The sequence below is a fragment of the Hordeum vulgare genome, chromosome 6H (genome assembly GCF_904849725.1).
Source record: "Hordeum vulgare subsp. vulgare chromosome 6H, MorexV3_pseudomolecules_assembly, whole genome shotgun sequence".
NCBI lineage: Eukaryota > Viridiplantae > Streptophyta > Magnoliopsida > Poales > Poaceae > Hordeum > Hordeum vulgare.
In genome coordinates this window covers 176977853-177038800 of record NC_058523.1, presented here as the reverse complement: position 1 = coordinate 177038800, position 60948 = coordinate 176977853, and the positions used below count along the sequence as shown (strand labels likewise).

The 60948-nt window shown below is 45.8% G+C and overlaps 1 pseudogene; it reads right to left on the bottom strand.

Moving 5' to 3' along the window:
- Positions 1-23651: 23651 nt before the first annotated feature.
- Positions 23652-26685, bottom strand: LOC123405267 (annotated as a pseudogene).
- Positions 26686-60948: the final 34263 nt, after the last annotated feature.

Genomic DNA, 60948 nt, shown 5'->3' with positions numbered 1-60948 from the left:
TATCGTTCTTTTCATACTTTTGATCACGGCACAAAAGAAAGCCCTTGACTAAGATACTCTTTATTATATAGCTCGCAAGCTCGAATACATCGGGGGAGACACAGGGCAAAAGACTCAAACTAAACTCTAAAGACTTATTCCACTGAGAGAAGAAATAAAAACTGAAAAGGAAAGAACTAAAACAAAGGTAAAAGCAAAAGATATAAAGGTGATACGATACCAGGGAAACTCCCCCAAGCTTGGCGAAAGCCAAGGGGATTGCCCATACCAATGCTTAGTTGTCTTCCTTTGGTGGTGATGGTGGTGGTGTTGTTGAAGTAGTCTGATCCTCCGTCTTCCAAGGCATAGGTGCTCCATCATGGCAGGATGAACGAGTCGCCGGAATCCTCAAATCTGCAGCCAACCGTATTGATTTAAATCTATACTCATACTCACAGTTTTGGTTCTGCAGGTCATAGATCTAGCCCTGGAGTTGATCAACCCTGTCATAGAGCCTGGAGAGGTGCTTCCCAATGTCAATGGCATCCATCTTGTGATTGCTGGTGAACTCCGCGATCATCATGTGGTTGGCGTTGAGTCCACGCTCCACCATCCCTTGGCACTTGAAGAATTGTTGCTCCATTGCTTCGAGCCTCGTCTCCATGCTTCCGGTCTTCTTAGGCCCCTCAACATCACGGATGTGCAACATCCCCTCGCTCATATTGATAGATTGGGGGTGCTGCAACACTTCCATGAGGTAAGGATTGATGTTCATATGATCAACATGAAAGCATGATGCAAAATGGACGTATCAGTAAACGAGATTGAAATAGGTATGCGGATACTGACGATCGAATCTCGGGCAAGTAACAAACCGAAGGACAAAGGGAATGACATACGGGATTATATGAATCCTTTGCACCGAGGTTTAACCGATAAGATCTTCGGAGAATATGTAGGATCCAATATGGTCATCCAGGTCCCGCTATTGGATATTGACCGAGGAGTATCTCGGGTCATGTCTACATAGTTCTCGAACCCGCAGGGTCTGCACACTTAAGGTTCGGTGACGTTTTGGTATAGTTGAGTTATAGGTGTAGGTAACCGAAAGTTTTCGGAGTCCCGGATGAGATCTAGGACGTCACGAGGAGCTCCGGAATGGTCCGGAGGTAAAGATTGATATATAGGAAGTCCTGTTTTGGTCACCGGAAAAGTTTCGGGCTCATCGGTAGTGTACCGGGAGTGCCGGGAGGGGTGCCGGGGACCATCGGGAGGGGTATCACGCCCCAAGGGGTTTCATGGGCCATGGGAAGAGATAAACCAGCCCCTAGTGGGCTGGAATAAGTTCCCACTAAGGCCCATATGGTTTGAGAAGGAAAAAACACAAGGTGGAAAGAGTTTCCAAGTGGGAAGGTGGAATCCTACTCCAAGTAGGATTGGAGTAGGACTCCCCCACCTCCAATTTCGGCCAAACCTTGAGGGTTTGAGGCTGCCTCCTCCCCTCCCTCCCTCCTATATATAGTAGAGGTATTGAGGGTTTTTGAGACACAACTTTGCCACATGCTGCTCAACCCTATACCACACAGTTTTTCCTCTAAATCGTATTTCTGCGGAGCTCGGGCGGAGCCCTGCTGAGATAGATCACCACCAACCTCCGGGGCGCCGTCACGCTGCCGGAGAACTCATATATCTCTCCGTCTCTCTTGCTGGATCAAGAAGGCCGAGATCATTGTCAAGCTGTACGTGTGCTGAACGCGGAGGTGCCGTCCGTTCGACACTAGATCGGAGCGGATCGTGGGACGGATCGCGGGACGGTTCGTGGGACGGTTCGTGGGTCGGATTGAGGGACGTGAGGATGTTCCACTACATCAACTGCGTTTCTTTACGCTTCCTGCTGTGCGATCTACAAGGGTACGTAGATCGTAAATCCCCTCTCGTAGATGGACATCACCATGATAGGTCTTCGTGCGCGTAGGAAATTTTTTGTTTCCCATGCGACATTCCCCAACAGTGGCATCATGAGCTAGGTTCATGCGTAGATGCTATCTCGAGTAGAACACAAAAGTTTTTGTGGGCGGTGATGTGCGATTTGCTGCCCTCCTTAGTCTTTTCTTGATTCCGCGGTATTGTTGGACCGAAGCGGCTCGGACCGACATTACTCGTACGCTTATGAGAGACTGGTTTCATCGCTACGAGCAACCCCGTTGCTCAAAGATGACTGGCGAGTGTAGGTTTCTCCAACTTTAGTTGAATTGGATTTGGCCGATGAGGTCCTTGGAGAGAGGTTAAATAGCAATTCATACATCTCCATTGTGGTGTTTGCGTAAGTAAGATGCGATCCTACTAGATACCCATGGCAACCACGTAAAACATGCAACAACAATTAGAGGACGTCTAACTTGTTTTTGCAGGGTATGCTTGTGATGTGATATGGCCAACGACGTGATGTGATATATTGGATGTATGATATGATCATGTTGTAATAGTTAATATCAACTTGCACGTCGATGGTACGGCAACCGGCAGGAGCCATAGGGTTGTCTTTAAACTAACATTTGTGTTTGCAGATGCGTTTACTATATTGCTAGGAAGTAGCTTTAGTAGCAATAGCATAAGTAGCACGACAATCCCGATGGCGACACGTTGATGGAGATCATGATGATGGAGATCATGGTGTGGCGCCGGTGACAAGAAGATCGTGCCGGTGCTTTGGTGATGGAGATCAAGAAGCACATGATGATGGCCATATCATGTCACTTATGAATTGCATGTGATGTTAATCCTTTTATGCACCTTATTTTCCTTAGAACGACGGTAGCATTATGAGGTGATTGCTACTGCAACAAAAGACCTTCCAACGGCGCCAGAAACAAGCGTGCTGACGGGAGACTATTCTTGTCTTGATTCTCCTCAGCAACGGCACCAGGAATCCTTCTGCTACGGCTACGCCTTTAGGGACTTCCTTGGCAAATATGCAAGGATTCCCCCGTGGCCTTGAAGCCTTGCGTTGGTGTTCCCTCGAAGCGGAAAGGGTGATGTAGCACAGCGGCGGTAAGTATCTCCCTCAGTTTTGAGAACCAAGGTATCGATCCAGTGAAGGAATATCACAAGTACTTGCACAAACACAAATAGCTTGCACCCAACACTATGAAGGGGTTGTCAATCCCTTATAGATTGTTTGCCAAGTGAGAACTGAAAGCAAAAAGAAACAAAGCAATGTAAAAGCGAAAGTGGAAACGATAGGTGTGAATAGACCCGGGGGGCGTAGTGTTCACTAGTGGCTTCTCTCATGAAAACAAGTAGACGGTGGGTGAACGAATTACTGTCGAGCAATTGATAGAACCGCGCAAAGTCGTGACGTTATCTATGGCAATGATTATATCTATAGGCATCACGTCCAAAACAAGTAGACCGATACTTTCTGCATCTACTACTATTACTCCACACGTCGACCACTATCCAGCATGCATCTAGTGTATTAAGTCCAAAAGAACAGAGTAACGCCTTAAGCAAGATGACATGATGTAGATGGACAATCTCATGTCTACGATAAAAGCCAATCTTGTTACTCTTGATGGCAACAACGCGATGCGTGCCTTGCTGCCCTTTCTGTCACTAGGAAAGGTCACCACACGGTATGAACCCAAAACCAAGCACTTCTCCCATTGCAAGAATCATAGATCTAGTTGGCCAAACAAAACCCAAGACTCGAAGAGACTTACAAGGATATCACATCATGCATATAAGAAATCAGCAAAGACTCAAATATAATTCATAGATAATCTGATCACAAATCCACAATTCATCGGATCTAGACAAACACACCGCCAAAGAGGATTACATCAGATAGATCTCCATGAAGATCATGGAGAACTTTGTATTGAAGATCCAAGAGAGAGAAGAAGCCATCTAGCTACTAACTATGGACCTGTAGGTCTGAAGTGAACTACTCACGACTCATTGGAGGGGCGATGATGTTGATGAAGAAGCCTTCCAACTCCAAAGTCCCCTCCTGCAGGGCACCGGGAAGGGTCTCCAGATGAGATCTCGTGGAAACGGAAGCTTGCGGCGGCGGAAAAGTGTTTTCGTGGATCCCCTGATTTTTTTCTAGTTTTTTAGGGAATTTATAGGCCAAAGACCTAGGGAGGGGAGCGCCAGGGGGGCCACAAGCTTGGTTGCTGCGGCCTCCCCCTGGCCGTGGCAACAGGGCTTGTGGCCCCCCTGTGGGCCCACTTGCTTGGCCCTCAAGCCTCCCGATCTTCTTCCGTTCTGGAAAAAATTATTTAGGGGATTTTATTCCATTTGGACTCCGTTCCAAAATCAGATCTGAAAAGAGTCAAAAACACAGAAAAAACAGGAACTGGCACTGGATTAATAAGTTAGTCCCAAAAAAGATATAAATGGTAAACAAAACATCCGAAGTTGACAAGATAACAACGTGAAACCATCAAAAATTATAGATACGTTTGAGACGTATCAAGCATCCCCAAGCTTAACTCCTGCTCGTCCTCGAGTAGGGAAGTGATAAAGAATGAATTTTTGATGCTTTCATGCTACCTAGCATAGATGTCCTTTGTAACTCCTCTTATGTGACGTGAATGTTCAGATCCAATAGATTCAAAACAATAGTTTGCTATTGACGTGGAAACAATAATACTTCAAGCAAACTAGCAGGGTAATCATGAACTTTCAAAATAACAAGGCCAAAAGAAAGTTATCCCTACAAAATCATATAGTCTGGCTATGCTCTATCATCATTGCACAACGAATTTAAATCATGCACAACCCCGGTATTGGCCAAGTAATTGTTTTCACACCTTTACTTTCTCAAACTTTTTTGACTCTGACGCAATACATGAGCGTGAGCCATGGTTGTATTGTAAGGTGTGAATATGGTTGTATTGTAAGGTGTGAATATGAGTAAGACTCAAAAGCCTGACCACGGCAGAAGAAAGAGAAAGGACGAAGGTCGTCCCCTATGCCTTAGCCGTAGACTCTATAGTATGCCATGCTGTGTACCGCACCTGATATGTGCCTTGCCACAAGTCTGTTAACAGGTACAGAGAGTGATCCATGATTGAATCATTGAACAACGGTCAAAGTTATCCTTAGTGACTAATGGACTAAGTAATTTTTCTAGATTATAGAGGTGGTTAAAGAGTTCGTCGTAAAGGGTTACGTCGATGCAAGCTTTGACACTAATCCGAATAACTCTGAGTAGTGAAACTGATTCGTATAGTAGAGTAGATATTTGGAGTATTTCCGAATAGCATGTAGTAGCAGCATCTATAAGATGACATAAAGATTTGTAAAGAACACACGGATCTGAAAGTTTCAGAACCGTTGACTAAAACCTCTCTCACGAACAAGACGTGATCAGACCCCATAACTATATGGGTGTTGGATTCGTTGAAATCACATGGTGATGTGAACTAGATTATTGACTCTAGTGCAAGTGGGAGACTATTGGAAATATGCCCTAGAGGCAATAATAAATTAGTTATTATTATATTTATTTGTTCATGATAATCGTTTATTATCCATGCTATAATTGTATTGATTGGAAACACAATGCTTGTGTGGATACATAGACAAAACACTGTCCTAGTAAGCCTCTAGTTGACTAGATCGTTGATCAAAGATGGTCAAGGTTTCCTGACCGTAGGCAAGTGTTGTCACTTGATAACGGGATCACATCATTAGGAGAATCATGTGATGGACTAGACCCAAACTAATGAACGTAGCTTGTTGATCGTGTCATTTTGTTGCTACTGTTTTTCTGCGTGTCAAGTATTTATTCCTATGACCATGAGATCATATAACTCAGAGGCACCGGAGGAATACCTTGTGTGTATCAAATGTCACAATGTAACTGGGTGACTATAAAGATGCTCTACACGTATCTTCGAAGGTGTCTGTTTAGTTAGTATGGATCAAGACAGGGATTTATCACTCCGTGTGATGGAGAGGTATCTCGGGGCCCACTCGGTAATACAACATCACATACAAGCCTTGCAAGCAATGTGACTTAGTGTAAGCCACGGGATCTTGTATTACGGAACGAGTAAAGAGACTTGCCGATAGACGAGATTGAAATAGGTATGCGGATACTGACGATCGAATCTCGGGCAAGTAACATACCGAAGGACAAAGGGAATGACATACGAGATTATATGAATCCTTGGCACCGCGGTTCCACCGATAAGATCTTCGGAGAATATGTAGGATCCAATATGGGCATCCAGGTCCCACTATTGGATATTGACCGAGGAGTGTCTCGGGTCATATCTACATAGTTCTCGAACCCGCAGGGTCTGCACACTTAAGGTTCGGTGACGTTTTGGTATAGTTGTGTTATAGGTGTTGGTAACCGAAAGTTGTTCGGAGTCCCGGATGAGATCCAAGACGTCACGAGGAGCTCCGGAATGGTCCGGATGTAAAGATTGATATATAGGAAGTCCTGTTTTGGTCACCGGAAAAGTTTCGGGCTCATCGGTAGTGTACCGGGAGTGTCGGGAGGGGTGCCGGGGACCATCGGGAGGGGTGTCAGGCCCCAAGGGGTCTCATTGGCTATGGGAAGAGATAAACCAGCCCCTAGTGGGCTGTAATAAGTTCCCACTAAGGCCCATAAGGTTTGAGAAGGAAAAACACAAGGTGGAAAGAGTTTCCAAGTGGGAAGGTGGAATCCTACTCCAAGTATGATTCCTCCTACTCCAATTTCGGCCAAACCTTGAGGGTTTGAGGATGTCTCCTCCCCTCCCTCCCTCCTATATATACTATAGGTATTGAGGGTTTTTAAGACACAACTTTGCCACGTGCTGCTTGACCCTATACCACACAGTTTTTCCTCTAGATCGTATTTCTGCGGAGCTCGGGCGGAGCCATGCTGAGATAGATCACCACCAACCTCCGGAGCGCCGTCACGCTGCCGGAGAACTTATCTACCTCTCCGTCTCTCTTGCTGGATCAAGAAGGCCGATATCATCGTCGAGCTGTACGTGTGCTGAACGCGGAGGTGCCGTCCGTTCGACACTAGATCGGAGCGGATCGTGGGACGGATCGCGGGACGGTTCGTGGGACGGTTCGCGGGGCGGATCGAGGGACGTGAGGATGTTCCACTACATCAACCGCGTTTCTTAACGCTTCCTGCTATGCGATCTATAAGGGTACGTAGATAGGAAATCCTCTCTCATAGATGGACATCACTATAATAGGTCTTCGTGCGCGTAGGAAAATTTTTGTTTCCCATGCGACGTTCCCCAACATTAACACCTCCATAATTGAGAAAAATTCCTTAGTCCACTAGTTACTAAGGATAGCTTTTGACCGCTATCCAGTAATCCATTCCCGGATCACTTCTGTACCCCTTGACAGATTCATGGCAAGGCACACATCAGGTGCGGTACACAGTATAACATACCATAGAGTCTACGGCTAAGGCATAGGGGACGACCTTCGTCCTTTCTCTTTCTTCTGCCGTGGTCGTGCTTTGAGTCTTACTCAAATTCACACCTTACAACACAACCAAGAACTCCTTCTTTGCTGATCTATTTTGAACTCCTTCAAAAACTTGTCAAGGCATGCATTTCATTGAAAGTTCTACTTAGCGTTTTGATCTATCTCTATAGATCTTGATGCTTAATGTTCAAGTAGCTCTATCTAGGTTTTCCTTTGAAAAACTCCTTTCAAACTACCCTTTATGCTTTCTAGAAATTCTACATTACTTCCGATCAAAAATATGTCAACCACATATATTTATCACAAATTCTATAGTGCTCCCACTCACTTCTTTGGAAATACAAGTTTCTCATAAACCTTGTATAAACCCAAAAGCTTGATCATCTCATCAAAGCATATATTCCAACTCCGAGATGCTTGCACCAGTCCATAGAAGGATCCCTGGAGCTTGCATACTTGTTAGCATCCTTAGGATCGACAAAACCTTCTGGTTGCATCACATACAACCTTTCCTCAAGGAAACCGCCGAGGAAACAATGTTTTGACATCCTATGTGCAATATTTCATAAATAATGCAGCAACTGCTAACATAATTCCAACAGACTTTTAGCATCGCTACAAGTGAAAAAGTCTCATCATAGTCAACTCTTTGAACTTGTCGGAAACATCTTTGTGACAAGTCGAGCTATCTTAATGGTGACTTTTCACCATCATCGTCTGTCTTCCTTTTAAAGATCCATCTTTACTTAATAGTCTTACGACCATCAAGTAGTTCTTCCAAATCTACACTTTGTTTTCATACATGGATCCTCTCTCGGATTTCATGGCCTCCAGCCATTTGCTGGAATCCGGGCCCACTATCGCTTCTCCATAGCTCATAGGTTCATTGTTGTTCAACAAAATGACCTCCAAGACAGGGTTAGCGTACCACTCTATAGCAGTATGCGACCTTGTCGACCTACGAGGTTTGTAGTAACTTGATCTGAAGCTTAATGATCACTATCATCAGTTTCCACTTCAATTGGCGTAGGCGCCACAGGAAAAACTTCCTACGCCCTGCTACACACTGGTTGAAGTGACGGTTCAATAACATCATCAAGTTCCACCACCCTCCCACTCAATTCTTTCGATAGAAACTTTTCCTCGAGAAAGGACCCGTTTCTAGAAACAAACACTTTGCTTCCGGATCTGAGATATGAGGTATAACCAACTGTTTTGGGTGTCCTATGAAGATGCATTTATCCGTCTTGGGTTCGAGCTTCTCATGCTGAAACTTTTCCACATAAGCATCACAACCCCAAACTTTTAAGAAACGACAACTTAGGTTTTTCCAAACCATAGTTCAGACGGTGTCATCTCAACGGCAATATGTGGTGCCCTATTTAAAGTGAATGCGGTTGTCTCTAATGCATAACCCATAAACATTAGTGGTAATTCTATAAGAGGCATCATAGTATGCACCATATCAAATAGGGTGCGACTATGACGTTCGGACACACCATCACAATATGGTGTTCTAGGTGGCAAGAGATGTGAACCAATTTTCACATTTGTCTTAATTGTGTACCAAACTCGCAACTCAGATATTCATCTCTATGATCATATCGTAGACATGTTACCCTCTTGTCACGACGACCTTCAACATCACTGTGAAACTATTTGAACCTTTCAATAATTTAGACGTGTGTTTCATCAAGCAAATACACTAGTATCTACTCAAATCATCTGTGAAGTAAGAACATAATGATATCCACTGCGTGCCTCAGCACTCATTGGAATGCATACATCCAAATGTATTACTTCCAATAAGTTACTTTCTAGTTCCATCTCATTGGAAAACGAGGCCTTCAGTCATCTTGCCCATGTGGTATGATTTGCATGTCTCAAGTGATTCAAAATCAAGTGAGTCCAAACGATCCATCTGCATGGAGTTTCTTCATGCGTTTATACCAATATGACTCAAGCGGCAGTGCCACAAGTAAGTGGTACTATCATTACTACTTCGTATCTTTTGGCATCAATACTATGAACATGTGTAACACTACGATCGAGATTCAATAAACCATTGAAGGTATTTATTCTAGCAAATAGAATAACCATTATTCTCTTTAAATGAATAATCGTATTGCAATAAGCACGATCTAATCATGTTCATGCTCAACGCAAACACCAAATAACAATTATTTAGGTTTAACACTAATCCCGATGGTAGAGGGAGCGTGCGATGTTTGTTCACATCAACCTTGGAAACACTTCCAACACATATTGTCACCTCGCCTTTAGCTAGTCTCCGTTTATTTCGCAGCTTTTATTTCGAGTTACTAACACTTAGCAATCGAACCGGTATCTAATACCTCGTGCTACTAGGAGTACTAGTAAAGTACACATCAATATCATGTATATCAAATATACTTCTGACGACTTTGCCAGCCTTCTCATCTACCAAGTATCTAAGGTAGCTCCTTTTCAGTGACTGTTCCCCTCATTACAGAAGCACTTAGTCTCGGGCTTGGGTTCAACCTTGGGTCTCTTCACTAGAGCAACAATTGGTTGCCGTTCCATGAACTATCCCTTCTTGCCCTTGCCCTTCTTGAAACTAGTGGTTTTGCTAATCATCAACAATTGATCCTCCTTTTGATTTCTACTTTCGCGGTGTCAAACATCGCGAATAGCTCAAGGATCATCATATCTATACCTGACATGTTATAGTTCATCATGAAGCTCTAGTAGCTTGGTGGTAGTGCCTTTGAAGAACCATCACTATCTCATCTGGAAGATTAACTCCCACTCGATTCAAGCGATTGTAGCACTCAAACAATCTGAGCACATGCTCAACGATTGAGATTTTCTTCCTTACTTTGTAGACAAAGAATCTTGTCGAAGGTCTCATACCTCTCAACAAGGGCACGAGCATGAAATCCCAATTTCATCTCTTGGAACATCTCATATGTTCCGTGACGTTCAAAACGTCTTTGGTGCCTCAATTCTAAGTTGTTAAGCATTATGCACTGAACTATCACGTAGTCATAAAAAATGTGTATGTCAGATGTTCGCAACATCCACAGACGATGCTCAAGGTTCAGCACACCGAGCGGTGCATTAAGGACTTAAGCCTTCTATGCAGCAATGAGGACAATCCTCAGTTTACGGACCCAGTCCGCATAATTGCTACTATCATCTTTCAACTAAATTTTCTCTAGGAACATATCAAAAACAGTATAGCTACAGTGCAAACTACAACATTATTTGCAAAGACCTTTTGACTATGTTCATGATAATTGAGTTTAGCTAATAATATTACTAATAACTCCCACTCAAAATAGACATCCCTCTAGTCATTTTAGTGGCGCATGATCCAAATCCACTAACTCAAGTCCGATCATCATGTGAGTTGAGTATAGTTTCAGTGGTGAACATCTCCATGTTGATCTTATCAATTATATAATTCATGCTCAACCTTTTGGTCTCTTGTGTCCCGAGGCCATGTCTGTACATGCTAGGCTCGTCAAGTTTAACCCGAGTGTTCCGCGTGTGCAACTGTTTTGCACCGATTGTATGTGAAGGTTGAGTCTATCACACCCAATCATCACGTGGTGTCTCGAAACGACGAACTGTCGCAATGGTGCACAGTCGAGGAGAACACAATTTTATCTTGAAATTTTAGTGAGGGATCACCTTATAATGCTACCGTCGTTCTAAGCAAAATAAGGTGCATAAAAGGATTAACATCACATGCAAATCATAAGTGACATGATATGGCCATGATTTTGTGCTTCTTGATCTCCATCACCAAAGCACTGACATGATCTTCATCATCACCGGCGCCACACCATGATCTCCATCATTGTGCCGCCATCGAGGTTGTCATTCTACCTATGCTATTACTACTAAAGCTACTACCTAGCAATATAGTAAACGCATCTGCAAGCACAAACGTTAGTTTAAAGACAACCCTATGGCTCCTGCCGGTTGCCGTAGCATCGACGTGCAAGTCAATATTTAACTATTACAACATGATCATATCATACATCCAATATATTATATCATGTCTTCGGCCATATCACATCACATGCATACCCTGCAAAAACAAGTTAGACGTCCTCTAGTTTGTTGTTGCATGTTTTACGTGGCTGCTATGGGTATCTAGTATGATCGCATCTTGCTTACGCAAAACCACAACGGTGATATGCAAATTTCTATTTAACCTTCTCCAAGGACCGCCTCGGTCAAATCCGATTCAACTAAAGTTGAAGAAACCGCCAGTCATCTTTATGCAACAAGTTGCATGTCAGTCGATGAAACCGGTCTCTCGTAAGCGTACGAGTAAAGTTGGTCTGGGCCGTTTCAATCCAACAATGCCGTTGATTCAAGAAAAGGCTAAGGAGGGCAGCAAATTGAACATCAACGACCACAAACTCTTTTGTGTTCTACTCGAGATATCATTTACGCATGAACCTACCTCATGATGCCACTCTTGGGGAACGTAGCATGGGAAACAAAAAATTTCCTACGCACATGAAGACCTATCATGGTGATGATCATCTACGAGAGGGAGATTGGATCCACATACCCTTGTAGATCGCTAAGCGGAAGCATTAATAAACGTGGTTGATGTAGTGGTACGTCTTCATGATCCTTCCCACGAACCGTCCCACGAACCGCCTCATGATCCGTCCCGATCAAGTGCCGAACGGATGGCACCTCCATGTTCCGCACACTTATAGCTCGATGACGATCTCCGCCTTCTTGATCCAGCAAGAGATATGGGGATGTAGATGAGTTTTTCGGCAGCCTGACTGCGCGCCGGTGTTGGTGGTAATCTATTCCTGCAGAGCTTCACCTAAGCACCACAGAAATCCGATCTAGAGGAAGAACTACGAAGTAGAGGTTTAGGGTTGCACGTGGAAAAGTTGTGTCTCAAAAAGACCTAAACCCTCTAGTATATATAGGAGGAGGGAGGGGCTAGGCTTGAGGCTCAAGGAGAGCCTCCGTGCTTCGGCCAAAGTGGAGGAGGGAGGAGTCCTCCTCCAATCCCACTTGGATTAGGACTCCTTCCTAATTTGTCCCCCTCTTTTTGATTTTCCACCTTTTTCCTCATGGGCTTTCCTTGGATGACTTGTCAGCCCATTAAGCCTTATTGTGCATCCAATAAACTCATGTGGACCCCTTGGGGCGTGGTGGCCCCACCCAGTGGGCCCTCGGAACCCATTCGTCACTCCTGGTACATTGCCGGCAATGCCCGAAAACCTTCCGAAATCCAAATACCAACTTCCTATATATCAATCTTCGTTTCCGGACGATTCCGGAACTCCTCGTGATGCCCGGGATCTCATCCGGGACTCCAAACAAAATTTCGGTCACCAACACATATAACTCAACTATACCGAAACTTAAGTGTGCATACCCTGCGGGTTTGAGAACTATGTAGACATGACCTGAGACACTCTCCGGTCAATAACCAATAGTGGGACCTGGATGTCCATATTGGCTCCCACATATTCTATGAAGATCTATATCGGTTGAACCACTATGTCAAGGATTGAGTTAATCTCGTATGTTGTTCCCTTTATCCTTCGGTATGTTACTTGCCCGAGATTCGATCGTCGGTATCTCCATACCTAGTTCAATCTCGTTACCGGCAAGTCTCTTTACTCGTTCCGTAATACAAGGTCCCGTAACTAACTCATTAGTCACATTGCTTGCAAGGCTTGTTGTGATGTTGTATTACCGAGTGGGCCCCGAGATACCTCTCCGTCACACGGAGTGACAAATCCCAGTCTTGATCCATGCCAACCCAACAGACACCTTTGGAGATACCTGTAGAGCACCTTTATAGTCACCCAATTACGTTGCGACGTTTGATACACACAAGGTATTCCTCCGGTGTCTGGGAGTTGCATGATCTCATGGTCATAGGAATAGATACATTGACATGGAGAAAACAGTAGCAATAAACTGACACGATCATATGTTACGTTTATAGTTTGGGTCTTGTCCGGCACATCATTCTCCTAATGATGTGATCCCGTTATCAAGCGACAACTCTTGTCTATGGCTAGGGAACCTTAACCATCTTTGATCAACGAGCTAGTCAAATAGAGCTTACTAGGGACAAAGTTTTGTCTATGTATCCACACATGTATTTGAGTTTCCAATCAATACAATTATAGCATGGATAATAAACAATTATCATGAACAAGGAAATATAATAATAACCAATTTATTATTGCCTCTAGGGCATATTTCCAACAGATCCGTAGGCAATGTATTTCGCTTTGGCAGTAGATAAAGATACCGAGTTTTGTTTCTTTGATGACCAAGACACAAGAGATCTCCTAAGAATTTGACATGTTTCATAGGTGGATTTTCTATCAACCTTGTATCCGGTATAGTCCGAATCGGAATAGCCAACAGGATTAAAAGAAGATCCCTTGGGATACCATATGCCAAAGTTTGATGTATGTATCAAGTATCTCACAATTATTTTCATAGCCTTTAGATGACACCCCTTAGGTGCCGCTTGATATTGGGCACACATGCAAATAGTCAACATGATGTCGGGATGGGAGGCACATAGATGTAGCAATGAACCAATCATTGATCGATAAACCTTTTGATCAACCGGTTTGTCCTACTTAGTGAGATCAACATGTCCACTAGTAGGCATGTGAGTTCTCATAACTTTGCACTCTTGCAAGTTGAACTTCTTGATGAAGTCCTTGGTGTACTTGGTTTGGGCCGGCCCAAGCCACAAGCCGAGCCAGGCCTGAGCCTTAGCCCATTTTTCCGTTTAATCCAGTTTTAAAGGATTTTTATAAAAAAATATCCAATATATTTTTATCATTTTCCCATCACAATTCTTTTAAAAGTGAGTAGAATTTAATAGAGCCTTTGCCCAAATTTTTGAAACAAGTTTTCTGTATAACAATAAATAAGAAGGCTATTTTGAATATTTTTGCTTCTGTTAAAATGATTTTTAAAATAATACTTTCACCAAAACCAGAGACAGATATTTTTAAAATGATAATATAGATTTATCAAAATAAAACAACATTTTTAAAGTGAGTTTGTGATCTGTTTGTGAGTGAACTACTTATTACTTCTTTATTTACTACGACGATAGAAACCACGTTTGACGAAGGAGTTGGACATGAAGACCCCGAAGACCCCGGATACTTAGCTGATCAAGGCAAGCAGCCCTTTGACCATGTTTGAGCAAATAATATATTGCATGCAAAGTAGAGCAAATATTTCCGTTGCATGTGATAATAAGTAATCGGTAAATCATTGATATGATGTTACCGATGGCTCCTCCGGAGCACTTGCATTTTGAGCATGATCCTACCACCTATGAGGGTCACGGTAATACCATGTTGACAAGTAGAACTAAGCATAGTAGAAGCATGATCATGATGATGGTAAATATCAAAGGTTTATGAAAACCCCGTCGGGTGCCACTAATGCTTGAGGGTGATGATGAGATAGGTGGCCACTTTTGGAGAAGTGGTGCACCGGGTATATTTTGGTGTGAGTGGTTTCGGAAATGGGAATAGATTTTTGATGTGTCGACCGTCTCAACCTTACATGTGCGACCATGTTACCCCTTTATGGGACGGGGCTTTGTTGATTACTCTGGTCGGTGCTAGCAAAGAGCCACATTACTAGTGCCGGGAGTGATATGTGGTCACTCTCGTGACGGGGTCATGCCAGGTAGGACGACTATCCATTTTTACGTGTTCCGGGCACACCATTGGTCCCCGCATGGATGATATTGTCCAGAGTTGGTGCTCGTAAGACGTACATCATGTGGGCTGGGTACCAATTGAGTGGATCTCTTTGTGTGGTATCGTCAGGGGAAAGGCTTTGATCGGGTACTTACCTCGGGTATGTTATATACCGCGAGTCGTGGATGACACGGAAATTTCCTGGATCTCGTGGGTACAGCGTACAACCTCTACAGAGTGTAACACTATTTGAATAGTCGTGTGCATGGTCAAGGACAGTTGGGTAATCATTCTTAAACCACATCCAGTCGTTTCCGCATAAACCAAGTGTGTGTGTGTGTGTGTGTGTTAATGGTGTTATCAAAGAAAGAGTTGATATGACCAAGTTTGGTGACTTGGCATGTCGGGTGAACCCGGAGTGTTGAGCCCACATGAGATATGTTGATATATGTAACCTGTTCTTCTAAATACCATCTAGCTTAAGTTGCATATCCAGCTATGATCATGTTTACTGTTAAATTCCTATCCACCAATATTGCATATACTTGTTATCATACCAAATGCATTATCCATATCATGGGCTGTTTGTGAGTACATTCAAAGTACTCACTGGCTTGCCACTGGTTATGTTATTGACCAGACATGGAACGACGGGAGTTTGGAGAAGAGTACGTCATCGGAGACGGACCTGCGAACTAGGACGCTTCCTAGTCAGAATGCCTATTAGTGTAGGCTGATGGCATGGGCATCCGCTTAGCCCCAAGATATCCGCTATTAGATGTATCAGTGTGTTTTGGCCTTATAGGCCTTACCTATGTGAACTTGACCTTATTGGTCATGCATTGTATTATTTCGTATGTTGGATGTAAGACTCTTAATATTCAACATTTGTGTGTTCAGTGAGCATTGATCTTTGGGATCACTGAGCACGTTCATTCGGTGTTCTCGACTCGTAAGTCGGGGTCCCCATAGTTGTAGAACATTTGCTTCAACCAGATGGTGACGCATGACAGAAAGAAGTTTCTATCGAGGCTACACGAGTTGAAGAGGAAGCAAATGATGATGATCATGAAACTTTAGATCAAGTTGCTATCGTACCTCATAGGTCGACAAGGGCACATATTGCTCCTGAGTGGTATGAGAATCCTGTCTTATCAATCATGTTGTTGGCCAACAATGAACCTACGAGCTATGGAGAAGCAATGGTGGGCCCGGATTCTAACAAATGGTTAGAGGCCATGAAGTCCGAGATAGGATCTATGTATGAAAACAAGGTATGGACTTTGGAAGTATTACCTGAAGGCCAAAAGGCCATTCAGAACAAATTGATCTTTAAGAAGAAGACGGACACAGACGATAATGTGACTGTCTATAAAGCTCAACTTGTGGCAAAGGGTTTTTCACAAGTTCAAGGAGTTGACTACGATGAGACTTTCTCACCTGTAGCGATGCTTAAGTCCGTCATAATCATGTTAGCAATAGTTGCATTTTTCGATTATGAAATTTGGCAGATGGATGTCAAAACAGCGTTCCTCATTGTGTTTCTTAAGGAAGAGCTGTATATGATGAAACCAGAAGGTTTTGTCGATCTAGAGAATGCTGAAAAGTATGCAAACTCCAGCGATCCATTTATGGACTGGTGTAAGCATCTCGGAGTTGGAATCAACGCTTTGATGAGGTGATCAAGGCGTTCCGGTTTATACAAGTTTTTGGAGAATCTTGTATTTACAAGAAAGTGAGTGGGAGCTCTATAGCGTTTCTAATATTATATGTGAATGACATATTACTGATTGGAAACAATGTAGAACTTTTGGGAAACATAAAGGATTACTTGAATGAAAGTTTTTCAATGAAGGACCTGGGAGAAGCAGCTTACATATTGGGTATTAAGATCTATAGAGATAGATCAAGGAGCCTGATAGGACTTTCACAAAGCACATACCTTGATAAGATTTTGAAGAAGTTCAAAATGGAACAATCCAAGAAGGGGTTCTTGCATGTGTTACAAGGTATAAAGTTGAGTAAGACTCAATGCCGAGTTATTGTAGAAGATAGAGAAATGATGAGTGTCGTCCCCTATGCTTCAACCATAGGGTCTATCATGTATGCAATGTTGTGCACTAGACCGGATGTCAGCCTTGCCATAAGTATGGCAGGCAGGTTTCAAAGTAATCCAGGAATGGAGCACTCGGTAGCAGTCAAGAATATTCAGAAGTACCTTAGAAGGACTAAGGAAATGTTTCTCGTTTATGGAGGTGACGAAGAGCTCGTCGTAAAGGGTTATGTCGATGCAAGCTTCGACACTGATCCGGATGAATATAAGTCACAAACCAGATACATATTTATTCTTAATGTGGGTGCGGTAAGCTTGTGCAGTTCCAAGCAAAGCGTCGTAGCTGATTCTACATGCGAAGCACAGTACATAGATGCCTCGGAGGCGGCTAAGGAGAGTGTCTGGATGAAGCAGATCATGATAGATCTTGGAGTTGTGCCAATTGCACTGGATGCAATAAATTTTTTATGTAACAACACTGGTGCCATTGATCTAGCCAAGGAACCAAGGTTTCGCAAGAGGACCAGACACATAAAGCAATGCTTCAATGCCATCCGCGATTACATCAAGGAGGAGGACATAAATATTTGCAAAGTGCACAGAGATCTGAATGTTGCATATCCACTGACTAAGCCTCTTCCACGAGCAAAACATGATCAACACCAGAACTGTATGGGTGTTAGATTCGTTACATTGTAAATCACATAGAGATGTGAAGGTAGATTATTGACTCTAGTGCAAGTGCGAGACTGTTGGGAATATGCCCTAGAGGCAATAATAAAATAATAATAATAAATATATTTCCTGTTTCAATATAATCGGTTATTATCCATGCTATAATTGTATTGAAAGGAAACACAAATGCATGTGTGGATATATAGACAAAGCAATGTCCCTAGTGAGTCTCTATTTGACTAGCTCATTGATCAAAGATGGTTGAGGTTATCCATAGATAAGTGTTGTTAGTTGATAACGGGATCACATCATTAGGATAATGATGTGATGGACAAGACCCAAACTATAAACATAGCATGTGATCGTGTCATTTTGTTGTTATTGTTTTCTGCATCTCAAGTATACGTTCCTATGACCATGAGATCATGTAACTCACTGACACCGGAGGAATGCCTTTTGTGTATCAAACATCGCAACATAACTGGGTGACTATAAAGGTGCTATACATGTATCTCCAAAGGTGTCTGTTGAGTTAGCATGGATCAAGACTGGTATTTGTCACTCCGTATGACGGAGAGGTATTTCGGGGCCCACTCGATAATACAACATCACAAACAAGCCTTGCAAGCAATGTGACTAAAGAGTTTGCCACGGGATTTTGTATTATGAAACGAGTAAAGAGGCTTGCTAGTAATGAGATTGAAATAGGTATAGAGATAGCGACGATCGAATCTTGGGTAAGTAACATACCGAAGGACAAAGGGAATGTTATAGGGGATTAAGTGAATCCTTGACATAAAGGTTCTACCGATAACATCTTTGTATAATATGTAGGATCCAATATGGGCATCCAGGTCCCGCTATTGGAAATTGACTGGAGAGTGTCTCCGTCATGTCTACATAGTTCTCGAACCCGCAGGGTCTGCACACTTAAGGTTCGGTGACATTTCAGTATTATTGAGTTATGTATGTTGGTGACCAAAAGTTGTTCAGAGTCCCGGATGAGATCTCGGACGTCACGAGGAGCAGGTAAAGATTGATATATAGGAATGTTGCATTTGGCTACCGGAAAGAATTCGAGCATTACTGGTAAAGTATCACGAGTGACGAATGGGTTCTGGGGTTTTACCAGGAGGGGCCACCCACCCGGGAGAAGGCCTGTTGGACTTAGAGGTGGCACATAAGCCCTTAGTGGGCTGGTGTGGCCATCCCAATAAGTCCAATTCGGCCAAAGAGCAAAAAAGAAAAAGAAAAGGAAAAAAGGAAGGAGGTGGCCAAGTGGGAGAGGAGTCCTCCACCCAAACCGAATTGGAGGGGGATGTCGGATTTCGGGATGTGCAAAACCCTAAGGATTCGAACACAGGGGCGTGTATGGAGATCTCTCTCGGCTTGACCTGACCTAGCCCGCTACTCGATGGAAACGACAAAGAACTCACTCGAAAGTGAGGTGAACAGAGAACACAACAGTTTACCCACGTTCGGGCCGCTACGAAGCGTAAAACCCTACTCCTGATTTTGGTGGATTGCCTCTCATGGAGGTTAATGGTATGAAATAGTACAGTGCTCTTGGGCCTCCGGAGGCCAAGTGGCTAGGTGTGTTGTTCTAGGGTTTCAATGATCCGATCCCCCTGCCAAGTGTTCTACCCTCTCTATTTATAGTAGAGGTCAGGGTCCTCTTCCCTTATCATAGGCGGGAAGGGATCCCACAATGGCCAGTTTCGGTGGGAGACAAGGCAACATGCTTCCCCTATCAAAAGTGGTCTTCGCCTGCAAAGCCGCTGCCAGCGCCGCACAGGTGAGCACAGGGATGACGTCCATCCTGTCTGTGAGTGACCATGGTCTAGTTGCACCAGAAGGGAAACCTTTAGGAGATGCCTTTGGAGTCCTGATTCGCTCCCACCTTCTTTGCACTAAAGGGGGAACTATCATGTCCTGCCATCTTCTGACCGCCTGCCCTCCGATGGCGTCATCCTTGACTCTTGAGGCCCGATCTTGCCTTGAAATATCCGCCGCTCCGGAGGGGTCCTTAGGAGGGCCCCTACGGGTCTTGATGTCGCTCTTCCTCGCGAGGGCCTTGTTCAGGGTGGTGCTGTTCCTTGCCGATCTGGTGTTGACGAAGTGGACATGCCCTGGGCCGCAGGCAGGCAGGTCTGGGTACCCCCATTCCCAGAACGCCGACAGTAGCCCCTGGGCCAAGGCGCGCCTGGGTTGGCTTCTCGGCGAAGCCTGGAAGATGGCCCGAAATGCCGCGGGCCCCATTTGCCTGCGGGTCACGCGACCCACATGTCTCCCAGCTGCGCAGCGACGATCTGGCTCCTCGAGGCACCCCGGCGGTGCCAGGCCGCGATGACGCGATTCCCAAGAGTCGCACATGCCATCATGTTGCTCATTGAATGTGACCACACCCAACGGCCCTCGCGGATGTGACCAATTGGTGACAGGTGAGGCGACATGGGCGGCAGCGCTTTTGTCGGCCCACCTCGCGTCCCTCGTGAGTCATGCGACGCCCACGCTCCTGCGACGGTTGGTGGCTAGGGCTCGCGTATAAATTGGCCCAACCCCCTGTAGGGGAAGGCACCACAACCTTGAGTTTCTTTGCTCTTCGTCTTCATGGCATCCCCCGGAGATGGCTCTGGCCGGGGAAAGCGTGCGACACCTCCTGCGCCTTCGTCCGCCCCTGGGGGCAGTGGCAGAGGGCCTCCAGGGCGTGTGCGATTCCGCCCCCGCTGAGTAATGGATGTTGAGTAAGACCTTCGTTGTGTTTCCTTTGTTTGTTGCTCTGTCTATTGTCCTTGGGTTGATCTTCCTTCTTCTTCAGCACTCCCTCCTCCAAGAAGCCGAAGCTCGACGTGCTCCGAGAGGAGGTGGAAGAGCTTCCGGCCCGGCTTGAGAGCTTCCAGGCCGCCCTCGACGCCGCTCGCCGAGGCAAGGCGGAGGCCAAGGAGGAGCTAGCATCGCTACTGCAGCAGGTCCGGGAGGCGGCGGACGCCCTGCAGGTTGCTCAGAATGAGGCGTCGTACGCCAGGCTGATGGCGTCCCAGCGCACCCTGTAGTTTGCCGGCATCGCCGACCAGGCGACCGCCGTGACGCTTCGATTTGCGGGGAGGGCCCCGTCGCTACCCAACGTGAGGAGCGATGGGGGCTACCTCGTATTCTTCCAGGAGGTTATGGAGGCGCTGGAGGCTGGTGTCCACCGTGTGGAGGATAGCGCGTCCAGCGCGAGTGAGCTTCTCGGCCTTGCCCTGACGCTCATCTTCTCCAACTTGCATCGCCTCGCTCCGGAGCTCGACCTCGAGCGCGTCGTCGAACCGGCGCCCGTTGAGTCCCACCGTCTTCTCCGGGATGAGGTCCGCCCTCACGTGGACGCCTTGGTGGGGCGGTACGTCCAGGTGCCCGCCTCAAGCGAGGAGGGTGGTCCCGACGCTGGGCCAGCCGGCGCCATGGGTGACGCCAGCAGCCCCTCCCCTTATTGCCCCAAGCTCCCGTTTGCCTGCTCCTGTAATGGTGAATCAAGAACTCTGCCCTGCTGGGCGTTAAGCTTTTGTTGCTATTACCTTTGCTGCTCTCTCTTTTCTTTTTTTATCGAGGCAATGGTTTGCGTGCTGGTGGTTGTTTTAGTGAGGCTGCAAATCTTAGGGCCCGTCGCCGCAGCTGTCGTAGCTTGGGGGTGACGAGGGAGGCACGACCTTCCGAGAGCTCTACCCTCCCGAGGCACCTCTCATGCCGCCACATGCTTGGGTGTTGTACTCGCTCCTTGCTGCCGCCGAATCCTTAGGCCTTGCATCCTTCGTTAGTGCACATATTTTGATTCATCGTTAGTTTATCGTAAGGCGAGAGGATCCAGGTCAGGGCATGTGAGGCGCTTAGCTTGTGGATTTGCATCGGTCCCCCGCGTAGTTCCTCCAGTGCAGCTCCTGCTTCGCACACGGGACGAGGTGAAGACCCTTTCGTCACTCTATGTATGTAGGTCCTGGTCCTGCACATTTCCTTGCCACCGTGAGGTTCAACCCGTTACCAAGGTTGTCCCTCACGGGGCAAAGCCCCGGCACCCTGGGGAGCCGAGTGGCTTTGCGACCAGTAAGGCTCCTGAGGCGCGCTGCTCAGGAGCCCCCTTGACACTATAGCCGCTCTGCATCGTCAGGTCCCAGCCTTAACGGCCGGTAAGGCTCCTGAGGCGCGCCCAGGAACCCCCTTTCTGGCACCCGAGCGATTCTGCACCTTGTCCGCTTGGTCATTGCCCCGGGGAGCCCTCAGGCCTCCCAAGACTCTTTGTGGTGGTATCAAGTTTTGGTCTGGACCCCCGAGCGGGGGTTGACCACTTAAAAATGTTGCCCCCTGAGGTGGTCAGTCCTTGCATTCATGCTCCTTGACTCCTTGGGGTGGCGCAGAGTAGTTGTCTCCAAATACGCCCTCCGTACGGGAGGTTTCAAAGCTAGCAGAATAAGAAACGCAAGAGAAGGTTTTCCCCTTTTTTATTTTTCAAACATCGGGCATTAAGACTGGAAAATGCCAATTTAAGAAATCAGCCAGTTCAAACTCAGTGGAAAATAGTCCGAATCCAAGAGAAAGCAAGCAAGTGCCACATCCGACATTTAGAGCTGGCATAGTCATTGGCGGACTATATGGGTTTCCTTGCCAGCTGTGAGTATGGTCATTGGCAGGCCATACTGACTGTCTTCATCTTTGTACCCAGCGCGGAGCTAAGATCTTCCACTAGGTGTGGGATGGACCCCTTCCGCGTCCTCGGGGGCCCCTAGGCGTATACAACCTCGACTCGTTATTACGTGAGAGTGTCACGGTGGGGGTGTATATGGGAGGTCGCGAGGACGCTTTGGCCTCGCGAGTGTCCCTGCCCCCGAGGCATTGGGGCCTGAGCTTCTAGAGTCATTGCGGGACTATGTTGTACCCAGCACGGACCTAAGGTCTTCCACTAGGCGTGGGATGGACCCCTTCCGCGTCCTCGGGGGGGGGGGGGGGGGGGGCTAGGCGTATACGACCTCAACTCGTTATTACGTGAGAGTGTCACGAGATGAAGTAGGTTCCGGAAGGATTGAAGGACGATGCAGAGGTGCGATGGGTTGATGGAGGTCTTGCGTGCTCGTGCTCCTTCCCGGGAGACCTATCAAGGGCTTTTTTGACTCTACGTTCACTACAAGAAATATGCTTGATAATGAACCACCATTTTTGTCATTGAATTGTCATTGTTTTCAATCTATGACCTTCTTATGACCAAAATAAGAAGGTCAACAGTTGGCCGTCAAGAACGAACAAACTTGACCTTTGCTGGTTATTGGTCATGGATCCTATGACCAAAAATAGTTGGTCGTAGAATCTATTGACCAAAAAATAGGTCACTACCCATGCCCCTCATCCACATATGATCTGATGTGGCCATGATGACATGGCACAAGGTGACGTGGAAAAATGCTGACATGGCACCATCCACATGGTAGAAGGTGACCTGGCAAGAAAATGACATGGATACGACATATAATCTGACATAGCCCATTTAATTTTAATGTCTTCTTGGCCCAATTACTTGGTACAAACAGGGCCAAATTATTTGTGTGAAAAGTGGACCATAATCAATTCCTCCCTGAATTAGATCTAGGCCTTATTTCTCAAGGTTTGAGTCCAGTAAAGCACGTTTCAACAAGTAACATTAGGCCAACCAACTAATGAAATACCAGCGAAAATCATATATTTACAGATATATATGTTTTGTTTCAGCAACACATACATCATAAATAATACACTATACATCATGCCTCAACTCCAGGCTTGACGCCTCGAGTCTCAACACAGCCAACATGCACAATTCAATGCCATCGATGTGGTACACGTCACGAAGGGGAAGGCCAGGGGCTTGTCCGAGGGCCTCTTGGGCCCATTGATATGATCAAGCGACTCTCAATCATATTTTCACCGTCAAACCCAGAGATGGGGACGAAGGGAACCTTGTCACAGTTCTAACCAACCTTCTTTATATAGGAAGAGACTTCCTTGATAATTAGTACATCATAATAGGATGTGCTGGGAGTGGTGATGTCCATCTGCACCAAAAACATATCAATAAGAGAACCTCATCTCAAACCGTTCCAAACAATTGGATATTTGACAAAAAACAGAGTTCGTCCATGTAAGTTCATACTGATGCAAGCATAACATAGTTAGAGAACGGGGTTTGTAAAACAGTAGTGGCTATGGACTGTGTTGTCTATTATAGTAAGATGAAACATTACAATGTCTAACACAACATACATAGCAACATAACACCTCCAGAATAAAAGGCAAACTTTAATTAACATCCTGGAATATGTATGTCTACGCCTAAACAAGCAGCACCTCAACCATTTCAAGAATATAAAGAAACATTAGTAGAAATGCATCTCCTTGCACATTAAAATGTCAAGTAGAAGAACTAGATGTATTTCCATAAACATAGTAACACAGACATAGGTTCCACATACTAGATAGAGCACATCATTCAAAAGCTCATTGGATCAAATAATCAGGAAGCAACATACATACAGTAGTTCCTGAAATCATACCTTGTTGCAACAGCAGAACATCTATTTGGAACGAAGAGTGAAAGGAGAGCATGCTTCGTGGAGTCAATGATAATCATAGCACAATCAGCCTGCGATGTCCTAGTGATCATGTTTGCATCACAGCGTCAAGGAGCATCAATGATACTGCATGAGTACTTGGTGCTCTCAAACTTTCACAGAGCAATATCAATGGTGATACCTCTCTCAAAATCAGCCTTGAGCTTGTCAAGCACCCAGACTTACTTGAACGAACTTCATGAGACACCAGCTCTCTGAATAAAATAAAATAGGCACCCATTTGTTCAAATACTATAAGAAACTCTTAATCATACAACAACACTGCATCTACCTAGATGGCTATCAATTGCCGTTCAACAAAATATATATACACTCGTACTACCTATACATGATATGCAATCTCTACTATCTTCAAATACTCCATCCATAGAGAAATATAAGAGTGTTTATATCACTACTTTAGTGTTAGACAATGGCACAAGAATTTTAAAGTGATGCACTACATTTCTATACAAGGAATGCGAACTTCTGCTCTTCATAGACACACTACAACAGAGGCTCCTTGTTCCTATACATATGCATGCAAAATAACACATTTAATATTAAGACATCCATCACATGCCTAATAAGTTAGCAAAGGACTAAAATATGATATAACACATCCGTCGAACTGTTATTGCTCCTACCTACAGTATCTGTTAAACTGGTGCAAAGGAAATCAAAGTTCATGGATGCCTTTGTGCATTTTTTTGCAACAAGAGTGGAAAAATATTGATATATCTATCTAGATCTTTTAGCACATCATGCAAATAATAAGTAAAAATATGTACACACAATAGGACTTCACTCGATTAGTTAATAAGCAAGTTACGCAAAGCAGATATATATCATCACTTCTAAGACATTACCTTGCTGAAGTGAAAATATTTAGCATGACCTGAGGGAATCTTCTACGCCATGTTAGCCTTACGTAATTCTTTCTTTCTAAATATACCAGCTAAAGCCATGGTGCTGATGTTTTAATTAGTCATATAAAATATTCTTTCTGATACTACCTCAAGAATTCTCAACCAAAAAGTCACACTGTTTTATCTCAGCCACATTGCATCTTCTTCCTATGTGCTTCTCAGGCATCAAAGAATCTACTGGTCTTCTAACCTGTAGATGTTGGTACAATCCCTTCCAACTATATCTAGGTATGGTCCTTAATTGTACCTGATGTATAGACAGAAATTAAAAATTGATAGAATACAAATTATTTATTTTTAAATTCAGTCTTATGCATAGACAGAAATTAAAATTTGATATCAAGAACTAAAAGGACAATTTATAATTTTACAATACTTAGAACACCTCAATAATGAAAATATAGGATGTAAATTATAAGTTTAAAGCAAGATCACAACTAGAAATAGATGATGGTGGAGTCAACTAAAATGGAAAATGGGAAACATTGTTAGCAAGTCAGTTTTACTGTCCTTAATTGTTCTTCTGCCCACGAATTAGCCAATGCTAGTGACATGTTCGTCTAATCCATACAAACAATTAAAGAATATCTAACACCTAAGAAACACTATATTATATATGGGTGCATGGTAATGGTAATACCAACCAGCAGCCTCATCACATCGCTTTGCAATCCTCCAGAGATGAAATTATCAAATATTTGCAGTGCAACATGTGAACATATGCTGCAGATTTAGGACAGTAAAATAAAAGCAAAAATCAAACCTATAGAAGGCCCCATATTCTCATCCTACGGTTCCAGATCGACACAGCTGCAGCAAAAACACCTGCACACGACCCACGCATTATTAGATGCGGAGAGGAACGACACCCCCAGTGGGAGAAGAACAAGATGATGATCTGACCCGTTGCACCTCCTTTGGGCTCGTCATGGACATGGCTAGGGTTTCGGGCATCATTGAGGAGAGAGGAGGGATGCTGGAGGCGGTGGTCCTCCACGGCGACCGGAGAGGCGAAGAGACCGGCGGTGCTTGGTCATGGAGGAGAGGAGGCGGTGCTCTGCTGCCTGACCATGGTGGCGGTGGCTCCTCCCAATCCCCATCCGCATCCCCATCAAACGGAGAGGAGAATAGCCGCACCATTTGGCATCTGGGGAGGGAGGGAGGGCGCGGCCGCTGGAGTCGCCGTTGTCGCACCATAGCTCTTGCGCCTCCACCGTCCGGCCAGCTCGATGGAATGGCGTGCAGTGAAGCACGCGCATGCCGGCGAGCTAGCTAGTACTCCCCTCCCGCTGTCGTCGTTGTCAGATCCACGCCCATGGCGTGAGATGTTGAAGATGAACACTAGATGAGGCGATGTGAGGGGAGGGGAGGAGTAGATGGTGCACGAAGAAGGAGGGGAGGGTCGTACCGGTGCCGGATCCGGACACCTCTAGCCTCACCGTCGTCGGATGTGGTGGATCGAGGCGAATTGGTAGAATGGGGGCCGAAACCCTAGCTAGCTACGGGCGCGGTGGAAGGTGGGGGTGCAGTTTCTGCCCGGAGACGAGGGAGGAGTGGACCTAAGGGAGCTATGGGGCGTGTCGCACGCCGCCGGAGCTTCGGAACTAGCCGGCGTGGGTGGTGGGGGCAGTGATGGAGAGAGACGCGAGCAAGTGCTTCTGGCTAGAGACCGAGAGAGAAAGAGATGAGCGAGGGTTCTTTTTCTTTTTCTTTTCTCCTTTCTTTAGATAGAAAATGGATGGATGTGGGATGGACAGATGTAGAAATGGTTGGATGGACGGATCGACGCCATGTCATCGATCCGTGTCACAAGAAGCTCCACCAATGAGAATAAATCACATGATTTTTTCCGCCGATTCAGTTGAAAGTGAGCCAAATTTAAAGTATAGCTGCCTCATAGTTTGCTCATGTTTTTTTCCCAAAAATCATTTTAGGTAGAAAAGTATCTATTAAATCTGGCTAGAAAATAGAAATTGAAGTTGGGCTCACATAGATCAGATTATTGAGCTGCAATTTTGAGGAGGATGATAATTTGGTCATATAAAGGCACTCTAGAAATTTCATACCATATGGATAAATAAAAATGGCACCTCCTTCACAAAAATAGTACTTCCTTCACAATGCTCTCCATTGAACTAGAAATAGGTTACATTAAATTGAGCCAAAATTTGGTGGAGGGAGGTTTTATGGGCAGTGTCATGCCCTGGTAAGTTTTCAGCAATTATAAAAGCAATATAAAATATAGTTGCTTCACAAACTGAAAATATAAAACTTTCAAATTTGTTGAGGATAATTTAATAGGCAAATAGAGCTAAATGTTTTTATGAGGCAATGATTTGGGTAGGAAAGAGTGCCCAAAAATATTGAGGGCACTCAAGAAAATATAAATTCCGACCTATCAACGTAATTATACTTTGTGGTCTTGTCGACACCTATACGAGACACGTAGGCGAAATTGTCGAGTTGTCTGCCCTGTCACCTCTATTTAAGCCTATGACCTTCTTAATTTTGTCATGGAGGACCTACAATGCGGGTATAAATAGAGCTACACATGCCAGTGACCATTTTGTGCAATGGGATTATGACCTTCTTGGTAGAAATGGTCAAAATTTTCTAGGGTTTGGACCCTCTTAGACACGTCATGACCTTTTTGTATATTTTAGTCATAGATCTGTGACCAATAAAACAGCCGTCATTATTTTTTGTCATAAATGAGCTTATTTCTTGTAGTGGTTGACAGGTCTGAGTCCCACACATTTCCCTGCCGTCGTGAGGCGCCTCACGAGGCAAGGCCCCGACATCCCCCGTTACCGACCAAGCCTGGACGACACCAGGATGGTCGAGTGGCATTGTGACCGGTAAGGCTCCTGAGGAGCGATGTGCAGGAGCCCCCTTTAACATTCGAGCGGCTTTGCGTCCCTAAGATCCAGTCCCACACATTTCCCAACCATTGTTGCGTGTGACAGAATGAACAGATGTAGCTACGGGGTCAAGCACTGCCTCCCCTGATAACGACCGAATGTCCGTGGACGATATCAAGGGCAGCAGGTGGCCTTTTGACCGGTAAGTCCCCTGAGGCACGATGCTCAGGAGCCCCTCTTTGACGCTCAAGCAACTCTGCATCGCCAGGACCCGGTCCCACACATTTCCGAACCACCGCTGCTTGTGACCGAATGAACGATCTCAGCTGCGGGGTCAAGCCGTCCCGCCCCTGATAACGACCAAGTGTCCGTGGACGATATCAAGGGTGGCAGGTGGCCTTGTGACCGGTAAGGCTCCTGTAGTGCCATGCTCTGGAGCCCCCTTGGACGCTCAAGAGACTCTGATTTTATCCTGTCGACCGTGGTCCTGAGGGGCCGTGGGGCTCCCCAATTCCCGCGTCAGGGCGATGCGTTGTGGCCGGTTCCCCCGATTGGGAAAAGGTGGATCGCTGAAGAACGCAAGCAAAGCAGCGTGTTAGGTCGCCAAGCGGATGCAATATAAATTGTAAAAGATACGACTTGCAGGAGTATGCCTCGAGCAGTTGAAGTCCGTGCGGTTAGCAGACACTCCTTGAGGCAGTATATCCAAAACATTACCTCGCTGAATGGTCGAAGCCCCCTTGCGTCTAAGGAGCGCCTCGTGGGACCAGGCCCCCGACGCCCACGCCTGCATCGTGGTCGTCGCGGGTGATCTGTGCCTTCTCACGCCTCGTCGTGGCGTTCGACTCGTCCTTCTGAGGCCCGTGGGTTTGGCCCTACATAGCCCTTCCATGGGGAAAGGTGGCTAGCGCCACTCCCCGCGGCTTGAGGCTGCCTCCCTGCCCGCGCCCTTCGGGCTCGGCTCAAGGAGGAGCCCCTAGATGCACCTCACTCTTGAGGTGGATAGACGCCTCGAGGGGACGCCTGAAGCTCTTCTTCATTGGGAGGGTCAGGTAGTGCCGCATACTGTGGTACGTACGGCTCCATGTAGTCGCTCTCCCGTCCCCCGCGGCCGGTCATCAGTGCGACGGTGGCGGTCCCTCTTGGTGGTGGAGGGGGGATCCCCCTATCGTACTATTCGGAGATCTTCCTGCGACAAGCCTCCGCGTGAAGTCGCTTGTTCCTGTTGCCACCATGGGCTGGTCCTGGCGCCACCCGATGTTGATTCCCTCCTTGGTGTCCCATCATGTCTCCATTGTTGTAGTTCGTCTGCATCATCGCCTCCGCCTTCTGCTGGCTACGCCCGAGGGAGCGTTCTTATCTAGCCGCACCGGGCTGTCGAGGGACGACCTGGTCTCGGTGATGCGCGCCAGCGTGTGCGTCGGTGGCGCCGTCGTTCTCCTTGCATCCCTGGTGGTTGTCGGCGCAGGGCGCTTCATGGCCGGTTGCTGGGGTTCCACCCGAGTGATGAATGGGTTCCGGGGTTTTACCGGGAGGGGCCACCCACCCGGGAGAAGGACTATTGGACTGAGAGGTGGCACATCAGCCCTTAGTGGGATGGTGTGGCCAGCCCAATAAGTCCAATTCGGCCAAAGAGCAAAAATAAAAAGAAAAGTAAAAAAGGAAGGAGGTGGCCAAGTGGGAGAGGAGTCCTCCACCCAAACCGAATTGGAGGGGATGTCGGATTTTGGGCTCCGCAAAACCCTAAGGATTCGAACACACGGGCGTGCACAGCGATCTCTCTCGGCTTGACCTGACCTAGCCCGCTACTCGATGGAAATAGCAAAGACCTCACTCGAAGGTGAGGTGAACATAGAACACGGTAGTTCACCCAGGTTTGGGCCACTGCGAAGCGTAAAACCCTACTCCTTCTTTTGGCAGATTGCCTCTCACGGAGGTTGATGGTATGAAATAGTACAATGCTCTTTGGCCTCCGGAGGCCAAGTGGCTAGGTGTGTAGTTCTAGGTTTTTGATGATCCGACCCCCCTGCCAAGTGTTCTACCCTCTCTATTTATAGTGGAGGCCAGGGTCCTCCTCCCTTATCGTAGGCGGGGAGGGATCCCACAACAGCCAGTTTCGGTGGGAGACAAGGGAACATGCTTCCCCTACCAAAAGTGTTCTTCGCCTCCAAAGCCGCTGCTAGCGCCGCAGTTGTGAGTACAGGGATGATGTCCGTCCCGTCGGCGAGCGACCATGGTCTTGTTGCACCGGAAGGGAAACCTTTAGGAGATGCCTTTGGAGTCCTGATTCGCTCCCACCTTCTTTGCACTAAAGGCGGAACTGTCCCATCCTGCCATCTTCTGATCACCTGCCCTCCCATGGCGTCACCCTTGACTCGTGAGGCCCGATCTTGCCTTGAAATATCCGCCGTTACGGAGGGGTCCTGAGGAGGACCCTTGCGGGTCTTGATGTCGCTCTTCCTCGCGAGGCTTGGCCCCTCGCGAGGGCCTTGTTCAGGGTGGTGCTGTTCCTTGCTGATCTTGTGTTGATGAAGTGGGCCCACCCTGGGCCGCAGGTGTTGGATATATGCCCTAGAGCCAATAATAAATTAGTTATTATTATATTTCTTTGTTCGTGATTATCGTTTATTATCCATGCTATAATTGTATCGATTGGAAACTCAAATACATTTGTGGATACATAGAAAAAACACTATCCCTAGAAAGCCTCTAGTTGACTAGCTCGTTGATCAAATATGGTCAAGGTTTCCTAACCATAGACAAGTGTTGTCACTTAATAATGGGATCACATCATTAGGAGAATCATGTGATGGACAAGACCCAAACTTTGAACGTAGCATATTGATCGTGTCGTTTTATTGCTATTGTTTTCTGCGTGTCAAGTAATTGTACCTATGACCATGAGATCATATAATTCACTGGCACCAGAGGAATACCTTGTGTGCGTCAAACGTCACAACATAACTAGGTGACTATAAAGGTGCTCTACAACAATCTCTGAAGGTGTCCATTGAGTTAGTATGTATCAAGACTGGGATTTGTCACTCCGTGTGACGGAGAGGTATCTCGGGGCCCACTCGGTAATACAACATAACACACAAGCCTTGCAAGCAATGTGACTAAGTGTAAGTCACGTGATCTTGTATTACGGAACGAGTAAAGAGTATTGCAGGTAATGAGATTGAAATAGGTATGCGGATACCTACGATCGAATCTCGGGCAAGTAACATACCGAAGGACAAAGGGAATGACATACGGGGTAATATGAATCCTTAACACTTAGGTTCAATCGATAAGATCTTCGGAGAATATGTAGGATCCAATATGGGCATCCAGGTCCCGCTATTGGATATTGACCGATGAGTGCCTCGGGGCATGTCTACATAGTTCTCGAACCCGCAGGGTCTGCACACTTAAGGTTCGATGATGTTTAAGTATAGTTGAGTTATATGTGGTGTTACCTAATGTTTTTAGGAGTCCAGGATGAGATCACAGACGTCACGAGGGTTTCCGTAATGGTTCGTAACCAAAGATTGATATATAGGATGGTTTCGTTTGGTTACCGGAAAGTTTCGGGCAATTCCAGCAGTGTACCGGGAGTGACGAATGGGTTCTGGGAGTTCACCGGGAGGGGGCCACCCACCCGGGAGTGAGCCCAAGGCACTAGGTCTTGGAATTATGCCTTAGAGGCAATGATAAATAAGTTATTATTATAATTCCTGTATCAAGATAATCGTTTATTATCCATGCTATAATTGTATTGAATGAAGACTTAGATACATGTGTGGATACATAGACAAAACACTGTCCCTAGCAAGCCTCTAGTTGGCTAGCCAGTTGATCAAGGATAGTCAGGGTCTTCTGACTATGTACAAGGTGTTGTTGCTTGATAACCGGATCACGTCATTGGGAGAATCATGTGATGGACTAGACCCAAACTAATAGACGTAGCATGTTGATCGTGTCATTTTGTTGCTACCGTTTTCTGCATGTCAAGTATTTATTCCTATGACCATGAGATCATATAACTCACTGACACCGGAGGAATACTTTGTGTGTATCAAACATCACAACGTAAATGCGTGGCTATAAAGATGCTCTACAGGTATATCTGAAGGTGTCCGTTGAGTTAGTATGGATCAAGACTGGGATTTGTCACTCCGTGTGACGGAGAGGTATCTCGGGGCCCACTCGGTAATACAACATCACACACAAGCCTTGCAAGAAATGTGACTTAGTGTAAGTTGCGGGATCTTGTATTACGGAACAAGTAAAGGGACTTGCCAGTAAACGAGATTGAAATAGGTATGCGAATACTGACGATCGAATCTCGGGCAAGTAACATACCGAAGGACAAAGGGACTGACATACGGGATTATATGAATCCTTGGCACTGAGGTTTAAACGATAAGATCTTCGTAGAATATGTAGGATCCAATATGGGCATCCAGGTCCCGCTATTGGATATTTACCGAGGAGTCCCTCGGGTCATGTCTACATAGTTCTCGAACCCGCAGGGTCTGCACACTTAAGGTTCGACGTTGTTTTATGCGTATTTGAGTTATATGGTTGGTTACCGAATGTTGTTCGGAGTCCCGGATGAGATCACGGACGCCACGAGGGTTTCCGGAATGGTCTGGAGACGAAGATTGATATATAGGATGACCTCATTTGATTACCGGAAGGTTTTCGGAATTACCGGGAATGACTTATGTGTTCCGGATGTTCACCGGGGGGCAGCCCACCCCGGGGAACCCCATAGACCTTAGGGGTGCCACACCAGCCCTAAGTGGGCTGGTGGGCAAGCCCAAGAAGGCCCCTGCGCAGGAATAAAAGAAATCAAAGAGAAAAGAAAAAAGGGTAAGTGGGAAGGAAGGGAAGGACTCCACCTTCCAATCCTAGTTGGACTAGGATTGGAGGAGGAATCCTCCTCCCCCCTTCGGCCAACTCCCTTGTGGCTCCTTGAGCCTCAAGGCAAGGCCCCTCCCCTCCCACCTATATATACAGAGGTTTTAGGGCTGATTTGAGACAACTTTGCCACGGCAGCCCGACCACATACCTCCATGGTTTTTCCTCTAGATCGCGTTTCTGCGGAGCTTGGGCGGAGCCCTGCTGAGATTAGACCACCACCAACCTCCGGAGCGCTGTCATGCTACCGGAGAACTCATCTACCTCTCCGTCTCTCTTGCTGGATCAAGAAGGCCGAGATCATCGTCGAGCTGTACGTGTGCTGAACACGGAGGTGCCGTCCGTTCGGCACTAGATCGGAGCGGATCGTGGGACGGATCGCGGGACGGTTCGTGGGACGGTTTGCGGGGCGGATCTAGGGACGTGAGGACGTTCCACTACATCAACTGCGTTTATTAACGCTTATGCTGTGTGATCTACAAGGGTACGTAGATCTGAAATCCCCCTCGTAGATGGACATCACCATGATAGGTCTTCGTGCGCGTAGGAATTTTTTATTTTCCCGTGCAACGTTCCCCAACAATGGCATCATGAGCTAGGTTCATGCGTACATGTCATCTCGAGTACAACACAAAATTTTTTGTGGGCGGTGATGTGCGATTTGCTGCCCTCTTTAGTCTTTTCTTGATTCCGCGGTATTGTTGGATCGAAGCGGCTCAGACCGACATTAGTCGTACGCTTACGAGAGACTGGTTTCATCGCTACGAGCAACTCCGTTGCTCAAAGATGACTAGCGAGTGTCGGTTTCTCCAACTTTAGTTGAATCGGATTTGACCGAGGAGGTCCTTGAATGAGGTTAAATAGCAATTCATATATCTCCATTGTGGTGTTTGCGTAAGTAAGATGCGATCCTAGTAGATACCCATGGTCACCACGTAAAACATGCAACAACAATTAGAGGACGTCTAACTTGTTTTTGCAGGGTATGTTTGTGATGTGATATGGCCAACGATGTGATGTGATATATTGGATGTATGAGATGATCATGTTGTACTAGTTAATATCGACTTGCACGTCGATGGTACGGCAACCAACAGGAGCCATAGGGTTATCTTTAAACTAACGTTTGTGCTTGCATATGCGTTTACTTTATTGCTAGGATGTAGCTTTAGTAGTAATAGCATGAGTAGCACGACAACCCCAATGGCGACACGTTGATGGAGATGATGGTGTGGTGCCGGTGATAGAAGATCGTGCCGGTGCTTTGGTGATGGAGATCAAGAAGCACGCAATGATGGCCATATCATGTCACTTATAAATTGCATGTGATGGTAATCCTTTTATGCACCTTATTTTGCTTAGAACGATGGTAGCATTATGAGGTGATCTCTCACTAAAATTTCAAGACGAAATTGTGTTCTCCCCGACTGTGCACCATTGCTACAGTTCGTCGTTTCGAGACACCACGTGATGATCAGGTATGATAGACTCAACGTTCACATACAAGGGTGCAAAACAGTTGCACACGCGGAACACTCGGGTTAAGCTTGACGAGCCTAGCATGGCATACATGGCCTCGGAACACATGAGACCGAAAGGCCGATCATGAATCATATAGTTGATATGATTAGCATAGGGATGCTTACTACTGAAACTATCCTCAACTCACGTGATTATCGGACTTGAGCTAGTGGAATTGGATCATGAACCACTCAAATGGCTAGACAGATGTACTTTTTGAGTGGGAGTTTAACAAGTAATTTAATTAAGTTAAACTATAATTATCTTGAACATAGTCTAAGGCCATTTTGAATATATTTGTGTTGTAGATCATGGCTCACGCGATAGTCACCCTGAATTTTAATACGTTCCTAGAGAAAGTTAAGTTGAAAGGTGATGGAAGCAACTTTGTAGACTGGGCTCGTAATCTTAAGTTTCTCCTGCAAGTTGGGAAGAAGGATTATGCCCTTAATGCTGCGCTAGGAGATGAACCACCCGCTACGGTTGACCAAGATGTTAAGAACACTTGGTTAACACGTAAGGAGGACTACTCAGTAGTTCAATGTGCAGTCTTGTATGGCTTAGAGCCGGGACTTCAACGTCGCTTTGAGCGTCATGGAGCATATGAGATGTTCCAGGAGTTGAAGTTTATCTTTCAGAAGAACGCCCGGATCGAGAGGTATGAGACCTCCGATAAATTCTATGCTTGCAATAAGGAGGAGAATTCGTCTGTCAGTGAACATGTGCTTAAAATGTCTGGGTACTCAAACCGTCTAGCGTAGCTGGGGATAGAACTCCCACAAGAGGCTATCACTGACATAATTCTTCAATCACTGCCGCCAAGCTATAAGGGCTTTGGGTTGAACTACAACATGCAAGGGATGAACAAGTGACCCGGCGAGTTGTTCGCGATGCTGAAAGTCACAGAGTCAGAACTCCATAAAGAGCATCAAGTGTTGATGGTGAATAAGACCACTAGTTTCAAGAGAAATGACAAAGGAAAGAAGGGTAATTTAAAGAAGAGCGGCAAGCCTGTTGCCAATCCGACGAAGAAACCTAAAGCTGGACCTAAGCCTGAAACGAAGTGCTATTATTGCAAGGGTATGGGTCAGTGGAAGCGCAACTGCCCCAAGTATCTGGCTGATAAGAAGGCGGCCAAAGAAAAATCAGGTATATTTGATATACATGTTATTGATGTGTACTTAACCAGCTCTCGTAATAGTGCGTGGGTATTCGATACCGGTTCTGTTGCTCACATTTGCAACTCGAAACAGGAACTGCGGAATAAGCGAAGGCTGGCAAAGGATGAAGTGACGATGCGCGTGGGAAATGGTTCCAAGGTTGATGCAATCGCCGTCGGCACAGTTTCACTTCAGTTACCATCAGGATTAGTTATGACCTTGAATAATTGTTATTTAGTGCATGCGTTAAGCATGAACATTATATCTGGATTTTGTTTATTGCAAGACGGTTACTCGTTGAAGTCAGAGAATAATGGTTGTTCTATTTCTATGAGTAATATGTTTTATGGTCATGCACCCAATGTGAGAGGATTGTTCATATTGAATCTTGATAGTGATAATACACATATACATAACATTGAGACCAAAAGAGTTAGAGTTAGCAATGATAGCGCCATGTTTTTGTGGCACTCCGCTTAGGTCATATTGGTGTAAAGCGCATGAAGAAACTCCATACTGATGGACTTTTGGAGTCACTTGACTTTGATTCACTTGACACGTGCGAACCATGCCTCATGGGCAAGATGACTAAAACTCCGTTCTCCGGAACAATGGAGCGTGCAAGTGACTTGTTGGAAATCATATATACTGATGTGTGTGGTCCGATGAGCGTGGAGGCACGCGGCGGATATCGTTATTTTCTCACCTTCACTGACGATTTGAGTAGATATGGTTATGTCTACTTGATGAAGCACAAGTCCGAAACATTTGAAAAGTTCAAGCAATTTCAGAGTGAAGTTGAAAATCATCGTAACAAGAAGATCAAGTTCCTACGGTCTGATCGTGGGGGTGAATATCTGAGTTTCGAGTTTGGTGCTCACTTAAGACAATGTGGAATTGTTTCACAGTTGACACCGCCTGGAACACCACAGCGTAATGGTGTGTCCGAACATCGTAATCGTACTTTATTAGAGATGGTGCATCTATGATGTCTCTTACCGATTTGTCGTTATCGTTTTGGGGTTATGGATTAGAAACAACTGCATTCACTTCAAATAGGGCACCATCGAAATCCGTTGAGACGACACCATACGAATTGTGGTATGGCAAAAGACCAAAGTTGTCGTTTCTTAAAGTTTGGGGATGTGATGCTCATGTCAAAAAGCTTCAGCCTGAAAAGTTGGAAACTAGAGCGGAAAAGTGTGTCTTCATAGGTTACCTGAAAGAGACAGTTGGGTATACCTTCTATCTCAAATCCGAGGGCAAAGTGTTTGTTGCTAAGAACAGAGCTTTTCTCGAGAAGGAGTTTCTCTCGAGAGAATTGAGTGGGAGGAAGATACAACTTGATGAGGTTGTCGAACCTCTCATCCCTCTGGATGGTGGCACAGGGCAAGGGGAAACCCCTGTCGTTGCGACGCCGGTTGAGGAGGAAGTTAATGATGATGATCATGAAACTCCAGATCAAGTTCCTATCGAACCTCGCAGGTCGACGAGACCGCATACTACTCCAGAGTGGTACGGTAATCCCGTCATATCAATTATGTTGTTAGACAACAATGAGCCTGCGAATTATGAAGAAGTAATGGTGGGCCCGAATTCCAACAAATGGCTGGTGGCCATGAAGTCCGAGATAGGATCCATGTATGAAAACAAAGTGTGGACTTTGGAAGTACTACCCGAGGGCTGCAAGGCTATTCAGAACAAATGGATCTTTAAGAAGAAGACAGACGCTGAAGGTAATGTGTCCGTTTATAAAGTTCGACTTGCGGCAAAGGGTTTTTCACAAGTTCAAGGAGTTGACTACGATGAGACGTTCTCACCCGTAGCGATGCTTAAGTCCGTCCGAATCATGTTAGCAATAGCTGCATTTTTTGATTATGAAATCTGGCAGATGGATGTCAAAACAACGTTCCTAAATGGTTTCCTTAAGGAAGAGTTGTATATGATGCAACCCAAAGGTTTTGTCGATCCTAAAAATGCTAACAAAGTGTGCAAGCTCCAGCAATCCATTTATGGACTGGTGCAAGCATCTCGGACTTGGAATAAACGCTTTGATGAGGTGATCAAAGCATTTGGGTTTGTACAAGTGGTTGGAGAATCTTGTATTTACAAGAAAGTGAGTGGGAGCTCTGTGGCGTTTCTAATATTATATGTGGATGACATATTGCTGATTGGAAACAACGTGGAGTTTTTGGAGAGCATAAAGGATTACTTGAATAAAAGTTTCTCTATGAAGGACCTAGGAGAAGCTGCTTACATTCTAGGCATTAAGATCTATAGGGATAGACCAAAACGCCTGATAGGACTTTCACAAAGTACATACCTTGATAAAGTTTTGAAGAGGTTCAAAATGGAACAGACCAAGAAGGGGTTCTTGCCAGTTTTACAAGGTACGAGATTGAGTAAGACTCAATGCCCAACAACTGATAAAGATAGAGAGCATATGAGCACCGTCCCTTATGCTTCAGCCATAGTTCTATCATGTATGCAATGCTGCGCACTAGACCGGACATTAGCCTGGCCATAAGTATGGCAGGCAGGTTCCAGATTAATCCAGGAGTGGATCACTGGACGGCGCTCAAGAATATCCTTAAGTACCTGAAAAGGACTAAGGAGATGTTTCTCGTGTATGGAGGTGACGAAGAGCTCACCATAAAATGTTACGTCGATGCAAGCTTTGACACAGATCCGGACGACTCTAAGTCGCAGACCGGATACATATTTATTCTTAATGGGGGTATGGTAAGCTGGTGCAGTTCCAAGGAAAGCGTCGTAGATGATTCTACATGTGAAGTGGAGTACATGGCTGCCTCGGAGGCGGCTAAGGAGGGTGTCTGGATGAAGCAGTTCATGACGGATCTTGGAGTGGTGCCAAGCGCACTGAATCCAATAACCTTGTTTTGTGACAACAGGGTGCCATTGCCTTTGCAAAGGAACCACAGTTTTACAAGAAGACCAGACACATCAAACGATGCTTCAAAATCATCCGCAACTACGTCGAAGGGGAGGACGTAAATATATGCAAAGTGCACACGGATCTGAATGTAGCAGACCCGCTGACTAAACCTCTTCCATGGGCAAAGCATGATCAACACCACAACTGTATGTGTGTTAGATTTATTACAATGTAATTCGAATGGTGATGTGAGGGCTAGATTATTGACTCTAGTGCAAGTGGGGGACTGTTGGAATTATGCCCTAGAGGCAATGATAAATAAGTTATAATTATAATTCCTGTATCAACATAATCGTTTATTATCCATGCTATAATTGTATTGAATGAAGACTTAGATACATGTGTGGATACATAGACAAAACATTGTCCCTAGCAAGCCTCTAGTTGGCTAGCCAGTTGATCAAGGATAGTCAGGGTCTTCTGACTATGTACAAGGTGTTGTTGCTTGATAACCGGATCACGTCATTGGGAGAATCATGTGATGGACTAGACCCATACTAATAGACGTAGCATGTTGATCGTGTCATTTTGTTGCTACCGTCTTCTGCGTGTCAAGTATTTATTCCTATGACCATGAGATCATATAACTCACTGACACCGGAGGAATACTTTGTGTGTATCAAACGTCACAACATAACTCGGTGGCTATAAAGATGCTCTACAGGTATCTCCAAAGGTGCCCGTTAAGTTAGTATGGATCAAGACTGGGATTTGTCACTCCGTGTGACAGAGAGGTATCTTGGGGCCCACTCGGTAATAGAACATCACACACAAGCCGTTCAAGCAATGTGACTTAGTGTAAGTTGCGGGATCTTGTATTACGGAACGAGTAAAGAGACTTGCCGGTAAACGAGATTGAAATAGGTATGCGGATACTGACGATCGAATCTCGGGCAAGTAACATACCGAAGGACAAAGGGAATGACATACGGGATTATATGAATCCTTGGCACTGAGGTTCAAACGATAAGATCTTCGTAGAATATGTAGGATCCAATATGGGCATCCAGGTCCCACTATTGGATATTGACTGAGGAGTCCCTTGGGTCATGTCTACATAGCTCTCGAACCCACAGGGTCTGCACACTTAGGGTTCAACATTGTTTTATGTGTATTTGAGTTATATGGTTGGTTACGGAATGTTGTTTGGAGTCCCCTATGAGATCACAGACATCACGAGGGTTTCCAGAATGGTCTAAAGATGAAGATTGATATATAGGATGACCTCATTTGATTACCAGAACGTTTTCGGAATTACCGGGAATGTACCGGGAATGACAAATGGGTTCCGGATGTTCACCCGGGGGGGGGGGGGGGCAGCCCACCCCGGGGAAGCCCATAGGCGTTAGGGGTGCCGCACCATCTGTTAGTGGGCTGGTGGGAAAGCCCAAGAAGGCCCCTGCGCAGGAATAAAAGAAATCAAAGAGAAAAAAGGGAAGTGGGAAGGAAGGGAAGGACTCCACCTTCCAATCCTAGTTGGACTAGGATTGGAGGAGGAATCCTCCTCCCCCCTTCGGCCACCCCCCTTGGGGCTCCTTGAGCCTCAAGTCAAGGCCCCTCCCCTCCCACCTATATATACAGAGGTTTTAGGGCTGATTTGAGACAACTTTGCCACGGCAGCCCAACCACATACCTCCACGGTTTTTCCTCTAGATTGCATTTCTGCGGAGCTCGGGCGGAGCCTTGGTGAGATTAGACCACCACCAACCTCTGGAGCGCCGTCACGCTGCCGGAGAACTCATCTACCTCTTTGTATCTCTTGCTGGATCAAGAAGGCCGAGATCATCGTCGAGCTGTACGTGTGCTGAATGCGGAGGTGCCATCCGTTCGGCACTAGATCGGAGCGGATCGTGGGACGGATCGTGGGACGGTTCATGGGACGGTTCGCGGGATGGGTCGAGGGATGTGAGGACGTTCCACTACATCAACCGCGTTTATTAACGCTTCTGCTGTGTGATCTACAAGGGTACGTGGATCTGAAATCACCCTCGTAGATGGACATCACCATGATAGGTCTTCGTGCGCGTAGGAAATTTTTTGTTTCCCATGCGACGTTCCCCAACACTAGGGTGGCACCACAAGTCCTTAGTGGGCTGGTGGAGTCAGACCAAGGGGCCCATGGCGCCACATAAGAAAATACCAAAAGAAAATAAAAGAAAAAGGTAAAGAGGGAGGTGCGAAGGAAGAGGAGGACTCCTCCTTCCCAAACCGAATTGGAGGAGTCCTCCTCCTCCCTGGGCCGGTGCACCCTTGAGGCCTTGTGCCTCAAGGCTAGCCCTCGCCCTCCCTCCTATATATATTGGTGGTTTAGGGCTGATTTGAGACACAACTTTTGCCACGTGCAACTCAACCCTAGACTACATAGTTCTACCTCTAGATCGGATTTCTGTGGAGCTCGGGCGGAGCCCTGCAGGAGTAGATCATCACCACCACCGGAGCACCGTCACGCTGCCGGAGAACTCATCTACTTCTCCGTCTTTTCTGCTGTATCAAGAAGGCCGAGATCATCGTCGAGATGTACATGTGCTGAACGCGGAGGTGCCGTCCATTCGGCACTAGATCGCAACGGGTCGTGGTACGGATCGCGGGACGGTTCGTTGGATGGTTCGAGGGACGTGAAGATGTTCCAGTACATCAACCGCGTTTCTTAACGCTTCCTGCTGTGCGATCTACAAGGGTACGTAGATCCAAATCTCCTCTCGTACATGGACATCACCATGATAGGTCTTCGTGTGTGTAGGAATTTTTTTGTTTCCCATGCAACGTTCCCCAATAGTGGCATCATGAGCTAGGTTCATGCGTAGATGTTAGCTCGAGTAGAACACGAAAGGTTTTGTGGATGGTAATATTCGATTTGCTGCCCTCCTTAGTCTTTTCTAGACTCTTACGTTCCCTTCCACAAACAATTCCCTTATATATAACTAAAGCAATTCTAGACTCAACTTCGACCAGTTTGGCTTAGTAATCCTACAGTCAGTCAGGCTCTGATACCAACGCTGTCGGGACCCCGATCCTAAGCCATAGGAATCCAGCCTGTAACACATCGCATCCCTTTGTGGTCTCACGCACGGTTAACTCCACGGCTGCAGCCTTACCTTAGCCGGGACCGTTTGCGTCTTTTGACTCACGTATGCGATAGTGTCGCTAGCAATCCAATGTCAAAGAACCCGGATCGACATGTCTAGTCATAAACCAAAGTGGCAGTACCGCACAAGGACAGGCATACATGACCCAACAAAGCAGGTGTCGGTCATCAGCGAATGTAGACGAGTCGTAGCAAGCTACAAGGACTCCATTACATCGCGTGACATTTCCCCAAAGGGGACAGACACAACAGCTAAGAAGGACACATGCCGGTCAACCAATGTGTCCGGAGCAGTAGCGAACTACCAAGGCTCGTTGGATCACAAAGGGGCATTTCCTTGTAAATGGTGCTACTAAAGTTCACGACTAGGTAATCGAACCCCATACATATCAAGTACGACACACGTACGCATGGCATACCGATATGTATAGATACATCGATGGCATCACAACATAACCATAAACATACAACCTTTATTTAAGAGGCTCGGAAGAGCCACACACATAATATTACACATTAAGGTCTTTCGACCCATATAGCAGTCATACAAATACAAGCCAGCGGAAGAGTTATAAACTGTTTGGGTACAGACAGTGCAACTAGAAGGCACATGGCCTGACTATACTACAGAGCCGACGTAGGGCCAGATCGTAGCTGGGACACCAGCTACTCGTCGTCGTCGATGTCTACGAAGAACCCTCCATTAGGGTCATTAGCAACCTCTACAACATTTATTAAGAAAACATGAGTACGAAGGTACTCAGCAAGACTTTAGGAGAACTAACTACTCATGCAAGGTATCAAAAGGTATTGTGGGGTTTCATGCGGGAAGCCAGCATTTGACTCGTGGCTAGACAACTTGCATTTTGAAATTAGTTTTGACAACTTGATTTCTCGCACACGAGTCCACTAACACCACAACAATACACTATCGTGGAATCATTCCGTCTCCATACGGAAAAGCCGCCCACGACACTCACTCTTATCTTGACAATTTTATGAGTAGCCATTGAAGTTATCTATGAACAACATATGTCTCCAAGTAGTCCATATCCGTGGACGCGGCTATTCGAATAGATCATAACCCTGCAGGGGTGTACTTCGTCACACACGCTTTCGCCACTTATCGCTATGTGCACGTCATGCACCTCGGCAACCTTCAAGCGGAAGCCCAGCGAGGGAGTCGGCCATGACCGTTAACCACACTAGTACCTAGTCCAGGTTTATCGCCTATCTGAGAGTAACCCGTACGGAAGTCCGGCCGGGGTTTCCGCCACGGCCTCAAACGATGTACGCAGGGTTCCCAAGCCCACCATCCGGGTGCCACTTGGTACACCGTGCCACTGCCTACCGCATCACGGTCCACCTCTCAGGTCAGCACCATGCATGGCCTCCAGCATTACTATAAACACCAGAAACTACTTGCAACTCCTGGACCGAGTACTAAGCGATTAATAGGCCGAGCGGGGTCATATTTCAGGGCCCAGCATGTGGTAGTATCTAGTCTTGGATTACATACACGGGACTCAGTTCCTAAGGATGGTTCCAATGAAACAACCCGCCATGTACTCCTACACAGCCTTTCACCGGTACCTTTACCAAATCAAGTTCAACACACAACCTTTGATCACCGAACACATTCCACATTTCTGTTCATCTCCCGGAGGACAGACCATACACAACTCTAAGCATAGCATGCATAGCAGGATAAGACACATCATAGCTCAAGCAACTACCAGGTATGCTAGGTTGCAAGGTTCGGCTATTTACTGTGACAAGGTTAAGTCATGCAAAGGAAGTGGGTCCAACTATCGTGGCAAAAGCAGTTGAAGCATTTGATCCTAATGCAATAAATAGGTGCAGGAGCAAGATCATAGGAGTTATCGGGATGATCAAAAGGGTTGCTTGCCTTGTTGCTCAGAGGAGGAACGATATCCGTCAGACGGATATTCGGTGGAATCCGGGGGTGCGGAGCCTACGGAAAAGAATGGCAACATTCAATAACAATCATATGCACTCAAAATGATGCATGAGCATGGCATGAGAATGCAAGTGATAAGTTATTATTTTCAACATATATTAGGTTTGGAGTTGATTTGAATCACATTCGAATAGCAATTCAAACGGGGTATTCTCGGATACCGGTTTAATTGATTCGACCTGATGCTCAGATCAATTTGGTGTTAACATGCATGAATGTCATGTTATGATACTGATTTGTAATTAGGGCAGTGTGTGATCATTGCATATATAATGAAATTTGAATATTTTTGCAAATTCCATTTATAAAGTGATTAAAAGAATTGAATTATTCCTTATTTCACAATTTAGGGTTCTGTAACTTTTTCAAACATAGATGAAAATAGCATAATCAGAATCCTTGAATTTTTCTGATACTTTTTCATATATAAATTATTTTCATTGGAGTTACCGATTAATTTCTATGATTTTTACAATTTTAGCAATTTCCTGAATTAGTTTTATACTGGAAATTCTATTTATTGCGTCAGGCTGACGTCAGCAGGTCAGCCGACCTGTTCAGGTCAAACCTGACAGGGGGGCCCCACTGGTCAGCCTCTCTGGGACTAATCCCGTGCTGACCAGCCCCTAATTGGGGTTTGACCAGGCGTGGGGCCCTCTGGCAGTGACTGAGGGGAGGACGATTACGCCCTAATGGTCGGCCACGTCGACGCCCACCGGAGGGTGGTCGCCGGTGACCAGACCCGCGGCGGAGGGCTCGCCGGAGGCGACCTAGACGGCGTTGCACAGCACCAAAACGCACGCGGTTGGCAGCTACAGCATGCTCGCGAAGTGGCCGATCTGGCAGGACCAACTGGGGAGGCTAGGGTCGCCGGAAGAGGCGTCGGCGACGAGCCGGAGCGGCGGCCGAAGCTCGGGCGCCATCGGGGTGTTTGAATTAGGGGGATCTACGCTCGGTTATTAGCTACTACGGCATCTACGCGTCGTCCTGGAGCTGCTGGTGCTCTCAGACGGACGAGCTGATCATCGGAGGGCTACCGGCGACGAGCGGCAGCGGCGGTCCTCGTCGGGCTCCGGTGAAACTAGGGCTAGAGGAGGGAATCGACGGGGAAAACTTAGGGGAAACGACCGCATGCTCACAGGGAGTGCAGAGCAGAGCTTAGACGGCTCGGGGAAGGCCTGGGGGCGACGAATCGACGGGAGAGGTCCGGCGGCCGGAGGTGGAAGACGACGGCGTTGCGGGCGTTGCAGGGCTCGAGGAAGCTTCGGCTTCTGCAGAGATGACCAGGGCGACGAGGCGGAGCTAATGGCGTGCTCTGGGAGGGAGTCCTATGGCCAGGGGCACGGGCAGCTCGAGCTCGAGCTCGGCTCTAATGGCGGCAGCAAGGAGGAGAAGGAGATCCGGGCGGAGGGAGAGAACCGAGGCGGGGAATGGATAGGGGAGGCTCTGGGGAGCTTATCCCCGTCGTCGCCAGCGCGAGCCGGCGGCCAGGCAGGCACGCAGGTGCATGGCCGCGCCGGAGGGGGCGGCGGCCACCTCCTGCTGCCTACTGGCGCGAGGGAGGGGACGAGCGGGGAGATGGGCCGGGCCAGGCTTGGGCGACATGTAAGTTTTTTTCCATTTTCTCTGTTTTTGTTTTTCTGTTTTGCTAATTATTGTTTTGCTAATTAATTCAGCTCCAAAACAAAAAGTAAAAACTATTTTAGACCTCCTGAAATATTTGTTATAATATCCCCACTCATTTCCAAGGTTTTCAACATTTTTGGAAAATTATAGTTTCTGATTTCAGTTTTTAAATTTGAAACCAGTAGCTTTTGCATTTATTTAAAATGCTTAAAATGTCAAGAAAATAGTTTTCTCCAATGCTCATTTACTTTCGTGATTTATCAGAAAGTTTGAACATTTCTTGAGGCCATTTTGGGTTCTTTGATTTTGAACTAGTTGAAATTTCCTTTAATTGAAATGGTGGCTAGGGTTTTGAGTTTTTCCTTTGCCACTTTGTTGTTTTTGTTGAAACTTTTTAGATGCAAATGCAAAGAAGACATGAGCACAATGCTATCTTGCTTAAGGGTTAGGGATGTGACAACTCACCCCCACTCAAAAGAATCTCGTCCCGAGATTTAGAAGTCGTCGGGAATAACGCAGGATATTCAAGTCGGAGACGATCCTCTCTTTCCCAAGTTGCCTCCTTTTCAGAATGATTTGACCATTGAACTTTAAGAAACTTGAGGTTTCGACGTCGAGTGGTACACTCAGCTTGATCGAGAATACGCACGGGGTATTCTCGGTAAGAAAGGTTATCTTGTAGATCAAGCGTTTCGTGGTCCACTTCACGGATAGGATCCGAAAAGCAACGCCTGAGTTGCGAGACGTGGAAAACATCATGAACCTTGGAAAGATGCGGAGGAAGGTCCAACTGGTAGGCAACTTCTCCTCGTTTGGCAAGAATGCGAAAGGGTCCAATGTAACGAGGAGCCAATTTGCCCTTGATACCGAAACGATGGGTACCCTTCAAAGGTGTAACCCGAAGGTAAGCCTTCTCGTCAACTTCAAAGGTCACAGCCTTATGATGACGATCATATTGGCTCTTTTGACGAGACTGGGCTGTTTTCAACTTTTCACGAATAATGGGAACCTGCTCTTCTGCATCCTGGATCATGTCCGGGCCAAAGAGTTGCCTCTCTCCGGTTTCTGACCAATTAAGAGGGGTTCGACATCTTCGTCCATAGAGAACTTCAAAAGGGGCTTTGCCCAAGCTTGATTGATAACTATTGTTATAAGAGAATTCGGCGAATGGAAGGCACTTCTCCCAATTCATACCGAACGAAATAACACAAGCTCGGAGCATATCTTCTAGGATTTGATTCACTCTTTCTACTTGACCACTTGATTGAGGATGGAAAGCAGTGCTAAAAGATAAGTGAGTTCCCATGGCATTCTGAAAACTTTCCCAGAAGCGAGAAGTAAAGATACTTCCACGGTCCGAGTTAATTTCCAGGGGAACACCATGAAGAGACACTATTCGAGAGATATATAACTCTGCTAGCTGGCTAGCTGTTATACTCTCACGAACAGGAAGAAAATGAGCCACTTTGGAAAGACGGTCAATGACCACAAAGATAGCATTATTTCCGTTCTTGGTCTTGGGAAATCCGGTAATGAAATCCATGCTAACTTTATCCCATTTCCATTCAGGAATAGCTAAAGGTTGGAGGGTGCCAGCAGGCCTGGTGTTCTGCCTTAACTCGGCGACAAACGTCGCAGTTAGCAACGAACTCAGCAATTTCTCTCTTCATCCTAGTCCACCAGAACCTCTGGCGTAGGTCCTGATACATCTTAGTACTACCGGGATGAATGGTGAGAGGGGAATCATGAGCCTCCTTAAGGATTAACTGCCTTAGATGTGGGTTCTTAGGAACCACTAAACGATTCTGGAAGAACACCACACCGTGATCATTCATGGAAAATTCTTTAGCGTTTCCGCTAAAAATATTCTCCTTGATCCGTGATATACCCTTGTCACGCTTTTGGCCAGCTATAATTTGATCCTTAAGAGTAGGCTTCGCCACCAGGGTAGAAAGGAATCCTTGAGGAACAATATGAAGATTCAACTTCCGAAAGTCCTCATGGAGATGTGGTTGACCTTGTTGTAGCATCAAATTGTTACAATAAGATTTACGACTTAGTGCATCGGCCATAACATTGGCCTTCCCCGGGGTGTAAGTTATCCCTAAGTCCTAATCCGAGATCAACTCAACCCACCGTCTTTGCCTGAGATTCAAATCCGGCTGGGTGAAGATATATTTCAGACTTTGGTGATCAGTGAATATTTCGCAACGATTACCCAAAAGGTAATGTCGCCAGGTTTTTAGTGCATGGACCACAGCTGCAAGCTCAAGGTCATGTGTGGGATAATTATCCTCATGTGGACGCAACTGTCGAGATGCGTATGCGATCACATGACGATCTTGCATGAGAATGCAACCTAATCCTTGTCGCGAGGCGTCGCAATAGATAACAAAGTCCTTAGAAAAATCTGGTGGTAGCAACACAGGTGCGGAAGTCAGGCGTCTTTTTAGTTCCTGAAAACTATGCTCACACTGTGGTGTCCACTCGAACTTTTTATCTTTCTTGAGGAGTTCAGTTAGAGGCTTTGCAACCTTGGAGAAATTCTCGACAAAGCGGCGACAATAGCTCGCTAGACCAAGAAAACTCCTAACTTGCTTAACCGATTCAGGTTGAGTCCAATCAAGGACAGCTTGAACTCTCTCGGGATTGACAGCAATACCCTTACCAGAGATTACGTGGCCTAGATAGGTCACTTCTGGTAACCAGAATTCACATTTTGGAAATTTGGCATAAAGGCGATGCTCTCGAAGTTTCATCAATACCAGCCTTAGATGCTCGGCATGTTCTTGTTCATTCTTCGAGTAGATGAGAATATCATCGAGGTATACTACGACGAATTTATCCAAATACTCCATAAAGATTGAATTTATCAGCCGAGAGAAGGTGGCTGGGGCATTGGTTAAACCGAAGGACATAACGGTGTACTCATATTGGCCATAACGAGTAACAAAAGCCGTTTTTGGAATGTCCCCGTTCTTAATCTTGATTTGATGGTATCCCAACCTCAAATCCATTTTGGAGAAGACTGAGGATCCAGCGAGCTGATCGTACAGATCGTTGATCCTGGGGAGCGGATACTTGTTCTTTATGGTGACCAGGTTAACTGGTCGGTAATCTACAACCATCCGATCCGTTCCGTCTTTCTTCTTGACAAAGAGGACGGGACAAGCCCAAGGAGAAGAGCTAGGATGAATGAAACCCTTGCTCAAGGCCTCATCTAATTGCTTCTTAAGTTCGGCTAGCTCTAGGGGTGCCATCTTATAAGGTCTTGTGGCTATTGGGACAGTTCCCGGAACAAGATCTATCACAAACTCTACATCTCTGTCAGGTGGAATTCCTGGCAGTTCCTCTGGAAAAACATCCGGGAAGTCACGGACTACCGGAATGTCTTCAAGTTCCGGAAGAGGGTTGGCATTTAAGGAATAGAGCTGGCATTTGGCAACTCGAGTAGAGACATTTACCATCTCACTCGAGGGATGGGTAAGCTGGACATTTCTAGAGTGAGTATCAATCTTGGCATAGTGAGCTGACATCCAGTCCATGCCCAAGATGATATTAATATCCGAAGATTTCAATGCTATCAATGAGGCTAGAAAAACTAGCCTGTCTACTAGAATTTCATTGTCATAGGTTATCCTAGAGGTTTGCCATTTACTACCAGGGGTTTGGACAACCAATGGGATTGGCATATCACAAAATGACATGTTATGCAACTGTGCATAACTTTCCGAAATGAAGGAATGAGAAGACCCAGTGTCAAAGAGAACGGACGCTGGGTGATGATTAACAAGAAGCGTACCCAGCATGACGTCGGGATCCTCTGCAGCTTCTTCTGCTGACACATAGTTCACACGGCCACGTGCAAGAGTTGGCTTCACGTAGAACGCTTTGCCCGACTTGGCTTGCCCGACGGACTTTCCGGGTTGCTTGGCACCCACATTCTGAGGACACTCACGGGAATAATGCCCTGGTTCTCCACACTTGTAGCATATCACCTGGTTGGCACGTGGTGCAGCATTGCTAGCTGGACCACCATAAGCTTTTGCTGGAGGGTTGGCCTGATTCGTCTGAGGCGCCACGTAGGATGGCCTCGGAGTGTACCTTGGCGGCAGAGAACTTTTTGGAACCCACAGCCTGCGTTTTGGAAACGCGGAACCAGAAGATGAGCCAAAGTCACAGGAGTGCTTCCTTGTGGCTTCGAAGTCAGAATGACCAGTCTCCGCACTGATCGCTTTGTTGACTAGGGCTTGAACACTTGCACACTCACGGAGGCGCAGGTCACGACGGAGCTCAGGGCTCAGACCCTTACGGAATCTTGCTTGCTTCTTGGCGTCAGTAGACACCTCCTCTGTTGCATAGCGGGCGAGGTTACCGAACTCGCGGCTATAGGCATCCACAGACAACTTGCCCTGAGTGAAGGCACAGAACTCCTCTCTCTTTCTGTCCATCAGTCCCTCTGGAATACGGTGCAGACGAAAAGCTGCACTGAAGTCTGCCTATGTGGCCACTGGTTCAGCGGGACGCATAGCTTCAAAATTCACCCACCACAGATTGGCGGGTCCCTCCAGGAAATACGCCGCAAAGGTCACCTTGTCGGCCTCAGACACATTCGCCGAGTGAATCTTGCGTGAGATGCTGCACAGCTAGTCATCAGCGTCGAGCGGATCGACAGAATGATGAAACTTTGGAGGATTCAGCTTCACAAAGTCATTGAGGGACACTGCAGCATTCCTAGACTGTCGAGCCGTATTCTGCTCAATACGCTCTAGCAGTCGGTTGGTCTCCCTTTTGTTTCTTTCTGCCTCAAGCATCACTTCTACCAGAGAAGGTGGGTGAGGCAGGTCTTCCTGCGACGCTTGACTACCCTCACCTTGCTCATGAGCAGGGGCACGGTTCAACCTGGTGAACACCATCCTGACAAACAAGCTCATAGCTTAGACCAACATCATATCAATACTAGCTATGGATCAAGAATGTACTGAACACACGGAATGCGGAAATGAATATCCGAACAACATGGTAACAAGCAACTACTATATATACACCATGGTTCATACACACCCTTACATAGTTCAGTACAAACTTACCCGAAGAGCAAACTACTGAAATGGTGGAACTACTCATCAGAGGCTTACAAGCTTCCTATACATTATTTATCTAGGCCTCCGGAATTCGTTTCACATTACTACCATACCTCACAAGTCACGCAGGACTGTGAACGTACGACTACTACCATACTATCCTTCCGCTCACAGCTCAGGCATCCGCATAGAACATCTCATAGAGATTACCTCCATGACCTAGAAGCTCAACCTGCGGATCAGGAAACATTCTAGCCTGAGATCCCTGGGATCCATAAGGACACGGATGTGACCTTGGTCCCCTGACTGGTGGTAAGAGGGGTCCCCGAAGAGGTGTGACTCCTCCTATAGCTGGCCAGTCAACGTGGGCCGGAAGATGGGTCCTAACAGGGTTCAGCATCTCCATCTCTCCATACCCTGTCTGGACTACCGGTGCCAGCTGCGTCAAAGCTGTCCACAGACGGGCACGGGTAGCATAAAGCTCCATGCGAAGAGCACGAGCATCCCTGTCTCTGTTCTCTAGCATCTCAACAGTGGACTGAAGAAGTGGATCCTCCATAGAAGAATCAAAATAGACTCCACTGAGGTATCCCTCTTCACCAGACTGAGAGGCCGGAACATAGCAGAACTCTGAATTCTGCAGCAGTGCATGTCTCGCTCTCATAATAGTCAGCATTGAATAGGCAGCATCTTGTACTGCCATGTCAACGGTGACCCCCAACCCATAGGACCAATGGATTGGCTCCTCAGCTCCAGGGTAGTCTGGAAATACCCTAACAGTGCAGATGTACTGGCTCTAGTTGAAGTCTCGGTACTGTTCCTCCACTGTGTACTCGGGGTACCAGCATTAACCGCACACCGACATCACCCTGACCAGCATGGCCGTATGACCCGGTACATCAGTGCACCTGGTCAGACGTACCACCTGACGAGAAGGACGGCCAGGCATCTGTAAATAGAGAGTAATGCAAAAGCATTAGAGCTCTGAATGCAAAATTGGGCAGCATAACAGCTGTAAATGCTCAAAACAAATTTGAGACAACCCAAAGTGGAATAGCATAACCACTCAACTATCAAGTTCAATTCTCTGGTCACCAAACTTACTTCCTGCTTCCTAGGAATAAAAGAAACCCAATATCTCTCGACCCGTAGTCCTATGAGCTACCGATCGGAAACACGAGCCTAGGAGAAGATGAGTAACCTAGTCCTTAATTCCCACAAAAGAGACGAGGATGACCAGAATAAAATAACTTGAGAAGAGAACAAGAGTCTTACGTTCCCTTCCACAAACAATTCCCTTATATATAACTAAAGCAATTCTAGACTCAACTTCGACCAGTTTGGCTTAGTAATCCTACAGTCAGTCAGGCTCTGATACCAACGCTGTCGGGACCCCGATCCTAAGCCATAGGAATCCAGCCTGTAACACATCGCATCCCTTTGTGGTCTCACGCACGGTTAACTCCACGGCTGCAGCCTTACCTTAGCCGGGACCGTTTGCGTCTTTTGACTCACGTATGCGATAGTGTCGCTAGCAATCCAATGTCAAAGAACCCGGATCGACATGTCTAGTCATAAACCAAAGTGGCAGTACCGCACAAGGACAGGCATACATGACCCAACAAAGCAGGTGTCGGTCATCAGCGAATGTAGACAAGTCGTAGCAAGCTACAAGGACTCCATTACATCGCGTGACATTTCCCCAAAGGGGACAGACACAGCAGCTAAGAAGGACACATGCCGGTCAACCAATGTGTCCGGAGCAGTAGCGAACTACCAAGGCTCGTTGGATCACAAAGGGGCATTTCCTTGTAAATGGTGCTACTAAAGTTCACGACTAGGTAATCGAACCCCATACATATCAAGTACGACACACGTACGCATGGCATACCGATATGTATAGATACATCGATGGCATCACAACATAACCATAAACATACAACCTTTATTTAAGAGGCTCGGAAGAGCCACACACATAATATTACACATTAAGGTCTTTCGACCCATATAGCAGTCATACAAATACAAGCCAGTGGAAGAGTTATAAACTGTCTGGGTACAGACAGTGCAACTAGAAGGCACATGGCCTGACTATACTACAGAGCCGATGTAGGGCCAGATCGTAGCTGGGACACCAGCTACTCGTCGTCGTCGATGTCTACGAAGAACCCTCCATTAGGGTCATTAGCAACCTCTGCAACATTTATTAAGAAAACATGAGTACGAAGGTACTCAGCAAGACTTTAGGAGAACTAACTACTCATGCAAGGTATCAAAAGGTATTGTGGGGTTTCATGCGGGAAGCCAGCATTTGACTCGTGGCTAGACAACTTGCATTTTGAAATTAGTTTTGACAACTTGATTTCTCGCACACGAGTCCACTAACACCACAACAATACACTATCGTGGAATCATTCCGTCTCCATACGGAAAAGCCGCCCACGACACTCACGCTTATCTTGACAATTTTATGAGTAGCCATTGAAGTTATCTATGAACAACATATGTCTCCAAGTAGTCCATATCCGTGGACGCGGCTATTCGAATAGATCATAACCCTGCAGGGGTGTACTTCGTCACACACGCTTTCGCCACTTATCGCTATGCGCACGTCATGCACCTCGGCAACCTTCAAGCGGAAGCCCAGCGAGGGAGTCGGCCATGACCGTTAACCACACTAGTACCTAGTCCAGGTTTATCGCCTATCTGAGAGTAACCCGTACGGAAGTCCGGCCGGGGTTTCCGCCACGGCCTCAAACGATGTGCGCAGGGTTCCCAAGCCCACCATCCGGGTGCCACTTGGTACACCGTGCCACTGCCTACCGCATCACGGTCCACCTCTCAGGTCAGCACCATGCATGGCCTCCAACATTACTATAAACACCAGAAACTACTTGCAACTCCTGGACCGAGTACTAAGCGATTAATAGGCCGAGCGGGGTCATATTTCAGGGCCCAGCATGTGGTAGTATCTAGTCTTGGATTACATACACGGAACTCAGTTCCTAAGGATGGTTCCAATGAAACAACCCGCCATGTACTCCTACACAGCCTTTCACCGGTACCTTTACCAAATCAAGTTCAACACACAACCTTTGATCACCGAACACATTCCACATTTCTGTTCATCTCCCGGAGGACAGACCATACACAACTCTAAGCATAGCATGCATAGCAGGATAAGACACATCATAGCTCAAGCAACTACCAGGTATGCTAGGTTGCAAGGTTCGGCTATTTACTGTGACAAGGTTAAGTCATGCAAAGGAAGTGGGTCCAACTATCGTGGCAAAAGCAGTTGAAGCATTTGATCCTAATGCAATAAATAGGTGTAGGAGCAAGATCATAGGAGTTATCGGGATGATCAAAAGGGTTGCTTGCCTTGTTGCTCAGAGGAGGAATGATATCCGTCAGACGGATATTCGGTGGAATCCGGGGGTGCGGAGCCTACGGAAAAGAATGGCAACATTCAATAACAATCATATGCACTCAAAATGATGCATGAGCATGGCATGAGAATGCAAGTGATAAGTTATTATTTTCAACATATATTAGGTTTGGAGTTGATTTGAATCACATTCGAATAGCAATTCAAACGGGGTATTCTCGGATACCGGTTTAATTGATTCGACCTGATGCTCAGATCAATTTGGTGTTAACATGCATGAATGTCATGTTATGATACTGATTTGTAATTAGGGCAGTGTGTGATCATTGCATATATAATGAAATTTGAATATTTTTGCAAATTCCATTTATAAAGTGATTAAAAGAATTGAATTATTCCTTATTTCACAATTTAGGGTTCTGTAACTTTTTCAAACATAGATGAAAATAGCATAATCAGAATCCTTGAATTTTTCTGATACTTTTTCATATATAAATTATTTTCATTGGAGTTACAGATTAATTTCTATGATTTTTACAATTTTTAGCAATTTCCTGAATTAGTTTTATACTGGAAATTCTATTTATTGCGTCAGGCTGACGTCAGCAGGTCAGCCGACCTGTTCAGGTCAAACCTGACAGGGGGCCCCACTGGTCAGCCTCTCTGGGACTAATCCCGCGCTGACCAGCCCCTAATTGGGGTTTGACCAGGCGTGGGGCCCTCTGGCAGCGACTGAGGGGAGGACGATTACGCCCTAATGGTCGGCCACGTCGACGCCCACCGGAGGGTGGTCGCCCGCGACCAGACCCGCGGCGGAGGGCTCGCCGGAGGCGACCTAGACGGCGCTGCACAGCACCAAAACGCACGCGGTTGGCAGCTACAGCATGCTCGCGAAGTGGCCGATCTGGCAGGACCAACTGGGGAGGCTAGGGTCGCCGGAAGAGGCGTCGGCGACGAGCCGGAGCGGCGGCCGAAGCTCGGGCGCCATCGGGGTCTTTGAATTAGGGGGATCTACGCTCGGTTCTTAGCTGCTACGGCATCTACGCGTCGTCCTGGAGCTGCTGGTGCTCTCAGACGGACGAGCTGATCATCGGAGGGCTACCAGCGACGAGCGGCAGCGGCGGTCCTCGTCGGGCTCTGGTGAAACTAGGGCTAGAGGAGGGAATCGACGGGGAAAACTTAGGGGAAACGACCGCATGCTCACAGGGAGTGCAGAGCAGAGCTTAGACGGCTCGGGGAAGGCCTGGGGGCGACGAATTGACGGGAGAGGTCCGGCGGCCGGAGGTGGAAGACGACGGCGTTGCGGGCGTTGCAGGGCTCGAGGAAGCTTCGGCTTCTGCAGAGATGACCAGGGCGACGAGGCGGAGCTAATGGCGTGCTCTGGGAGGGAGTCCTATGGCTAGGGGCACGGGCAGCTCGAGCTCGAGCTCGGCTCTAATGGCGGCAGCAAGGAGGAGAAGGAGATCCGGGCGGAGGGAGAGAACCGAGGCGGGGAATGGATAGGGGAGGCTCTGGGGAGCTTATCCCCGTCGTCGCCAGCGTGAGCCGGCGGCCAGGCAGGCACGCAGGTGCGTGGCCGCGCCGGAGGGGGCGGCGGCCACCTCCTGCTGCCTACTGGCGCGAGGGAGGGGACGAGCGGGGAGATGGGCCGGGCCAGGCTTGGGCGACATGTAAGTTTTTTTCCATTTTCTCTGTTTTTGTTTTTCTGTTTTGCTAATTATTGTTTTGCTAATTAATTCATCTCCAAAACAAAAAGTAAAAACTATTTTAGACCTCCTGAAATATTTGTTATAATATCCCCACTCATTTCCAAGGTTTTCAACATTTTTGGAAAATTATAGTTTCTGATTTCAGTTTTTAAATTTGAAACCAGTAGCTTTTGCATTTATTTAAAATGCTTAAAATGTCAAGAAAATAGTTTTCTCCATTGCTCATTTACTTTCATGATTTATCAGAAAGTTTGAACATTTCTTGAGGCCATTTTGGGTTCATTGATTTTGAACTAGTTGAAATTTCCTTTAATTGAAATGGTGGCTAGGGTTTTGAGTTTTTCCTTTGCCACTTTGTTGTTTTTGTTGAAACTTCTTAGATGCAAATGCAAAGAAGACATGAGCACAATGCTATCTTGCTTAAGGGTTAGGGATGTGACAGGCGGCACGTTGATAGAGATCATGATGATGGAGATCATGGTGTGGCGTTGGTGACAAGGAGATCATGCCAGTGCTTGAGTGATGGAGATGAGGAAGCACAAGATGATGGCCATATCATGTCACTTATGAATTGCATGTGGTGTTAATCCTTTTATGCACCTTATTTTTCTTAGAACGACGGTATCATTATAAGGTGATCTCTCACTAAAATTTCAAGAAGAAATTGTGTTCTCCCCGACTGTGCACCGTTGCGACAGTTCGTTGTTTTGAGACACCACGTGATGATTGGGTGTGATAGACTAAACGTTCACATACAATGGGTGCAAAACAGTTGCACACGCGGGACACTCGGGTTAAACTTGACGAGCCTAGCATGTGCATAGATGGCCGTGGAACACATGAGACCAAAAGGTTGAGCATGAATTGTATAGTTGATATGATTAGCATAGAGATGCTTACCACTGAAAGTATTCTCAACTCACATGATGATCGGACTTAAGTTAGTGAATTTGGATCATGTACCACTCAAATGACTAGAGATATGTATTTTTTGAGTGGGAGTTCTTAAGTAACATGATTAATTGAACTAATTATCATGAACATAGTCAAAAGGTCTTTGCGAATTTTGTTGTAGCTTGCGTTGTAGCTCTATTGGTTTTTATATGTTCCTAGAGAAAATTTAGTTGAAAGATGATAGTAGCAACTTTGCGGACTGAGTCCGTAAAAGTGAGGATTGTCCTCATTGCTGCGCAAAAGGCTTATGTCCTTAATGCACAACTCGGTGTGCTGCACCTCGAGCGTCGTCTGTGGATGTTGCGAACATCTGACATACACGTTTTTGATGACTACGTGATAGTTCAGTACATAATACTTAATGGCTTAGAAGCAAGGCGCCGAAGACGTTTTGAAACATCACGGAACATAAGAGATGTTCTAAGAGATGAAATTGAGATTTCATGCTCATGCCCTTGTTGAGAGGTATGAGACCTCCGACAAGACTCTTTGTCTACAAAGTAAAGGAGAAAAGCTCAAATCGTTGAGCATGTTTTCAGATTATCTGAGTACAACAATCGCTTGAATCAAGTGGGAGTTAATCTTCCAGATGAGATAGTGATGGTTCTCCAAAGTGATTGCCACTAAGCTAGTAGAACTTCATGATGAACTATAAACATACCAAGGATAGATATGATGATCCTTGAATGATTCACAATGTTTGACACTGCGAAAGTAGAAATCAATAAGGATCATCAATTGTTAATGGATAGTGAAACCACTAGTTTCAAGAAGGGCAATGGCTAGAAGGGATACTTCATGAAACGGCAAACCAGTTGTTGCTCTAATGAAGAAACCCAAGATTGAACCCAAACCCGAGACTAAGTGCTTCTGTAATGAGGGGAACGGTCACTGAGGCGGAGCTACCCTAGATACTTGGTAGATGAGAAGGCTGGCAAAGTCAACACAAGTATATTTGATATACATAATATTGATGTGTACTTTACTAGTACTCCTAGTAGCACGAGGGTATTAGATACCGGTTTGATTGCTAAGTGATTAGTAACTCGAAATAAAAGCTACAGAATGAACGGAGACTAGCTAAAGGCGAGGTGACGATAAGTGTTGGAAGTGTTTCCAAGGTTGATGTGATCAAACATCGCACGCTCCCTCTACCATCGGGATTGATGTTAAACCTAAATAATTGTTATTTGGTGTTTGCGTTGAGCATGAACATGATTGGATCGTGTTTATTGCAATACGATTATTCATTTAAAGAGAACAATGGTTATTCTATGTGCTTGAATAATTACCTTCAATGGTTTTTTGAATCTCGATCGTAGTGTTACACATGTTCATAATATTGGTGCCAAAAGATACAAAGTAATAATGATAGTACCACTTACTTGTGGCACTGCCGCTTGAGTCATGTTGATGTAAAATGCATGAAGAAGCTCCATGCTGATGGATCTTTGTACTCACTCATTTTTGAAATGTTTGAGACATGCAAACCATACGTGTTGGTATAAACGCATGAAGAAAATCCATGCAGATGGATCGTTTAGACTTACTTGATTTTGAATCACTTGAGACATGCAAAATCGTACCACATGGAACACGAAAGTGACTTGTTGGATGCAATACATTTTGATGTGTGCAGTCCAATGAGTGTTGAGGCATGCAGTGGATATCGTTATGTTCTTACTTCACTGACGACTTGAGTAGATACAAGAGTATTTACTTGATGAATCACAAGTGTGAAATATTGAAAAGTTCAAAGCTATTTCATAGTGAATATCGTCGTGACAAAAGGATAAATTGTCTACGATATGATCATAGAGATGAATATCTGAGTTGCGAGTTTTGGTACACAGTTGAGACAATGTGGAAATTGTTTCGCAATTCATGCCACCTGGAACACCATAGTATGATGGTGTGTCCGAACGTTATAGCAGCACCCTATTTGATATGGTGCATACTATGATGTCTCTTATCGAATTACCACTATAATTTATGGGTTATGCATTAGAGACAACCACATTCACTTTAAATAGGGCACCGCGTATTTCTGTTGAGATGACATAGTATAGACTATGGTTTGGAGAAACCTGAGCTGTCGTTTTTTGAAAGTTTGGGGCTGCGACGCTTATGTGAAAAAGTTTCAGTCTGATAAGCTCGAACCCAAAACGGATAAATGCATCTTCATAGGATATCCAAAACAGTTGGGTACATCTCCTATCTCAGATCCAGAAGCAAAGTGTTTGTTTCTAGAAAAGGGTCCTTTCTCGAGGAAAGGTTTCTCTCAAAAGAATTGAATGGGAGGGTGGTGGAACTTGATGAGATTAGTGAACCGTCACTTCAACCAGTGTGTAGTAGGGCGCAGGAAGATGTTCCTGTGGCGCCTACACCAATTGAAATGGAAACTGATGATGGTGATCATTGAGCTTCGGATCAAGTTACTACAAACCTCGTAGGCCGACAAGGTCGCATACTACTGCAAAGTGGTACGGTAACCCTGTCATGGAGGTCATGTTGTTGAACAACAATGAACCTACGAGCTATGGAGAAGCAATGGTGGGCCCGGATTCCGACAAATGGCTGGAGGCCATGAAATCCGAGAGAGGATACATGTATGAAAACAAGGTGTAGACTTTGGAAGAACTACTTGATGGTCGTAGGACTATTAAGTAAAGATGGATCTTTAAAAGGAAGACAAACGATGATGGTGAAAAGTCACCATTAAGAAAAATCTCGACTTGTCGCAAAGATGTTTCCGACATGATCAAAGAGTTGACTATGATGAGACTTTCTCACTCGTAGCGATGCTAAAAGTCTGTTGGAACTATGTTAGCAGTTGATGCATTATTTATGAAAATATTGCACATATGATGTCAAAACATTGTTTCCTCGACGGTTTCCTTGAGGAAAGGTTGTATGTGATACAACCAGAAGGTTTTGTCGATCCTAAGGATACTAACAAGTATGCAAGCTCCACCGATCCTTCAATGGACTGGTTCAAGCATCTTGGAGTTGGAAAATACACTTTGATGAGATGATCAAAGCTTTTGGGTTTGTAAAAGGTATGTGAGAAACTTGTATTTCCAAAGAAGCGAGTGGGAGCACTATAGAATTTCTTATAAGTATATGTGGTTGACATATTGTAGATCGGAAGTAATATAGAATTTCTCTGAAGCATAAAGGGTTGTTTGAAAGGAGTATTTGAAAGGAAAACCTGGATAGTGCTACTTGAACGTTGAGCATCAAGTTCTATAGAGATAGATCAAAACGCTTAATAGAACTTTCAATGAAATACATGCCTTGACAAGTTTTTCAAGGAGTTGAAAATAGATCAACAAAGAAGGAGTTCTTGGCTGTGTTGTAAGGTGTCAATTTGAGTAAAGACTCAAAGCCTGACCATGGCAGAAGAAAGAGAAAGGACGAAGGTCATCTCCTATGCCTTAGCAATAGACTTTAAAGTTTTCCATGCTATGTGCCGCACCTGATGTGGGCCTTGCCACAAGTCTGTTAAGAGGTACAGAGAGTTATACATGATTGAATCACTGAACAGTGGTCAAATTAATCCTTAGTAACTGATGGACTAAGGAATTTTTCTCGATTATAGAGGTGGTTAACGAGTTCGTCGTAAACGGTTACGTCGATGCAAGCTTTGACACTAATCCGAATAAGTATGAGTAGTAAAACAAATTCGTATAGTAGAGTAGATATTTGGAGTATTTCCGATTAACACGTAGTGGCAACATCTATAAGATGACATAAAGATTTGTAAAGCACACAGGGATCTGAAAGAATAATAACCGTTGACTAAAACCTCTCTCATGAGCAAGACGTGATCAAACCCCAGAACTATATGGGTGTTGGATTCGTTAAAATCACATGATGATGTGAACTAGATTATTGACTGTAGTGCAAGTGGGAGACTGTTGGAAATATGCCCTAGAGGCAATAATAAATTAGTTATTATTATATTTCTTTGTGCATGATAATCGTTCTTTATCCATGCTATAATTGTATCGATTGGAAACTCAAATACATGTGTAGATACATAGACAAAATAGCGTCCCTAGTAATCCTCTAGTTGACTAGCTCGTTGATCACTTGATAACGGGATCACATCATTAGGAGAATCATGTGATGGACAAGACCCAAACTATGAACGTAGCATATTGATCGTGTCATTTTATTGCTATTGTTTTCTGCGTGTCAAGTAATTGTTCTTGTGACCATGAGATCATATAACTCACTGGCACCGGAGGAATACCTTGTGTGCATCAAACGTCGCAACGTAACTG